This window comes from Rutidosis leptorrhynchoides, chromosome 3 (genome assembly GCF_046630445.1).
Source record: "Rutidosis leptorrhynchoides isolate AG116_Rl617_1_P2 chromosome 3, CSIRO_AGI_Rlap_v1, whole genome shotgun sequence".
NCBI lineage: Eukaryota > Viridiplantae > Streptophyta > Magnoliopsida > Asterales > Asteraceae > Rutidosis > Rutidosis leptorrhynchoides.
The window spans coordinates 411,562,023-411,634,111 of NC_092335.1; the positions used below are offsets into that span (position 1 = coordinate 411,562,023).

Here is a 72,089-nt window from a genome sequence, read left to right on the forward strand (position 1 = left end):
TCCACCTCTTCCATTAGATACCACTTATACCATTGAAGTGGCTAACGGGAAACTATTAAGTGCCGACACATATTACCGAGGGTGTACGTTAAACATTTTGGGTAAGGAATTTGAAATTGACTTGATACCCATAGAACTAGGAAGCTTTGATGTAATAATCGGTATGAATTGGTTAGTCAAAACGAAATCTCACATCCTTTGTGATCTTAACGCAATCCGAATTCCTATCGAGAATGGTGAACCTTTGATTGTTTATGGCGATAAGAGTTGCACCAGACTCAACCTCGTTTCGTGCCTTAAAGTTAGAAAACTACTCCGTAAGGGTTGTTTTGCGATCCTTGCCCACGTTAAGAAAGTCGAGTCCGATGATAAGCATATCGATGATGTGCCAATTGTTAGTGACTTTTCCGATGTATTTCCCGACGAATTGCCGGGTCTTCCACCTCATCGACCGGTAGAATTCCAAATTGATCTTATCCTGGGAGCCGCACCCGTAGCACGTGCACCATATAGACTCGCTCCATCTGAAATGCAAGAATTGCAAAGTCAAATCCAAGAACTACTTGATCGTGGTTTTATCCAACCTAGCCATTCACCATGGGGCGCTCCGATTTTGTTTGTTAAAAAGAAAGACGGATCCCTACAAATGTGCATTGATTATCGTGAACTAAATAAATTGACGGTTAAGAACCGATATCCTCTTCCTCGCATCGATGACCTCTTTGATCAACTACAAGGGTCTTGTGTATATTCGAAAATCGATCTCCGCTCGGGTTATCATCAATTAAGGGTTAAGGGGGAAGATGTCTCCAAAACCGCTTTCCGGACTCGTTATGGTAGTTATGAATTCCTCGTCATGCCATTTGGTCTCACTAACGCCCCGGCGGTGTTCATGGATCTTATGAACCGCGTGTGCAAACCGTATCTCGATAAATTCGTTATTGTGTTCATCGATGATATATTGGTCTATTCAAAAAGCGAAGAAGAACACGAGGAACACCTCCGACTTGTGCTTGAACTTTTAAGACAAGAACAACTCTATGCCAAATTCTCCAAGTGTGAATTTTGGTTAAAGGAAGTTCAATTTCTTGGTCATGTTGTAAGTGACCAAGGTATTAAAGTCGATCCAACAAAAATCGAAGCCATTAGCAAATGGGAGACTCCTACTACTCCTACTCACATTCGTCAATTCTTGGGTCTCGCCGGGTACTATCATAGATTCATCGAAAACTTCTCTTTGGTTGCACGTCCTCTAACCGCATTGACTCACAAGGGAAAGAAATTCATTTGGGCGACCGAACATGAATCCGCATTCCAAATCTTGAAAACGAAGCTAACCACCGCTCCTATCTTGTCACTTCCCGAAGGCAATGATGACTTTGTTGTATATTGCGATGCCTCGAAACATGGTTTTGGTTGTGTATTGATGCAACGAACGAAATTCATTGCTTATGCTTCTCGACAACTAAAAATTCATGAACGGAATTACACGACTCATGATCTCGAACTCGGAGCCGTTGTCTTTGCACTTAAAATGTGGAGACACTATCTTTATGGAACCAAGAGTACTATCTTTACCGACCACAAAAGTCTCCAACACATTTTTGATCAAAAGCAACTAAACATGAGACAACGAAGGTGGATTGAAACCTTAAACGATTACGATTGCGAGCTTCGTTACCATCCCGGGAAGGCAAATGTAGTAGCCGATGCCTTAAGTCGAAAAGAAAGAGCGGTGCCTCTTCGTGTCCGAGCTTTAAACATCACCATCCACACAAACCTTAATAGCCAAATTCGGGTAGCCCAAGATGAGGCTCTCAAGGATGAAAACCTTTCACACGAGCTCTTGAACATTCTCGTCTCTCGATTCGAAATTAGGGAGACCGGACTCCGATATTACGCCGGAAGGATTTGGGTGCCTAGTTATGGGGACCTACGAAGCCTTATTTTAGATGAAGCCCATAAGTCACGATACTCGATTCACCCCGGTGCCAATAAGATGTACCACGACCTTAAACAGCTATATTGGTGGCCGAACATCAAAAGGGACGTAGCTACTTATGTTTCCAAGTGTTTGACATGTTCCAAAGTCAAAGCCGAACACCAAAGACCGTCCGGACTACTTCAACAACCCGAGATCCCGCAATGGAAGTGGGAAAGAATAACGATGGATTTTATCACCAAACTACCAAAAACGACGGGCGGTTATGATACCATTTGGGTTATTGTTGACCGTCTCACCGAATCCGCACACTTCCTGGCCATGAAAGAAACGGACAAAATGGAGAAACTTGCACAACTTTACATTAAGGAGATCGTAGCCCGACACGGTGTACCTTTATCGATTATCTCCGACCGAGATGGCCGTTTCGTTTCTAGATTTTGGCGTACATTGCAAGAAGCGTTGGGAACGCGTTTAGACATGAGCACCACATATCATCCTCAAACCGATGGACAAAGCGAACGTACAATTCAAACCTTAGAGGACATGTTACGAGCTTGCGTGGTTGATTTCGGAAAAGCTTGGGACAAGCACTTACCTCTCGCCGAGTTCTCTTACAACAATAGTTATCACGCGAGTATTAAAGTCGCACCTTTTGAAGCGCTATATGGCCGAAAATGTCGTTCACCTCTTTGTTGGGCCGAAGTGGGCGACGTACAAATCACTGGACCCGAACTCATTCACGAAACCACCGAGAAAATCGTTCAAATCCGAGATAGGCTTAGGACGGCCCGAAGTCGTCAAAAGAGCTATACCGACAAACGACGCAACGATCTTGAATTTCAAGTCGGTGATCGAGTAATGTTAAAAGTCGCGCCTTGGAAGGGTGTAATCCGTTTTGGGATACGCGGGAAGCTGAATCCAAGGTATATTGGTCCTTTCGAAATCTTGGAGCGTATTGGAACCGTTGCGTATCGTTTAGATCTTCCGCCTCAATTGAACTCCGTTCATCCTACCTTCCATGTATCTAACTTGAAAAAGTGTCTTGCCGAACCCGATATCGTCATTCCTCTCGAGGAACTTACTATTGATGACAAACTTCATTTTGTGGAGGAACCGGTTGAAATTGTGGACACCTCCGTCAAGACATTGAAACAAAGCCGAATCCCGATTGTTAAAGTCCGTTGGAACGCCAAAAGGGGACCCGAGTTTACTTGGGAAAGACAAGATCAAATGCAAAGGAAGTATCCTCATCTATTCGTGAATTCGGAAACGCAAGATCTCGAGGAAGAAACAACGACTACTACGCCTACTTAAATTTCGGGATGAAATTTCTTTTAAGGAGTAGGTAATGTAACATCCCGCCTTTTTCCATTTACTTTTCTGTTATACTAATATAAAGTCCGTTATATGTTTATAACATCTCCCGTTGATACGCGTTTTAAATTATCTCGTTTAGGTAATTCACGCACCCGAACGAAAGTTGAAGGACTAAACTTGACAAGGGATCAAACCCTTGACTAGGTCAAAGGGTCAAACCCCTTTCACCCATTCATTATCATCTCCATCTCTCTCTCTTTCTCTCTAGCAAGAACACACACACCATTACCAAATTCATTCAATCATCATCTAAATCCGATCTAGGAGGCTTACAACAAAATAAATTACATATTCGTAATCCTCTCTTCATCCTCTTCATTTTGGTACCAACTTCATCTCGTTTGGGTAACATTTCTAAAACTCTAGATTTCTCTAAATTCGTGTTTTTGACTTAAAATGGTGTTAGTTAGTGTCTATGGCTCATTGTGATGTCGTGTGTGTAATTTATATGCTCGATCTCGTTGTTTTAGTGTAACTAGCATGAACTTGAATTTTGGTGTGTTGTTCTTGAATTTTGGATGATCATATGTTGTTAGATGTTAAAAGTTCATGTTCTAATTGTGTTCCTAGTATCACTAGCTTCAATTTGATGTGTAGGTTGCTTTAGAAAAGTTCATGAACTTGATTTATGATTTTGGTGAATTTGGGTTAGGGTTGATGAACTTGAAATGGACTTTTGATGCATTGAATGCCATGGATTATTATTGGTAAGTGTTTAGTTGGATTGTATGCTTGATTACCTTCGAAACGGCATATCATTCATGTAAATTGGTTGCCCGGATCATTGAATTGCATTTATGAACTTGTATGCGGTTAATGTTAAGCATTAGATGCGGTTTTGGTTGTTGTATTAGGTAGATTGATTGATGAAATGTGTTTAGTTGTTTTCCTCGTCAAATTACCTTCCCAACGGTATAAGATACTTGTCTTGATTGTTTGCGGATCATAAATGGTGATTGTTTGAAGTTAGGTTCGTGCATAAAACTTAAAAACTGCCAGAATTCTCTGCACAGGTAATGGCGCGGCGCGCCATATACCCGCGCGGCGCGCCAAAGTGGTCTGTCCAACTTTGTCAATTTTCAAATAATGTTTGCTATGCTACGCACCTCCGATTCACATGTAACTTGTCCTAACATGCTCATACATGATTAAAAACCTCAGAAAAATAGTTCGGGACCCGACCCGAACGTGTTGACTTTTTCGTTGACTTTGACCGACCAAAGTTTGACTTTTTGTCAAACTTAACCAAATGATTATGCAACCTTCCTAACTTGTTTATATACTTGTACCTTGCATGAAACTTGACAATTTGATTTCACATGCTACATAATCGAGTCGTAACGAGCCATAGGACTAATTGAACATCTTTGACCTATCGTGTTTACCGTTATTGATACGACCTATTTGTTTAGGTCAAGACTAGCACTATCCTTCGCACACGTTATTTTGTGAAGTACTTTTCGTACGTACACTCAAGGTGAGATCATAGTCCCACTTTTACTCTTTTTGAACTTACATTTGGGATGAGAAAACATAAACATTTCTTTACTAAGTGAACACAAGTACAGGAAAACAAACATTCTACATACGAGTTTAGAACAAAATCCTCAATTCGATTATCATTAGTTACACTTGCCGGGTGTAAGCGAGAACTTATGTTGTATGGATCCATATGGGTTTGACAAACCCTCATTCAAACGGTTCGCTACCGTTTACGAATGAAATATATTTTCGAGAAACAGTGTATGTTCTAGCACTAAGTGATGGGGTTCTATGGAAGGAATGTTAAGCATTGATAATTGGGTGCTCGTGAAACAAACTTTTGGAATGTATTACTATTATTTCATTGATGCAAATCTTGTGGTTCACTTGTACTTACTTACTTAAACCTATGATTTCACCAACGTTTTCGTTGACAGATTTCTATGTTTTTCTCAGGTCCTTGAACGATACATGATACATGCTTCCGCTCATTATTTTGATACTTGCATTGGATGTCGAGTATATATGCATACATGGAGCGTCTTTTGGATACTTTTAAATTGTGTCGCATAAGTTTCATTTGTACTTAAAACTTTGTATCGTAACTTGTGGTGGAACTATTCTTGTAAACTTTGAACAATCTTTACATTTGAAATGAATGCGACATATCTTTTGGTCAAACGTTGTTTTAAAGACTTATGACCACGTAACGGGACCTAAGTAGACGGCGCCGTCAATGACGATTTGGTCGGGTCGCTACATAAGGGTTCACAAGTTGCGGCTTATCGAAGTACTAGTGTTGTATCCGGACACTCCACCGAGTTTGGAGTATCATAGTGAAGAAAAATCTCAATTCGTAGAATTGAGGACTGGATTAAGGAAGATTAGTTAACATCTTCCCAGACCACTATAAATCGTTGTGTTTGTTCTCTCTTTCCTTATCTTTTTGATTACATTCATATATACATATATCATATAAGTATTATTTGAGAACAAACATTTCAAGTTAAACTATATCAAGTTCAAGTTCAAGAAAACGCAAAGAAAATTTTAAAAAATCAACTAACTATTCCCCCCCCCCAGTTACTTACAGATATCACAAGGCATAATAATGAAAGACATTATATAAAGACAAAGGATAGAAGTACCAGTAGATTAAACGAGTTCCGAATACAAAAGTGATAACTTCAAACTCCAGACCGCTTCTAATACAATTTTCGGCGTTCTTCTCCGGGTACTAGGTTTCCCTCACGGAGTCGAAGACCTTGAAAGTATGACTAATATTGTAGAAAGAGAGAGAAAGAAGTGAATTGAAGTGTGTGTAAAAATGGATGACAAAAGGCCCTTTAAATAGACTTGGATTTTGCCTGCATACGGCTGGCAAGCCATATGGCAGGCCGTATGGCAAGCCGTTTTAGGTGGTCGTTTGGTCTGGTGAACCGGATTGGATGGCCGTTTGCCCAGGCCGTATGGCAGGCCATTTTTAACACTGGCAGGCCTATGGCAAGCCGTATGGCCTGCCCTGGTTTGTTGATTTCACTAGATCATAACTTGATTTCCTTAATCGTAGCTTTGTTTCTCGTCTTTTACTGTTTTCGCTCTAGAATCTTCGTTTTAGCTCCGATTCTCTTTATTCTTTTTGCATCGTCTTCGTAATCACTTGATCTTCAATTTCAACCGACAAAGCGGGTATTTTGGTGATAAAGCTTAGAACTTTATTGTTTTTGGACCTCAATACCGGAGTGAAAACGTGACTTTTTAGCCGATATCAGACACCGGCACCACTAACCAGGGTACAAAGCACCGAGAGGTTACGAACCATATTTTCACACCTAGGTCTAAACCAAACACACCAGTCACCCGACAGTCTTTACAAGATCATTAGGAATAGAAATATGAATCTGTTGCAATCTTACTCGGTCAAGTGGATACCGTGAAGAAGCACTTGGAATAAACATCAGGTAAAATCTTTTTACCTAACCAAGAGCAAGACATTCATCTGTCATACTATAGACGGATCCACCACACCGTCTTGGAACAACTGCACCATTCCAAGGTAGGTGCTCTGTCCCGGAACGAACACTTGGTTCCGGAACAGACACATGGTCCCGGAACAAACGCACAAATGGGCCATACGCCACGTCAGCCCATGAATCTAGAAAAGTTTGTTCGGATATGTTTGTTACACCAATGAAAGGAACAGGTGCCACGTCCGCCCTCAAATCTGGTGAAGTTTGTTATAATCATGAAAGGGACATGTGCCACATCATCATTCCCTCACAACACCTTTAAATACACCGCATGGTCATTCATTATCCAACACTGGATGCATTAATGTTACTCTGCTCGAAACCCTTACTGTAACATTCTCCAACTGGAAATACTACTCCGATAGAGATTCTGGTCGATATCGGAGTTAACTCTTACTCTAAGATATTAACTTATTCGATCCAATCGAATAAGGTTAATCCCATGGTTTGTTTTACGCCCTTGGAATCCAGATTTCAAATCGGGGTTTGCACAATTATTGGAGATTAAACATTCGACCAATTCTTTTCCTCAAATCAAGCACTCAAACCTAAGTTTACTATCGCCAATTACGATTTAGGTTTGATCAAACCCAATATTAACTGTCTCGTAGGTACAACTAGAGAAAACCCTTAGGGGAAACCCCCAATTAATTGCACATCTGAGATGTCTCCCCCTGGATTTGAATCCTCCTTCCCATGAAAGTCGAATACCCTGGGGTACAACTACTCTGTATTACTAGAAATGCATGCTACCTACTGTACGTTTGACAACGCTTTCTTTACACTTATACTTTAACGTATGTGATGTTCTTATGTTATATTTTTCGCTGACTTCGGTATTAGTTATTTGATTGCAACTTCATTTTCCGATGCGGTTAATTACACAGTTATTGCCTTTTTACGCTGTCGTATATTGGATGGTGGCAGGGGCGGAATATAGTGTTACTCAACGAGGGTATTCGCCCCAGCTGAATTTAACGGGAAAAAATTTTTTTGACTAAAAAATTTTTTTTATCAAAAAATAAGGATTTTTTTGAGTGTTTACCCCTACTGACAATGAAATTTATTAAATGTTTACTCTCGCCTCATCTGTATCTGAGTTCAAGTTCTGCCACTGAATGTTGGCACATATTATCTTGATGTGTTGCTTAGTAATGCAGACTCGACAGTATATTTTGGATTGCTTCTCAAGGATATAGATTGTTTTCATTTACTAAAGATTGTTAATCATCATCTATAAGCCATTTCCCTATTAGAAAATTTGGTTTGGAGTTCACTAAGTCTTTTGTACTCCCTGTGTCCCACTTCAAATGTCCACCTTTCTATTTTGGGACGTCCCATATCAAATGTCCACTTTGTATATTAACCAATGAGAAGAGGTTATTCTGGAGAGAGAAGATTTCTGATTGGTGGAGAATGAAGTTAGTGGGATTTCCTAAAACTGTGTGCAAAAAGTAAGTGGACACTTGTAATGGGACGGAGGTAGTATTTCCTAATATTCTTGTATTTCTTGATATTCTTGTATCTTTTGATGCAGGTCTAGATACATCACAACAAGGTTTTACCAAAGGGCCCTTGGCCTAGTGGTATGAGAGGAACCCTTCAACCAAGAGGTTGTGGGTTCAAGTCTCACATGAGGTAGTGAAATGTAAATATTTGTGATTTCGTGTGTAGATTGTAGGTTTGCCTCTCATAAAAAAACAAGAAGGTTTTGACTTATTGTTAAGTCCGTTTTGGATATATAAGAAGTTGTCAGCGCCCTTCTTATATGTTCACTAAAACGAACACATTTTAATGACATCAACTACATAAGTACATATATATATATATATATTTATTTGTAAGATTATAATAACATTTGTCAAAAATTGTATTTGTGAGCGTATCAATTGTATGCTAACACATAAATTAACAACTGTCCAGATGAAGAAGAAAGTCATGCCACATCAAATTAAGATAAAGAAATCCCAACAGCTGCAATCGAAGAAGATAACGACTTTCGGAAGCAAACACATGACTATTAACATGGTAGCAAACATAACAATATCTGTAATATCTGTCTGTAAATATAACCCAAACAAACAAAGTTTTTGTATGTAAATATAACCCACTCAAGTTATATAACCCACTCAAGTCATGGTAGCAACAAAACATGTAATTTGTGTAACTAGGTGTACACAATCACCACCGACTGTAGTGGGCTATATCTTTTGTATCCCATGTTGTTTAGGAATTTGCACGTAACCGCTACTTACGTTTTTTAAATGTATATTTCAACACACAGAATTGATGTTACAAAATCTATTAAATGAACTAAGGGTTATAGTAAATAGAACCACACATGCATTTCCAGCCTTCGGGTTCATAGTTAGAATACTGTGGAGTAGCAGTAGTAGGGACTTGAATTGGTGTACATGGAGCGCATCCTCTACACTTGTGCTCACATATTGGCGGTCTTGACCCAAGTCTACTTAGCATTTCCTGTTCCTTTGCTCTGTTACCTATTCCCTTCAATTCATTTTGAGTTTCATTAAATTTCACAACATCCATCCGGTATATTATATATAATATATAATTAAAATTTATTTAGTTTAGTTTAGTATTAAATTATGTAGAGTGCCAAAATATATAATCTCACACGGCTAAAATGTTAAACAACCCACTGCACTGAACCAAACCAGTATAGTACTAATTAAAAACACCTTGACTAATTTTGACCCCCTTTACCCTACCCATACATTATTTTGTTTTAACTTTAAAATATAATTCTATTAAACGTAACAATTTTTAAAATATTATTTAAATGATTATTTTACCAAATGTAAATAAAAAATGAACCCATAACCAAAATCCAAGCCCCACACACAAGGTGTGAGGTTGCCAAGGCAAGCCTGCAATGGTGAATAATCAAGTTTTTTAAGGTAAATCTAGCTGCGAGTACTTGCGTTGGTGAAACCAGTTTGCGGTTATAGTACTTACGTTGGTGAAATCAGTTTGCGATTATAGTGGCAGTTTTGGGATTGGTTTTATTCACGATATTAACCAGAAATATGCAGGTAAGTTCCATACTTTCATATAATTTACGAGCTTATCAGATTTGGGTAATTAGTTTAATCGTAATGCATCGTTAATTTTATCAAATGTGAATCAAAAAAATAGAGAATCGTTAATTGTTTAACGGAGTTCTAACTTAAAAGTAACGATACTTATCTTTTTAATTTAAATATGGTAAAACTACCTTTTAAATAATCCAAATGGAAATATGTTATTTTTTATGAGAAACTGTGGTAAAACACTACAACTAGTCTTGTGGTTTTTAAGACTTTTAAATTAAGTTTTCACATTTAAAATGTGAATATAAGTTAGAAGTGTGAAAAACATGAAGTCAAATACTTAGAAACGTGAATATAAGTTACTAACTTTTTGACACTTTTAAGTGTTATTGAGTTTTCTTTTTTGACGTTTTTAAGTGTCAAAAAACTTTGTGACACTTATAGGTGTCAAAAACATGTCAGTTATTAACGTCTTAAAGTGTCAAAAATAATGAAAATTTCAAAAATGAAACTTTTTTTTGAAATGAAAAGGTAACATTTTAATGGAATTTGCCATCAAATATCAAATATCAAATATATCCATAATATATCGATATGTATAAGCAAAGCATTTTACTTGAATTACCTTCTGCACAACAAAAGCAGTCTGAGTAGATTGTAAATTCTGGCCTGTGGAATTGTTACATGATACACAAATTTAATTACTACATAACTGCATATATATGAAATTCATGTTCACTTGATGAACGTAAATAAAAATTTGTTGTTTGCATTTTATTGGTTGGTTTACAATGAAATGCAAACATTATATCGCTCATATACTTATTAATTAACTAAAAATACAAATGTTTGCCGGCCAGCATAACAAATACGAGTACTATGTTAAACATTAAACTCGTATATATGTGAAAAGATCATTTACATGCATAGTTGCATACGAGTAAAAATACTACTCTTTCCCGGATAGGCGCTTATAATTTTAATAAACGATAGTGATTGGAATGGCACTAACCTTTGTGAAGTGAATACATATTTGTTGCAAATATCCAACTCAACGTCATATGCCAAACAATTAAGAACAACCAACCTCTTCTATCCATTTCAAATATTTCTGGTAAGGTGGTATAACACTAAACAATCTATATATCTACATGTATATGTATATATACAATACAATAGTAGGACCCATCCACAAATATACAGTATATATATAAACTGATCAATGCATGTGCTTCTTCACAGTAGATATAGTCCGTATTTATTAGGAAGACCGAGACAAAAAGGGTTGTCAAACTGATGTGTTTTGACTGCAAAATTTACTTTATTTTCCATATGACATGACAAATCACATATATGTGTAGTATACTGTATATTTATAGCACACAAAGTCTAGCTTGAAATTAAACAAGTTCATATTTTTTTGGCAAGCTGGACTTGCAGGTTGCAACTCTTCTTCTATATATATATATATATATATATATATATATATATATATATATATATATATATATATATATATATACACACTAGGTTTTTGGAGCCCGTGCGTTGCACGAGTGTGAACAAGATCGTGCAAAAAATGTAATTTGCAATTCATATTGGTATATAAATAACGATACTAAAAAATAGATCAAGGTATATAAATAACGATACTAAAAAATTGTAATACCCCGTCAGAATCCACTAACGGCATATTAACTATGGTCCCAATACTTGGCTTGACTTGACTTCTATATAACAGCAATGTTCTACAACGGAAGCAACTAATACCTGAGATAAAACATGCAAAAAAGATCAACATAAAGTTGAGTGAATCTACAGGTTTGAGTAAATAGTTCTCGTATGTTTCATAAAACAGTTCTCATAAATCGTTTGTCGAAAATTATTTCTCAAAATCGTTTATCTGAATAAACCGCTAAGGTTTAATCTCAAAAGTTTGCGTATAGCAAATGCTAAGTAATAAACTGTTTGTAAGATGTCAAGTTTCAACTGTGAGTGACATCAAAAAGTTCTTTTCGTTTCATCTGTTTGTAGACATTACCATGTCTAGTTTCAAGTTTGTAAACATCAAGTTCAAGTAACATTCATCGTAAGTTAGGCCACGAGATTTCTAAAAAGCTTCGTAATAATATACATTTATCATGAGCACTTGATTATAAAGCTTTAACCTTTGCGTAGGCCGAGCCCATGTCTTTAGTTTACCCTATCATGGCGATACACCGATCAAGTGTACGAGTAACATCAAAATAAGCACCAGTTATGTTACGGTGAGGTTTGTCAAACCTAACGGTACCGTCCCTATAAGTCGAGCTTACAAAATAACTAATATAATCAAGCTAAGGGATTTTTGATCTGAACTCATATGTATATTCTTGGTAAGTTACTTGTGCCAAACACGTAAAACATTTGTAAAAAGCATGCATCTCATCTCTGTAAAAACATAGTAGGGACTGTAGACTCACCTTAGCAAAAGCACCTGAAATATCTTAGCAAAACGTACTGTAGTCGAACAATCTCGATCGAACAACGCAACCTAATCACGTAAGTCATCTTAAGTATACACATATAGGTCATACTATGTCAACCCATAGAGTACGCAAAGTCCTAGTGCTCAGACTGACTCAACAAGCAAGTAAAAGTCAACTAATCCAAGCAAGTCAACAAAAGTCAACCAAAGTCAAACCAAAAGTCAACTCGATCAAAGTGGTCAACTAAAGTCAAACATCTCAGTAGATCATGCAATCATGGTCAACATGTCAAACCTAGGTCAAGTATCACTTTACAACTCATAGTTAAGCAAATTGCACTTTCACAGTTTAACACATGCCTTAGAAATATGTACGTCGTAGAAAGACACATCAATAACTCATAGCACATAACCCATAAAATTATGAAAAAATCCAGATCATAACTATACTTAAAATCGATTCCAAAAAGTCCAGCCAAAGCCTCATACGATGTATAAAAGTCCAATATCAGAAAGGGTCTAATCATAGTTCATTACATCAATTTCTGTCCGTGCGTCCGTTTTTAAACATTTCTCAAAAAATATAGAAAATAGATTTTGATGAATGGACAATTGGAGTCATCTTAAAACATCTCAAAGTTTTAGTGATAAAATAATTAGAAACATTGCTTTGGCCAATTCGTACAGTTTACTCAATCTTTATTAACCTTCCAGTTTTATACGTTAAACAGACACATCGTTTGGCCGAGCCTTTATCACATAGCAAATCACGTATTCAGAGACTATCATATAAATGAAATATCTCAAGTAACATGTAAAATAATATTTTACAGAATATTAGAGCCTCAAACAATTCCTAGTTCACTCTAGAAATTTTTATGTAACTTTGAAAACTGATTCAGCTCTCTTTAAGAACCAAAACTTCATTTTGACATAACAGAAACATTACACAAGCGTTTGACGCACATCTTACGTCCAAATTGCATAAATTTTCATAAGGAATATAGTAGTACACTTTTTATAAGCCAAAACACAAAGCATGCAACTCAGAAAATTCGGATATCATGTGAAACCCTAACGAAACTTCGATTAATCATAACTTAAGCATCGAGTAACGAAATCATGCAAATCCAAAGTACAAATTTATTAATTTTTCGAGATCTATACATCTAGATACATTATATGATCAGTACATAAACTCATTTAATCAGATTCATGACCAATCAATTCGTGGTTCACACAACATACAACAATCGCGCAAATTAACGACTAACAACGACTATAATTGCAATCAATTGAGCACTAGACTCTTGTACACCATGTAATTGATCAAAATCAGATCTAAAAAGATTAGGGTTAGTGTTTATACCTTAAAACACAAATCAATTAGTACTAGCGTGTAGAGGACGATCAAAGGAAGCACTTTCGTGTAGAACGCAAGAGCAAATAATCAAAATTGAAGGTGATTATGAGGATGATGATGATTGACGACTTGGAGGGTGAAAAAGGCTGTAAAATTTCGTGGCTTAGGGTTATGGGAGGAAGAATTGTGATTAAATGCCTTTTATACTTATTTCCTTAATTAGATTAGGGCTTAAATCACTAGTTAATCACACATGGGCTAAAATTAATCACATAAATGGGTGGGGTGATGGGAATTCGGCCAAAGGGTCCAAAAGGGAGTCCATAGGCTCATAAATGTTGCCAGACAAGTTTCGTAAGTGTACTCATTAAGTGTCGTTAGCCGAAAACGCAAACCGGATCGATAAACGTTAATTTTTCGCGTTCTTAATCTATATAAATTCTAATAAATTGAAAGTATGTTTAAAACATAATAATTACATAAAATAATTATTAAAAGTGAAATATCATTCGTTTCGTTATTTTCTTGTATGCGCGTGGTCCGTTTCGAGTGCCGTTAACCGTACCGGATCTCCGGAACGTTAACTAGTCGTTGAAACGAATTCACTGGATTTAATTTACTAAATATATAATAAATTAAATAAGTTTTTCATAAAGTCAATAATTATTAGAAATAACTACTTTGTCGTTTTTTTGAGTTCCGTAACTGAAAAGCTTTCTAGGCGATTAACTTTATCGTAACGTTTTCTAGTTATTTCGCTATCCGAAATAAGTTCATAAATTAATATAACATATTAATTCAAGTAATCCACTAGGATCAAGTGTGCATTTAAATCAATCAAACACATAAAGTTCTAAGTAATCACCGTTAAATATTTAACGGACAAGTAACGATAGTAACGGAAAAAGTCGGGTTGTTACAAAAATAAATTAAGTATAAGAATTATTTAAGAGTCTGTAATGTTGACAAATTTTAAAAATTCTTTTTGAGTTTAAGATCCCGCGGTGTTGAAAAATTTTAAAAGTTTTGTTAGTAACTTAACGTTTACAAAAATTTTTTTCTTTCTCACAATTAATATCTTTTTCATTATTCTTTTGAGTTTAAGAGCATGTTGTGTTGGTTTTAAAGCTTGTGCGTTGGACGGTGGTAAAATATTTTACAATTATTATATACAATGATTTTTTGAATAAAGACACTTCTGGTGGGATGTAGGTAATATAATAGATTCATTAAATTCACTTAACTTTGTAAAAAGAAGATAACCGTAAGCAAAATAATGAAAAAATTTGAATTTCTTATATTACTGTACTAACTACCCATTCTATAGTTATAAAATGGTTACATTCATAAATACGGTGAAAGGACACGTCCTAATCCATCAGGACGAATACATTACATTTGGTTACATCGCGAGGTATTGACCTCTATATGATATATTTTACAAACATTGCATTCGTTTTTGAAAGACAAACTTTCATTTCATCTAAAGTTGACAGGCATGCATACCATTTCATAATATATCCAACTATAATTGACTTTAATAATAATCTTGATGAACTCGACGACTCGAATGCAACGTCTTTTGAAATATGTCATGAATGACTTCAAGTAATATCTCTAATACGAGCAAATGCACAGCGGAAGATTTCTTTCATACCTGAGAATAAACATGCTTTAAAGTGTCAACCAAAAGGTTGGTGAGTTCATAGGTTTATCATAAAACAATAAAATTCATCATTTTGATAGACCACAAGATTTAAATGCTGCATGGTACAAATGGGCCCGAATCCTATATCCACCTGTAATGTACATGCGATATCTTTTAAATACGGTACACATTTCTTGTGTACGAAACCATTTTTCATAAATCTTAGTAATCGTACACATATCTCGTGCACAAAAATAACATACACATAACCTGTGTATAAAATCATTATCTCGATACATAACATTCACTTTTCATTTCTTTCATAGTTTGGCTTGGTAACCGACCTTAACATATAATGCGCATAATAATATCCCCAAAACAGAACATCTCGTATGTATAATAATCATATAAACTTCGAAGTACTAAACACCACGCCCACTAGCCCTTCCGTCTAGTGAACATTCTGGGTGGGGGTGTTAAACCCGGTAGCTACCTTTAGGATTCACGTCAATTAGGCGTGCACTAATTCTCAAAATTAGTGATGTTCCCTAATTCTTAGGTTACCAAACAATAATAATCAGGGGAAAAATATTCATATCAATTGTGGCAATTATCACGTCCACATAATTCAATTGTGGCAATTATCACGTCCACATAATTCATTCAAGGAATGTTTTGCTTGTGTCTATCTCGTCAAATATTTATAAAAGCATTTCATGTATTCGCAGTTCAAAAATGTATTTCAAAAGCATTTAATAACGCAGTTGTAAAAGTAGCGCATGTATTCTCAGTCCCAAAAATGTAAAGAGTAAAAGGGAATCAAATGAACTCACCTAATGTATTTTGTAGTAAAAATACATATGACTATATTGAACAATGCAGGGTTGGCCTCGGATTCACGAACCTATATCATTTGTGTATATATACTAATACACATAATCGTAATTTAATAAGTTTATATATTTCATCTTTAATTTATATATTATGTATGTTTAATTTTGTGGATATATTTATAATAGTTAATATCTATATAGTTATATTAATATATCCATGTTTATATACATAATTGTTTAAATGTTAATTTTAAAAAAAATCGTTAGTTTGTTATTTGTATGGGTTTATATAAATAATATTAATAGGTTTGATATATATATAGTTATGTGAAATTTTAATATAATTATAGTATATGTAACAAATATATTTTATGTACTAAATACTTATCTGTTTAAAAGGTAGTTTTTGATATTAATAATAATATTACTTAACAATAATACATATCGTGATAATAATATTAGTAATAACAACAATAATAATAATAATAATAATAATAGTTATAATTGCAACTAGGGTTATGATAACTGTAATAATATTTGATAACTAATACTTATATTAGTAATAATAACAGTTATAACTAATGTTCATAACACTTACTAATAATAATACTAATAATAATAATAATTCTAATACTTATTGATAATAATAATAACAATAATGGTATATGTAATAATATTAGTAGTAGTAATAATAATAATAATAATAATAATAATAATAATAATAATAATAATAATAATAATAATAATAATAATAATAATAATAATAATAATAATAAAATACTAAAGGAAATGATAATAATAATAAAAAAAATGAGCTACCTTCAATGGTAAGGCTGTTTAAAAAAAATTTGCTGCATTTGGGACTCGAACCCATGCCCTTCTGCTAACACAACAGACTCCTAAACCAACCAACCCATTTTGATTTTCTGTTTTAAAACCCATTTAAATCCTAATAAACCTTCTTCTTGGCTATGTTCTTCTTCTTCAACCACTGTAATCGACTCATTCAGACTCCAATCATCAAGACAGAGATTTAGATATTTCCAAACAATAACAATTAAATACTCAGAGTTTATATTAACTGAAAACAACAAAAAAAATATATAATAAAAAAAAATCGTAGGCTGCTGGGTTACGTTTTCTTTAAAAAAAAAAATATTTTGATTTTTGATTTTGAGTGTGTTTTAGCCAAAGGATTCTTCATAAAGTATGTAGTATATTACTCATAAAAACTTCTGAAACTAATATTTGAACCTTAAACGTAACAGATTCCTCGAATTCGTTCTTGAAAGAATTGTTTGACTTTTGACTTGACAACTTTGACTCTTAAATTCAAGTTCGATACTAAAAATTGAGATTTGAAATCCTCCAGAAAGTTTTAATGAATCATTTAGAATAGGAATGCATTAATAGATTTTTAAAAACATTACGAAATCGAGCTTTTGATAAAATGGGTGAAGAACATAGAAAAAGAAGAAGAAAAAAATAGGTTGTATCCTTTTCTGTTTAAAAAAAATTCGACTGCTAGTATTTTATGGTTTGTGTTTTTCAGAATTTGATGGAGTTGTTGTTCTAATAATTAATTTAAATTGTTTTCTTGTGAGGCATATAGTCAACCAAGGTTCACAGGTCAACAGAAAGTTAAAGCAATTGAGAAATAGAATAAATAAAAAGAAAAAAATGCGTATATGTATATATATGTATCTGCATTTGTTTAATTACTCCTAATATCCATATCTGTATTTAACTGTATTTATAAATTATATGTATTTATGTATTTGCATTTATATATTATAATTAATCTTTATTACTTAACAAATATAACAATAATAATACTACTCTTAATATTATAAAAATTCTTTAATAATATCCTAGTAATAGTAATGTTGTTATTATTACTAATAATAATAACTATAAAATTTATAACAATAATATTGATAATAATAATAATATTGATTATAATAATACTAATATTATTATTGATAGTGATAATAATACTATAGTAATTCCTATATTTCAAACTTCATATCTATATCATATTTATTAAAAATAACAATTTAACCAATCGTGATCTTAACATTAATGTTAATAATAATAATGGAAGTTATAATAACATTAGTATAACAATTGTATTTTGAACTTGCAATCAATTTGATGTAATATTTAATAAGTATGTAATATGTATATTACATAATATCTTTTATCAATTATTGAATATTTATATACCATTACTTATATATAGGTTTCATATATATATTCATAGCAACTTAATTATCCTGTTCATTAGTTCACATTTTTAATTTCAATTGGTTAAATTGTATTTTATTATTTCAAACTATTATATATACTTTTGTTTATATTTATATATATATATATTTATTTGTAAACAATTATTGGTGAATCGTCGGAACCAGTCAAATGAATTCATGTAAACAGTTCAAACTTTTTGAAACTCATCATTACAGACTTTTCTTATCGTGTCGAAACCATATAAAGATTAAGTTTAAATTTGGTCGGAAATTCCTGGGTCGTCACAGTACCTACCTGTTAAAGAAATTTCGTCCCGAAATTTGAGTGAGGTCGTCATGACTAACGGTAAAAATGTTTTCATGACGAATATGAGCTGATAAATAGAGCTTTATTACTGTTGAGTAATATGGATAAGATAATTCGATCACTCGAAGAGTACAAGTGAAGCTATCACAAAAGAGTGAAATGAGTAAATGCAGATTTGACTTAACCGTTGACGTAGTCACGGTGGATTTCCGAAATTCCAGGGATTTTGTGAAAATCTTCGTAATAAGATTTGATTCTTCGGTAATTAGGGAAATTAGAATCTTCTTTGGTTAAATGCGATAATCTGTCTCGATTGCTCAGTCGGATATTTCACTATAAATCCACCCTCCTAATTTCCTTGATATTGTGGAGTTCCATACTTTTATTTTCTCTTCCCGACTTTAAGTCAAACGAATAATGTCCAGAATTCGTAGGTATGAAGTTTCGAATGAACATGACTAACGTTCTACAGGAGAGATTTTAATAGTACGATCTTGGTTTGTTAAACTACCAGAAGTTACGGAAAAAGATAGAACTATCAAGAAATATGTTCTTGATATGTTTAGAGATTAGGTAGAATGTAAAAGTTGTGTGACATGGCACATGATGACGTTAGTGTCTGTGAATCACCACGTTCCATTAGAAACTCAGCATAACTTACTGTAATATAATCACGTTGATCAAGTGTCATTATATTATACTAACTCATGCATCAATTTCCAACACTACTTCAAATCATTCATATTTTAAGCTCGAAAGTTTACAGAATATAGAAACTAACAGTTTCTATATGATGTAACAATGATATCATGAAGAGATTAATGATTTCAGATAAGAATAGTTATAAAAATATCTTCAGAAATATGGAGAATATTTATAATGAAAGATACGATGATATCTTGGAATTTCTATTATCGAAGGATGGTGAAGAAAATTTGTCCGCAAGAGTTTGGAGTCAGAAGCAAGGTATTCGCTAAAGATTTCATCCGAAACAGAATCATCGGGATTCTTAATGTACAAGTTTAGTCTTTGTGATTTGTCCACGGTTTCCTTACTGGTTAGCTCAATCCGTTTTCCAGTTTCCACTTTTCTGAGCTTTTCCAACATACTATTCTTTATCATCAAACTTCCGACGATTAAAGTCGTTTACGATTGTCTACAGTTTCTGCTGCTTCATTCAGCTTCCTCAAAATTTGGAGTATTGATTCGTAGACTGGGTGCTTTTCATAATTTCAGAATAAAAGATCATAATTCTAAGATATAAATGTTATATGTATACATATATCTGTTGATGTAGAAACGCTGCGAGATTCGAAATACAGATTGCTGATTACTGGTAATTGGTATGGCAATTCTCGTTGCAGGGTGCGAGTGAATATATGATAGGGTTTCGATGAATATAATGATTTTTCGGAAAGTCAAAGATCAACAGGATTGTTGGTAAATTTATTGCTAATATGGTGGGATATAAGCGGTTCCCCGATAGTGACGACGAAAAGGGCATTGTATATATCGAGGTTATACTAAGGCTAGTCCGACTGAAAAATCGAAGTTGATTGCCGGAGCTGTGACAAAAATTAGCTAATTTGAAAAAGAATTGCAATGTTATTTTCGGTAATAACAACGCCAAAGGAGCTAGTACAGATACGTGTTAAACGTTTACTCAAATTCCGAGTGTTTTCAGGTGCATAACTATATGCGTCAATCTCTTCTTCCGTAGATGACGTACGTTTGGTTCACCCTCTAGGTTGAGGTATTTTCAAGAATCATGAAAGGTTTGAACGCAGATTGTAATCGTCAAGATATAAATGAGGTTTAAGATGAAATCAAGTGGCAAACTTGAAGAAATGTTTAATTTCATATGTTATAATCAATATTTTAATTTATTTTAATTGTCCAATGTCATTAGTCCACAGTCGATAGTCCACAGTAAACAGTTCAATAATTCATATATAATTTAATATATAATATTCGAATTAATTAATACGTATCGTGACCCGTGTACATGTCTCAGACTCGATCACAACTCAAACTATATATATTATTATAGAATCAACCTCAACCCTGTATAGCGAACTCGATCATTACATCATATAGAGTGTCTATGGTTATTCCAAATAATATATATAGATGCGTCGATATGATATGTCAAAACCTTGTATACGTGTCCCGATATTTAGAGTGCGTAAAAATAAATAACAGAATGTAAATGACAATAAATAAAATTGCGATAAAATAAATTGCGATAATTAAATGTACAATAAGGAATTAACAGTTAGCTAGAAACAGTTAGCTAGGATTTTGTTAGCGTGGATTCTTAACAAAATTTCATATTGTTAATTAGTCTGTTTCTAATCAATTTTTTTTTTATTGTGTCCATTATTTCTTCATTATGCCACTTGTTGAATTCTGATAGGTCAAAATCCAAATATGAAATTGGATGAATATGGTTATTCTATGGTGAACGGATTTATATATCGGTGGATGTAAGTAGGATAGTAAACGACTGTTGAATCAGCTTCGAAGAATGTACAGTTTAACTTATTTATGTGAAATCTGAATATTCCTCGGGGATGTCAATCCCTATAGATCCATATATAACTACTCGCGCCCACCAGTTCTTATAACCGGTAGTTACTAGTTACCAAAGCTAAGGGATTTTCGGTTCAAACTCGGTGTAGAATTTAGTATGTACTTGTATCCATTGCGTTTAAAATAAAGTGCATGTATTCTCAGCCCAGAAATATAGATAAAAAGGGAGCAAATGAAACTCACCTTAGCAACACATAAAGTTGTTCACCGTAATGTGACCGAAACTCGGAATATCAAATAACCGTATATCTCAACCTAGAGAACATATGTTGGTCAATAAATGTCTATCGAGCTAGGTCAGGTCATAGTGTATCACAATCCTGATGCTCGAGATCGACATACAAAAGTTATCAAAAGTTGTTTCAAAAAGTCAACGTGACTCAATAGTGACTTTTTTTAAAATCTATACTATAGTTTGAGTGATCATGGCAATCGAAAATAGTTTAACATTTCATATGGTTTTCCAATACTTGTAAAATTAGACTATAGTTTTATAAAGCTTTAAAAACATGATAAGACAGTCAACTTTGACAATTGTTCAACAAAACGAGACGTGCCTTATATAGAAATTCATTTACTCGGTTAGTAATATCTAAAAATCCAATTTATCAATCTCATAGACAAGTTGTTTAATATTAATTTACAGTTTCAAACACAATTTCAATTAACGTTAACCATAATTCAGTTGACCATATTTTTTAATCCGTTTATCGAAATCACGCGATTTCTAAATGAAAAGTTATTGATTTTTCGCCAGCTTTCCAATGACATGCATATCATATACCTTATATCAGTTGTATATGAATTAAATTCGTGATTCATCATAAACTATCTAATGACAAGATTTAGCATACAAGCATGCATAAACATATATACTCGAGCACTCTACATGGATACACTATTAATATATAAAAGATAAGATATGAATGCTCACGTATCAATATTGTGATTCAATATTGCAGGAAAGTACGTAGACGCAACAGAGATGATAAACACTAGGTTTGACTTGCGAACAGTACCCATGAATATTACCCATAACCTCCATAGCTATAACCTATAGTTTCCTTAGCTCTATCCCGCTTGAAAACCCGTTTTGAAAGTGACACGCTCAAAACCTCGTCTTAATATTTTATGTATAATAATACTACTAATAATAATAAGATTAATAATAATAATAATAATAATAATAATAATAATAATAATAATAATAATAATAATAATATAAATATATATGTTTACAGAGAGAGTAGATGGAAAGATATATGTGTTCGATCAAAACAGAAAACGAATGAATTTATAGGAACATTTCTGTCCCAGCACCTCATGCGATCGCATGAGGTTTGTATGGGATTCTCATGCGATCGCATGAGTCCCTCAGCCAGCTCACAATCGTTTGTTTTTATTCTTGTCGACATATTATTATAATATATATAATTTATATATAATTTATATTAATTATATATATATTATATTATATTATATTCTCGTATATAGGTGACTTGAAATTTTAATTCCGATAACTTGTACGTTGACGCTCGACTTATGTCCCGGTTCCGGTTTTTCGAACGTCCTTTCGTACACAGAGAAAACTTGTACTTTACGTTTCGCTACTCGTACCTTTGTCAAAATATAGACTTAAATTATCCATAAACTATACCACTCGAGATATAACTTATACATTTGAGTGTTTTGGTCATTTACTTCTATAAATCAATGGCTCGTTATCTAACAAAGTATATTTAATAATATTGTTTTAAATCAAAACGTTTTGTAACCAAGTTAATATTCATAACCACGTTTTAAATACACGTCGAAAGTTATTCACACAATTAATATTCCAATTTATCATATATATTCAAATAAATATATAAATCAATAAGTTTAATGCACAGTATCATACAAATAATACTTTGTTACGCTTTCAAGTTATAGTGTATATATATATATATGTATCTATTTACATATAATTGTTCGCGAATAGTCGAGAACAAACGAAAGGTAATTGAACATATGAAAGTAGTTCAAAAATTTTGAGATTCAGTTTTTATAGACTTTGCTTATCGTGTCGAAAACGTTAATCATACAAAGATTATATTTAAATTTGGTCAGAAATTTACGGGTCGTCACAGTATTAGTACTAATATTATATTATAAATTATATTTAAATAATATGACATAATATTCTATATAATATAAAATTAATTTACTGTTTGAATATAAATTTAAAATATTACGTTAATATAGTTTGTAGAATATAATTTTAACACACGGGCTTATGTTTTCAATTGAAGTAGAAATGATTATTTGATAATTCTTATAGATATTTAGATGTATGTATGCTCTGCTTCGTTTGAAATTTTGACATAATGGAATTAGTTTGTACTAAAAGCATTTACAATTAGAGTTGTACATAAAATATTATTCTTAACGATCAGTTTAAAAAAAACTATTTAGGAGTTCATGTTTGATGTTTTATCTATTATTTGACAATTGAAGTTAAAATGATTTCAACGGACGCTCTTATAATCTATGTTAGTATTCAATACAAATGTTATCAGTAATAAAAGATTTTTTTTGTAATTGCAATTGTATTGTATTATACATTTTATAAGAATCAATATATTAACGTTATCTGTTTCTGATTTATACAAATGTCGTGCAATGCACTGACTCATAAAACTAGTACACACACACACACACACACACACACACACACACACACACACACATATATATATATATATATATATATATATATATATATATATATATATATATATATATATATATATATATATATACTAGATTTATCGAGCCTGTGCGTTGCACGGGGACTCTTACGAAAACTTTATATAGTACATTGCCAACGTGTATTCAATATGACAATATCGATATTATACGATCATTGTCCTAAACTTTGTTGTGTGTTGAAGTTGTATAGTAAATAAAATGCACATCATCAAAAAGTTGATAATATGTATTAATAAATTTATTCATATTAAAAGTTAAGTACAATTATAATATTACAAAAACTTGAAACATACTTATAGAATACAGATCTTTATTGTGGAAGCAGTTTCTCTTGTTTGTATGTTTGAAGATCTGAAGGAAATGTTAGTTTCGAATATATTGTTCTGCCCCAAAGAACCAGTTGACTTGCAGAAATCCTGTAATTGTAATGAATCAGGTATCAAGTCAAGTATTCATATTAAACTTAAAGGAAAATTGACAGATAGTGACTAATAATATGATTTAGCCGCTACCCATAATCATAATAGATATATATATATATATATATTAATCTCTTTGACTTACCTTGTCAGTCCTTCAATTTAGAGTTGAATATGAGCAAGACAACTGGTTCGTTGTGTTTATTCTCTCATGTGAAATTAAACAAATAACTGAATAATTAGCATGATGTACCCACAACACACAACTGATCATTTATCCACTGTATAAGACCTATCATCATGTAAATATTCTACCAATACGATACAGTTAATATGGTATGATTTATTGTTACTAATTTAATCGTATTAAACTGTGCCTCATTGAAATATACTAATACTAATTCATATTATCAAAACAGCAAAATGCATATTAGAGGCCGGATTTATAGCAGTTTGAATTTCATTAGCTTAATTGATAAAATTAATTCCTGACAATGATATTCTATGAATGGATTCTGAAATCAACTGCTATAAATCCGGTCAGATTTAATCTAATGTGCATAGCTATCAACACAAATATCACTAAGAGTTCGTCAACTTTTCCAGAAAAATTAAAAATATAATAAAATATCTTTTGATTTTGCTAGACTCTGCCAGCAAGAAGATCTCAGTCTTTTTGATTAAGTTCTTTACCATTTACACACACTCCATTATAAATTATAAGATTATGAAAACGATCTTACAGGGATAATGCCGAAACATGGCTGGTTCATGAAATAAAATCTCATTCATGAAAGCAAATCGTTAAAAATAAACAAATAATCTTAATTTCCAAAGATTAAATAAACAAATTGTGAGATTGACAATGAAGAACCCTAATTTGTTGTTGCGTCAATCATAAATTGGAACACGACTGTCTTTCAAACAATTTGGAAAATCAACTATCGAATCTTGATTGAATTGCAAGACCCCATTGAAATCGAGGTTAAAATCTTTGAGAGGAATCTACACCAGATCCAATTATTGGTGTTGAATACGTTATACGAAACTGACCGATCTTTTTGTTTTATACCAAGCGTCGATTAGATCAGTCAGTTAGTTGATTATACAATTGGGGTTTGTCGATTGATATTATCGATAAAGATGAAGATGAATATACGAATCTGAATATGTTCTTTAAAATTCTGATTTGTGAATTCTGATAAAGATAAAAGATGAATACACTGATGTATTAGGGTTTGAAGATGAGGGCGTATGAGTTGAAATTTTTTGGGGTTTGATCTTTGATTGATGAGAGTATCTGTTTTGAAATGGCGTTTGAAATTGACGATTTAGGGTGAATGGATTTCGAAATTTGGTCAGATGAACTTCCATGTCATTAGCGGTTAAATGTAAGGACCAATTAGAATTTAACACTTAGGATTACATGTCAGCTTTTAAGGAGAGCATGACACGTAGGATTTACATCCCTCGATTTATTTTATTATAGGTTATAGATTATAGATATATCCACGAATGGACTACACTCCTTTTTTGATATATCAATCCAAATTCTATTATATATTATATTTATATTTATAAATATATATTTTAATTGAATGTTATTTTGTATTGCTGTTTAATTTTCCTCTAGTAAACAACCAACCATAATAATCATATTATTAATGTCGTTCAACATATATTTAGCCATAATAAATTAATTATTTTTCATTGCTTTTGTATTATATAATATTCTTATACGGAGGGTTAATTATCATTCTACTTAATTTTAAGATTTGTTAATGTGTAGTGGAGTGGTGGTTGTATTAATTTTGGGATGTTTCGGTATCTAGTTTAATGATCGTGCTTTTTATTATATATTAACTATAGATAAAGTAAATGAGTGATTAGAAAAGAAAAGGGGTAGTGTTAAAATTCGGTAGATTATAACTACCTTTAGTGGTCTAATTTTTTATTAATGACTTATAGTATTATGAGAACAAAAGAAGAAAGATACTTGAGAAGTATATATGAAGAATTGGTATATCTTTGCAAGTTTACATTGTGTACATAGTTATACTATAAAAAAAAGCTGCAAATGTTATTTAACTTAATGATTCAAGTATGGTGAAGTAGTAAGTATATATTATACAAGAAAATTGATCATCCATATCTGGACTTTTGAGGACTCTTGTTTATGTAATTAACTAGTTGTGGAGCTCTCGCTTCGCGCCGGGGGCTCCATTTTGAATGCGAGTTAAAAAAAAATCTTGATCTATTTTGTAAAAAAGAATTTTTTTCGACATAACATTGAAGGGTTGTTCCTTTTGTGAAAGTTGCTTCTTTTAGCGTTCGTGTTTAATTTAAAAAAAAAAATTAGTAAAGTGGGGGTTCGATTTGTATTTTAATAATAGTTAGTGGGTTAAGTTTGTGAAATTTGAAAAAAATTTACGTATAAAGTGGGGGTTCGATTTGTATTTTAATAAAAGTTATGGGGTTAAGTTTGTGAAAATTGAATATTAGTAAAAAAAAAAAAAGTTAGTAAAGTGGGGGTTCGATTTGTATTTTAATAAAAGGTAGGGGGTTAAGCTTGTGAAATTTGAGAAAAAGTATACGTTTAAAGTGGGGGTTCGATTTGTATTTTAATGAAAGTTAGGGGGTTAAGTTTGTGGAAATTGAAAAATGAATAGTACTATGCATTTCCACTTTACCTTTTACATATAGGTATATAATATATTATAACACTCCCTCTTGGATGGCAATTTTGTTTGATCGGATATCGACTATAAATTACCGCCTCGTTAAAAATCTTGGACAAAGAAAAATCCAGTGGGATAAAAACTTTAGCGAAGGGAAAAAGAGTGCAACATATAGTTGATCTCCCCTCAAATAGACATCCAAGAGTTGTTACATCTTTTGAACGTGCCTCATGCCAATATTGTGAACGTGTTTTCTGAAAGTAGCAGTTGGGAGTGCTTTGGTGAAAAGATCAGTAGAGTTGTTGCTAGATTGAACATATCTCATTTCAATCTAGTTGTCCTTAATGAGATCTTGAGTATATAAGAAGACGTTAGGATGTATATGTTTTGTTCGGTCACTTTTGATATACCCTTCTTTCATTTGTGCTACGCAAACTGCAATATCCTCATAGATAGTTGTTGGACTTTTATTGCGATTTAGCCTAGAAGAATCAATGATGAGTTGTGCCATTGATCTCAACCAAACACATTCTCGAGTAGCTTCATGTAATGCAATCACTTCGACATGATTTGATGATGTTGCAACAAGTGTTTGTTTTTAAGAACGTCATGATATTGCGGTACCTCCATTTAGGAATACATATCCAGTTTGAGATTTAGCTTTATGTGGATCAGATAAATAACCTGCATCTGCATAACCAACTAAATCTTGTTTTGAATCGTTAGAATAAAATAATCCCAAATCAGCAGTTCCTCGAAGGTATCATAATATGTGTTTGATCTCATTCCAGTGTCTTTTGGTAGGAGCTGAGCTGAACCTTGCCAATAAATTAGCAGCAAAAGAAATGTCAGATCTTGTATAATTTGTAAGATACATAAGAGCTCCAATTGCACTAAGATATGGTACTAATGGTCCAAGAATATCTTCATAATCTTTACAGGGGTGAAATGGATCAGTGTCTACATTGAGTGATCTAACAACCATAGGAGTACTTAATGGTTTGCCTTGTCCATATTGAGACGTTTTAAAATCTTTTCGGTATAAGCTTTTTGATGTACAAGTAAACCATTAGGCATATGCTCAATTTGTAAACCAAGGCAATACTTGATTTTTCCGAGATCTTTCATTTCAAATTCTTTCTTTAGAAGTTGAATGACTTCATGAATCTCTTTATTTGTACGTATGATGTTAAGATCGTCGACATAAACAAGTATGATCACATATATGGATGTTGTTTTCTTAATGAAAACACATGGGCAAATAAGATTATTTGCATACCCTTTGCTTATCAAATAATCACTTAGTCGGTTATACCACATGCGTCCAGATTATTTCAACCCATATAAGGATCTTTGTAATTTAATTGAGTACATTTCCTTAAGTTTTGTGCTAGATGTTTCAGGTATCTTAAATCCTTCAGGAACCTTTATATATATATATATCACTATCAAATGATCCATATAGATAAGCAGTTCAACATCCATGAGACGCATTTCTAAATTCTTAGAAACCGTCAGACTGATTAAGTATCTAAAAATAATTGCATCTATAACAGGAGAATAAGTTTTCTCATAATCAATTCCCGGTCTTTGAGAGAAGCCTTGAGCTACAAGTCAAGCTTTATACCTTGTAACTTCAGTTTTCTCATTTCTTTTCCAGACAAAAATCCATTTGTATCCTACATGTTTCACATCTTTAGGTGTGAGAAAGAAAGATTCGGGAAATTTTCTTTTATTGAGTGATTCTAATTCAACTCATATTGCTTCTTTTTATTGAGCCCAGTCTTTTCTATTTTGACATTCAATGACAGATTTTGGTTCTGGATCATCATCGTCATTCATGATGTCATATGAAATATTATATGAAAACTATCTCATCAAGATTTTTCATTTTATTTCGGATCCATAATATTTTTGAATGTGTATAATTGATTGCAATTTTTGTATTGACATCACTAATATCCTCTTCAGTAGGAGTATTGATTTGTGGTTCTTCTTGAACACTTTCTTTTACCTCATTATCAGGTGATTTTCTTTTTCTAAGATTTTTATCTTTGGAACCAATTGATCTCCCACGTTTCAGATGTGGAAAAGATTCTTGAGTGAGTATATTATCAGCTTTCTGATTTGGAATCTCAACTCGAACTGGAGCATTTATTTGCTGGTATATATGATTTAGTCACCCTCTTTGTATCTGTAAATGCATCAGGCAATTGATTTTCAAGTTCTTGTATATGCATTATCTTTTGAACTTCTGTTTTGCAATCTTTCGTGCGAGGATCAAGGTACATTAATTGAGGTTCACACCATGAAATATCATTTTCTTTATTTTTCATTTCTCCCCATAATCTAGGGAACAATGTTTCATTAATGTGACAATCAGCAAAGCGTGTTGTTAAAACATCACCCGTCATGGGTTCAATATACCTTATGATTGAAGATGTTTCGTATCCAAAATATATTCCCAACCTCCTTTGAGGACCCATTTTTGTACGTTGTGGTGGTGCAATTGGAACATACAATGCCCAACCAAATGTTCTAAGGTGGGAAATATTTAGCTCTTGACCAAAAGCAAATTGTAGGGGTGAAAATTTATGACTTGCACTTGGTCTAATGTGAATCAATGTGGCAGCATGTAAAATTGCATAACCCCATATAGATACAGGGAGTTTTGTTCTCATTATTAATGGTATAGCTATTAACTGTAGGCGTTTAATCAATGATTTGGCTAAACCATTTTGTGTATGTACATGAGCAACAGAATGTTCAACAACAATCCCTATAGACAATTAGACATGCAGTAGTCATTAAATGCTTGAGATGTAAACTCGCCAGCATTATCAAGTCTCACCTTTTTAATGGTGTAATCAGGAAAATATGCTCTCAATTTTATAATTTAGGCAAGAAACTTTGCGAATACCACATTACGGCTTGATAACAGAAAAACATGAGACCATCTGCTTGATGCATCTATTAGGACCATGAAATATCTAAATGGTCCACATGGTGGATGAATTGGTCCACATATGTCACCTTGAATTCGTTTAAGAAACATTGGTGATTATTTCTCAACCTTAAGTGGTGGTGGTCTAGTTATCAATTTTCCAAGAGAGCAAGATATTCCTCTAAAATGTATCCTTGTTTTAAACCTCTGAGCCTCTCATATCTCCTTACATTCATTCTTATATTGAGACGACTCTTCAATCTTTTAATACGGACTTTGACGATTTTAGCGTCCTCTGTTGAGTAGCACCTATTCTCTAATCTCCATCTTAAATATTTGTGAGCATATACTAACGTTTTGTCAGAATATCTCCTGAAGTCTGAAAGTCTAATGAAGGTCTTTGTATAGTTGGAGTTGACAAACACGAATCCATATGGACAATCACTTACTTCGGGTAAGGAAATGTATTGTAATCCTTTGATTAGTTGATTCGGAGGTTTGATTCTAATCTTTTTATGCTCATATTCTAACCCCATCTGAAAGTCATGAACAAACATCCATCTCATTGAGTCAAGAATAAACCTGTAGACCGCCTTTAATGCAATTGCATGGAAAGTTGTTGCCGATTCATTCAGGTCAGTCAAGTAGTTGTAAATAAACATGATGTCGTTCATTTTTAGCATATCAAAATCCGCCTTTAAGAATTGATAATCCTCATCGTCCATTCTCGTCACATAAAATAGAGGCATATTCACTTCATTCTTGTTGATCATCAAGATCTTGTTAATGCTTTTGATCTCCGAGCTTCGTTGATCTTGAAGATTCTCCTCATTTTTCATCTTAAACTTATTTCAAACTTTTAATTAAGATTCCAAGTATTCTGGTTTCTTATGAAATTTCCAAGCACTGAGAACACACATTGAAGGTGCAAGGACGAGATCTGTTTCACCGAAGATCTTGTAAGCTTGTTATTCCACAAACGGTGAACGCATAATTGAAATCTCTTCATCTTCATCCAATTGATAATTAGATCCTCGGACAAGAGCAACTTATGAAACTTGGAAAGGAACATCAGGATCAGGAGGTGTTGTCGTATCTTCATCACCATTTGAAAATATCACCTTCTCAAAATGTAAACATAAATCCATGGTTGGAGTTGTAATATTGACGAACTGATGCTCATTAAATTCATTCACTACACTCTTCCCCTTCAGAATGTCCTCGATATCATCAAAATTACGGTTTTCCTCAGGTACTGATGTATTCTCTGTATGATGTTGTTGATGTTGTTCCTCTGCTTCTAAAACATTTAGCATTTTCGAGTCACTTTCTCTCTTTGTACCCGCTTCATATAGAAAACTATCAATGTTATCTCGTTTAATTAATCTCCTCAACTTCATCGCTTTCAGAATTATCGGAGATCACAACTACATCATCATTTCTCCAGTGTTGACTAGATGAACCGGCTTCATATGTTGAGCGTTGAAAAGCATCGGACCCATAACCATATCTATTCTCCCCCTCATTAAGATTGTCGGGATCGAACTCGTCATGGTCTGGCATGTGAATTGGTCCACGTGACTTGCATGGAGAATTAGGAAACACTACCATTGATTGTTCAGTGTAAAGAATCACCGTCTCACGAATTTCGTCAAGATATAGTCGTCTAGAAAATTCAGCAAGGTATAATGCTTCTAGCTCATCATTAGAGAGATATTCAAACCATATATTCGAGATGGTCAAGAAGGTGATTGTGTTGGTGAAACAACCGTATAACCTAATGGTGGTGGAAGAATCGCCAGTATCGGAGCCGTCACAGATGGTGTCGGTGATGTCGATGGAAGTGTTTGAGTTTCCATGAGAGCATGTGAGGATGTAGATGTGGTATTATTCTTATATGTGGGTTGATACGTACTACTAGTCAGATTGTCCCCTTCTGATGGAGGTTGACTAACAACCTGAGTTGTAGCCGGCGAGGACCTTTTCGGGTCATTCACCTCCATGATATATGTGGCGAAGTAGAAGAACTACCCGCCGTTTTAGTTCTCGCAGGTATATTAAGATAACCGACTCCTGAAGTCATTAATGTATCATGAGGTAATACATCTCTTTCAGTTACAGACTCAACACCCAGACCCTGAGTTTCAAGATCCGAATAAGAAGTGGTTTGGTCCAATGGATCAATTTCTTGAACCAAAGAATCAGTATGCCGGAATTCTGATAAATTTCTCGAAGGAATGTCATGTTGACTCGTTTCTGTGGGACGCGACAGATCTCCCTCATTGAGATAAGTCGGACCTCCAGGCCCTGTTTGACGTTGAGGCGCTACAACGTCACTTGGACGAAGTATGTCAAGAGGATTTCCAGCCGATACGCAGGGGGCCTGTTCAAGATTTTTCGGCTCCCCTTCGGCCGTTCCGGACTGCAATGATCGAGTTTCGTCAATCGATCGAGTCATCGCAGACTTTACTGCAGAGGAAGACTTTACTTCTTTCCTAGATGTAGGAACATCTTGAATAGGATTTATTCTTGGTTCTTGATTAGGTTGGATGAGCATAGTGGTCTTTTTACCATCGTTGCTTTTAGATCTCTTGCCTACCAAAGCCGAAGCCTCATTTAGTGTAGGGCTTACTTTATTGTTGGAAGTGATACGGAGATCGGTGATGGAGTCCTAGAAAGCTCTAAGTCTTGGTCCGTATCACCAACAGGATCAGCTTGGTGTAAGATAGGAGTCGATGTCCCAGATCTAGTCATGCGGATAGTTGGTAGAGTGAATCATCTCATCAGGTTAGTAACACATCCTCTTCTTCGTTGGTTCGAGAGATGATTCAGTTGCTGACGTGTCGTGTTCACTATCCTCAGGTGTAGTTGAAAGGATAGGTGCATTCCTAGTTGGACTAGGCTCACGGATCATCACGGGTTGCGATGATCGGATTACCCTAGGTCTTTTGAGGCTTACTCTAAGTGAGGGTGCAGCTGGTCCGGGTTGGTTGCTAGGATGTGACTCTAAAGCTTCAACCATCCTATGGACAATGTTATTCAGCTGCTGTACACGCACTGTCACTGAGTAAATTTCATAAGTTACACTTAAGTGGAATTATGCCGATGTAAATCAGTTGATCACATAATTAATAAGATACATAATTGTTCACGTAAAAGAGTTTTTTTATTTGAATTTACGTTTTAGAATGATGATCAATAAGTCAAAGGTTAATATATATGGCAAAGAACACGTATACGAAACGAAATCCATTTAATTTTGGTTTAGGATAAAGAAGATAAAGATCAAGATGAAAACGTTATAACTTCTCAATTCTGGCAAACAACTTGTTTAAAGATTTGGAATTTTTATTATAATTCCCTTTTCCTTTTAAATTTAAATAACAATGAGGTGATCTGGAAACCCTTACACGAACACTGCAAAAAAGTTAGTCTGTCATATAGATGGTTTATGTCTGTATCACAGATTTTACAGAAAACTAAAGAAAATTCCTCGAAATCATAAATATCAATTTGTATGAATACGAATGGTGTAATTGTAGAAACCAAATTCATAAACTTATAGGAATCTGATCAAGAAACACATCAATTCAAATAATTCATATAAGAGATCTACATCGAATATTTTTAAAACCGGAAAAATAATTCGTACCTTTTTGCATATCAGCCCTTGAATTTAGGGGTGTGCACCATTTGGTTTCAAACCGAATAAACCGAATATCGAATCGAATCCAAACAAAAAATAACCAAACCGAATTTTTTAAACGGTTTTCGGATCAATCGAAACCGAAACCGAATTCGTAATTCGGTTTACGGTTTGGTTTTCCGTTTTGAAAATTTCAAATTCAGTTAACCGAAAACCGAATTAAAAACCGAATTCAAATTAATAACGTATTAAAACATATTTATATTTAGAATATTTATATTTATATTATATTTGATGTATTATTTTATTTTTATTAAACAATAAAAATGTTATATACCATGTATACTTAAATTAATTCTACAACCGTTATTCCTAATATATATGTAAGTAATTATGCTGGTTAAGATTTTTATTTTTAGTAATTTTAGGTTTTAACCGAAACCAAACCGAAATCAAATTCGGTTTTCGGTTCGGTTTTGGTTTTGGTTTTGATATTTACATATGGTTTCGGTTTGGTTTTCGGTTTTGATTTTATATGTTTCAAACCCGAAAAAATCGAACCGAATAAACCGAAAAACCTAAAACCGAACCGATGAACACCCCTACTTGAATTAAACAAGTGTATGAATCGAATTGAATGGAAGAATGAGCTGTGATATGATTTGAAAGAGTATAACATTCAGAAACAAAATATCTCAATTCCAAGATTGCAATTGAACATTCAACCTAAAAATATATTTAACCTAAATAGGTAAAATTGATACCTTTTAGCATATGTTGTTCTAAATAGAGGACTTGTATTATGCCTCGATTTGTATAAAGATAGGCTGTAATCCGAATTAATTGAGGACATCATCATGAAAAAACCAATTTGAATATGCGTAATCTTTATCTTCAGATAATAAATCAAGATTAGAATTTAACTTACATAGTTGTCGTCGAAATTCTTCAACGATAAATATCCCACACTTCGTAAAAAAAAATCCTACATTTACCATCAAACAATAAATATCCCAAACTTTGTAAAAAAATCATAATTGAATGTAGACCACGTAAAGGCAGCTGTATGTATTGATGTATACATTCATTGTCTATAACAAACACAAACACAAACACAATTAATTTTAGGTAAACAATTGATTTTGCAGTTTGGTAGCAAAAACCCAAATTTTGAAACCCTAACTTTACAGACTAAACTCCAATGCATTAATATTGGTAAAAATTGAAATAAAAAATAAGAAATACTAACCTGTGATTTGCAATTGAAGATGATTCAATAGCAGATATTGCTCCAAGTAATTGTCCCTTAAACGATCTTAGGTACTGATTTATGCGATTGATGTGTGAAGATTCCAACTGGTTAACAGGAGATTGAAGGAGACGATTGTAGCTAGGTTTTGAGATCCTAATAATAGAAGCACAAAATCAATGAAGCACAAAATCAATGAACAACTATGAGAAACCTAATGATCGAAGCCTTAAATAAGAGAAATTCACTTGCGATTAATGTAACCTGAGTTTTGGGATTGATAATTGAAGAAGATGATTGTAGAAGGAAGCGATTTGAGAGTGGTTGCCCTAGTGTGTGTGTGTTCTGCGAGTTACTCTGTATTTGCCTATCGAGGGATTTTAATCTCCGAGTTTAATTTTAGGGGTATTAAGGGAAGAGAAATTACTAAAGATGACTTATAAGCTTATAATTACATCAACGGTTTATAAATAGGGGTAGTTTTTATCAATAGTTCAGTCCAATGGTCAAGATTCGATATTTTAAACTTAATGTATCTCAATTAAGCCTTTATTATAATGTATAGTATAAATATAAACTAGTTGTGGAGCACTCGCTTCGCGCCGGGGGCTCCGTTTTGAATGCGAGTTAAAAAAAAGTCTTGATCTATTTTGTAAAAAAGAATTTTTTTCGACATAACATTGAAGAGTTGTTCCTTTTGTGAAAGTTGCTTCTTTTAGCGTTCGGGTTTTATTTTAAAAAAAAAAAAGTTAGTAAAGTGGGGGTTCGATTTGTATTTTAATAAAAGTTAGTGGGTTAAGTTTGTGAAATTTGAAAAAAATTTACGTATAAAGTGGGGGTTCGATTTGTATTTTAATAAAAGTTAGGGGTGAAGTTTGTGAAAATTGAATATTAGGAAGAAAAAAAAAGTTAGTAAAGTGGGAGTTCGATTTGTATTCTAATAAAAGTTAGGGGGTTAAGCTTGTAAAATTTGGAAGAAAATATACGTATAAAGTGGGGGTTCGATTTGTGTTTTAGTGAAAGTTACGGGTTAATTTTGTGGAAAGTGAAAAATGGATAGTACTATTCATTTCCCCTTTACCTTTTAGATATAGGTATATAATATAAATATAAATATAAATATAAATATAAATAAATAAATACTAGTGAAATGACCCGTGAAACCACGAGTTTGTTTAAACAAAACAGTTTAATGATAGGTATTAAGTGAATGTAAATACTAAAGTTATTTAGTTTTATGACCCGTGGAACCACATAGTCCGACTAAGAAACTCGTCAACTAAACATTTCATCAAACACCTAAAATGCATATTTAACAATCTACATCCAATTATAAGAGATAATTTTGGTTGTCATTTTATTTTAAAAGTGTAAATCAATTGTAGAATTGGTTTCCTTTTGCCTAACTTTTATACCTTCTCGTACTTAATTTAAAATGATTAATTAAAATTATTTAATTTTAATAATTAAAATAATTATTAATAAGATTTAATAATAATAATTAATTAATAAGATTTAATTTTAATTTAAAATTATTTAGATTAATGACATCACCCACCAAGCTTAGATTAAATCAATTGTAGAATTGGTTTCCTTTTGCCTAACTTTTATACCTTCTCGTACTTAATTTAAAATGATTAATTAAAATTATTTAATTTTAATAATTAAAATAATTATTAATAAGATTTAATAATAATAATTAATTAATAAGATTTAATTTTAATTTAAAATTATTTAGATTAATGACATCACCCACCATGTTTAGATTTTTTTCTTTTTTTTTAATTTTTTCTTAACAAAGAAATTAGCCTGATAATGACATCTTCATTTTAGTAATATAATAGAAACTATAGATAGATAGATAGATAGATAGATAAATATAAAAGTATAGATATAGATAAATTAATTATGGGTAAATAAATTTGAACTTCTTCAAAACACTTTTTTTTATTGGTATCCTTTATCTTATTGAAAATTACAATAGACCGACTAAAGGTCTTCCTATTAGTATTACTATAGATTACAAATTTGTTCTAGGATTTTCATATTCTTCAATTCTAATATACATCCCTTCTGTAACTCTTTAAGCAATTCATTTTTTATTGAATCTTATCATCTTTAATTCTCTAAACTTCATCATAAGTTCATTAGTATTAACTTTTATAGGTTTTTTTTTGAACAATTTAGTACTAATTTTCATGATTTCGATACACTTTTAAATGATTTTTAGGATAATTTCATTGATGGAATAATCTATATGAATTAAGCTCAAATCAAGTTACACATACATGAAAAGTGTTACACGTTAAATTCTTCAAATTAAAATCAAGATGTACAATACCATCAAATCAGATTGAAGATTACTTTTCAGTTTTGTACTTTCAAAAACTGTCATGGATCTCATATTATAACCTGGATCAGTACTTGTAAACTTCAGAAAGTACACATGACCAAAATACTACTAGTACTAATGTTGTAACTTGTAAACAATCAAATTCCAACAAAACTTAAACACTCTAACCCTCAATATGAATCTCAAAATCACTATCATAACTCTTACAACTACTACTACTTCCTTCATCATCAGAACAAAATAAAAGTTCTTTAGCACTCAAAGGCAAACTAGCAGAAAAACTAACTCTTGGTTTAACCATTGGCACCACAACCATTTCATCCCCTTCTTGGTTCAAGATTTGCAGAACCCGACTCATCGATGGCCTCATTTCGCTTCTGGGGTTCACACAACTCAACCCAACCATCAATAACCTCTTAGCTTCATCCTCAACAAACTCCCCATTTAACCTTTCATCAATTGCATCCAAAATCTCATCATTTGCATACAATCCCCAAACCCAATCCACCAAGTTCAACATATTTTGACACCCCGGTTCCTTATCGATTGGTCTTCGACCACAACAAACTTCCAACACCAACACCCCGTAGCTATACACGTCGGTTTTATCGTTTGCTTTACCACAATGCAGATACTCAGGAGCCAAATAACCAGCGGTCCCAGCTGTTAAAGTTGAAATAGGGCTCTTATTATGATCAATCAAACGGGCCAACCCGAAATCACCTAACCGGGCATTGAAATGTACATCTAACATTACGTTACTCGACTTTATGTCTCTATGGATTACTAACTTATCACATTCTTGATGAAGATAAGCTAAAACCGAAGCTAACCCAATCGCTATCTTGTAACGATGGTTCCATTTCAAGAAGCCCGCAAGATCGGGATCTTGGTACAACACTTTATCGATTGACCCGTATGGCATTAACTCATAAACAAGCAATAATTCGCCTTTTTCAAAACACCATCCAAGAAGCTGAACAAGATTCTTGTGTCGTAACCCAGCTATAACTGATAATTCAGCCAAGAACTCGTTTTTCGCTTCAGTGGACCGCAACGATCGTTTTACAGCTGCCATGGTTCCAGACGGTAACAAGAACGCTTTATAAACTGTCCCGAACGCACCATGACCAATAACTCGAGTCGAATGAAAGTCATTTGTTGCAATTCTAAGTTCTTTGTAACTAAACTGTCTTGGCCTTCTTTGAAACTCAGCTTTTATAATCACTTCATTTTTAACTTCCCGCCATTTTTTAACCGAAATGTACCCGAAAAGCACTAGACCTGCTAACACGAACATCGGGCCCGTAACTTCAAGACCAAACCCGAGCTTTCTATGATACTTATTGTCACTAAAATAGCCCTGAGCCCGAGCTCGAGCCCGAAAAGGAACCATTTGACTACTTACATTCAATGGATTATCAGCTCTTGGATTATATCTTTTCATTCCAAATGATTTAAAGCTCCAACTTTCGATCAAATAACTGTCTGTACTATTTTCGGTAGAGCCCGAAAACCCCACATACATGTACTCTGTAAAATACTTCGAAAAGTCGATTTCCACAACCAAAATCGGGTTATCGGGCTTTAAAAAGCCCGAACGGGTCAAGAACACTTTAAGACTTTTTATATCATGAATGTAATCAATCCAAGAAGTAAATGAACCCCCTGTTTTTAAATCGATCCCAGCCAACATACAATCAGCACTTTCAATCGAATTCAAGCTATCGATATCCAACCCGACATGATTCCCATTCGAATCATTAAAATGCAAATCAACCCGGGTATCAAATTCAATAGCAATGAATTTATTTTGTGTTAATTGAGAAACATTAACAAGACCCAAATAACTACCTGGTGACCCAAGAGTATTGTTTTCAGGCGAGATAAAGAATGATAAACCGCCGCTACCGGATGTAGATAACGGGTTGATTGTAAAGATTGAAAATGTGAAATTTGTGGAGAATGAAGTGGTGGAATTTGTTCGATTATCGGAGAATCGAATTGGGATTGTGTAAATGATGGTGCCGGAAGATGATGATGGGGTTTCAGATTCGTTGGTTAAGGCGGCAACGCCGTGCCGGAAGTGGGCGGCGCCGAGGAAAGTGAGGTTTTCCGGTGGGAGTGATTGAAATTCGAAAGTGGTGTTACGTGGATATGAGTGTGATGGTTTGGGTATGCGAATGATGGTGAGTGTTATTAGTATCAAGAAAATGAGGTGCTTTCTTGTTGCGTTCATGGTGGTAGACTGGTAGTTTACTAGTTTGTGGTGGTTTCTGGCGGCGAATTACGCTGGTGCACTGGTGGTGATTAGATTGTAGTAAGAAAGAGAGGGAAAATATAACAGTATTTTGAGAGACGGTTAGCTGACGTGGGATTGATAGGTGTTAGGGAGTAGTATTTTTTTAAGTATATTTTAACTGTACAATTCTATATTTATTTTATTTATTGTATGTACTAGTTTATAATCCGCGCTTTCGCGTAATTTAAACACGAGTTAATATACATTGAAGATATTTATATTTATATACATAAAAAAACTGAGTCCTTGAAAACTCTATGCCCCGAGTGGTCGATCAGATTGCTTCCACTCTGGGCCTCTCATGCTGTCAGGATCCGTGTACCCGTTAATAAGTTATTTTGTTTGCATATACCCGTATGTTGCGGATACCAACGACATGCGAATTATAAAAACTAACACAAAAATAAAAAATTTAAAATATATGTGAATGGTTCAAAATTATAAATTTAATAAATAAAATGTCTAGTTAAGTACGAGTATCCAAGTTAACATTTATACTCGCGTGTTTCTCAAATTGTTATCTTGGATTCATGAGTTGAATTTTACCAGCATTAGCTATTATATATCCATGACTCACCTACAACCTATCAACGTATAAAATTCTTTACTCGACTCGGACCATATATAAAGTTTTTTATCATGGATATTAATTAATTTAATTATTTTTTTAATTAAAAAATAATAATCTATATTAATTAATGTAATAATAATAATAATAATAATAAATAATAATAATAATAATAATAATAATAATAATAATAATAATAATAATAATAATAATAATAATAATAAGGTAGAACCTATTGGCTAGATGTCTTGATCTGTTTACAGGTGGTGAACGCATGAAAGGTGGTGAACGTTTTGCTCGGTGCATTCACTGAATATCCTATTAGTTATAAAAATAAAAATTATATAAGTTATCAAGTTAATAGACTTTTCTGATTTTGCCACGTTTCGAATAGCCAATAGATGCAGCAGGTATCCAGGACCCTTTAAATCGGAAGCCTACAACTCGTCACTAACAAATCCAACTATTACTACGAACCAGAAAATTTTGGATGTCTATCAATTTAACCACTTAAAATAATTTTTCATTTTGAAATTTTAGAGAAGAAATAGAAAATTCTATGTCCTAAAAACTAGAGCGTCGAGAAATGAGAAAGAAAAAGAGCGCGTCGAAAAATGTCGAAAAATAAAAGGTCGAAAAATTAAGCGTCGAAAAATAATAAAATGCAGCGTCGAAACTTAAAAGTCTAAAAAACTAAAAATTAAAACTTACGTCTAAAGGTATTAAAGCTTAAAAGGAATTCTATATCCAAAATGGCAATAACTTAAAAAGTACTAAAATCTTAAAACGGCGTTGCAAAATTCTAAAGCACCTAAATCTTAGTCTAAAGAAAAAGCACTTAAGGGATTTTACGGCAAAACCTAGAAATCTAGAGCTACTATTGCAAAATACTAAGTTTAAAACTAGTTACGAACGATAAATATATAAATTACGATTAAACGGTTAAAAATATACACAATCTAAAAATAGGCTTAAAGTTATAAAAATACAATTTTACAAAAATATTATTTTTATATTATTATTTTATAAAAGTATTAATTTTATAAGTAATAAAACTAATTAATACTTAATATTATAAATTAAATAATAAAACTAAAACTAATATTAAAAACTAATTAAATAATTAAACCCTAATTAGGGTTGATTAATAATAATAATTAATAATACCCCGTAATTAATGTTGTACGATGTTGATACCTGGCGTGTCAGAATAGGCTCCGCGAGTGCGGATTTTTTCTGCCCAGGAGCTCCGCGAGTGCGGAGTATGCAGGTTCAGAAGAGATGCAGGCCAGAAATCACAGGTTCAGTTTTAATTTTATTTTTTTTATTTTTTTTATTTTTAATTTTTACTTTATAATTTTACAAAATTTAAAATAAGTAATTTAAATACACTTATATTTTTAAGATCAAAAAAAATACTTTTATACTTTATAAAATATATATTTTCGTTTTACTCTTTTTTTATGTTTTAATTTTTTTTAAAAATATTTATATAAAACTTATAAATAAGAAAAATTTACTTATTAGTTTTTATAACTTTTCACAATAAAAAGAAATATAAACTTTTTAAATTTAACTAAACTTAAAAATATAGATATATATTTTTCTTTTTCTTGATTTTATATTTTTGATTGTATTATATAAAACGTATTTTTATAAAAAGAAATTAAAACTTAATAAAAATCTTTTTTTATAGCGTTTCGCTTCGGCGTTCCCCGGCAGCGGCGCCAAAAATACTTGATGTTAAAGCAGAGGGGTACGAAATAGTTATATTTTTATTACGAAATACTATTAAATACGATACAATTTTACACAAGTTATTTATTTATTTATAGAGTGGATATACCTAAACCTTGCTACAACACTTATAGGCAGTGTACCTAATCGTACAGTAGTGTAGTTTTTAGTAAGTTCGGTTCGTTCCACAGGGAGCTAGCCAAGTTTAACGGTATATTTTTAAAACTATATTTGACTATATATATATATATATATATATATATATATATATATATATATATATATATATATATATATATATATATATATATATATATATATATATATATATATATAAGTAGTATTATTATTATTATAAAAGGGGGTTTTACCGTTTAATGACCGGTTTGTCGATTTTAAAAACTTAAATCGCAATTAAAACCTAATGTAAAATATTAAAAATAAATATAACTTAATTTAAAGCGTAAATTAAATGACGATAAATAAAATTACGATAAATAAAAGTGCGATAAATAAAATGACAGTAAATAAAATTGCGATAATTAAAAAGTACGATAATTAAAAGTGGGATAAGATATAAAATAAAGGAATTATGCTTATTTAAACTTCCGTAATCATGATGTTTGAGGTGTTGATTTTAATTTATTACCATGGGTTAATTGTCCTTTGTCCTGGATTATTCGATATGTCCATCTGGTTTTTGTCCATAACAGTTCATCAGTCATAAATATAAAGTACGAGTGTCCTCGTCAAATTATCCTTATATCCGAAGTCAAATATTCTAACTAATTGGGGACTTAAACTGTAACAAGGTCTTAATACTTTGTTAACAATTACGCCAAGTGTCCTTATACATAATTCACCCCTGTTTTAATGAGTCCATTGACTATTAATCCATTCCCGTGTCCGGTTAAATGAACGATTATTAGTATTTATAAATATCCCGCCCATCGTGTCCGATCGAGTGTATATGGTTATTTACAGATACGTCAAATTGTAAATCTCTATATTAAATTAACGAACTATCAATTAGTTAAACAAATATAAAGCCCGTTAATAGTCCACAGTCCAATTTCCACAAGTGTCGGTCTTTTGTCCAAACCCCAATTATGGTACAAAGCCCAATAACCCCGTCTTTAATATTTAGTCCAACATCATGATTACTTCGATTTAAATAAGCATAATAATAACTTAGCTACGAGACATTAATTTAAAAAGGTTGAACATAACTTACAATGAGTATTAATAGCGTAGCGTTACACGGACAGAATTTTGACTTACACACTTACAACATTCGCCACTATAACCTTATTATTATTAAACTTATATTAAAATTAAAATTAAAATTATATATATATTTTTACGTATATAGAAAAGAAAGAAAATGGGTAATGAATCGATCAGAATGCGCGGCCTTTTATAGGCCCACGTTTCACTGTATTGAGCTCCGCGAGTGCGGAGGTTTTCTTCATCAAAGCTCCACGAGTGCGGAGGTCTGGAATCCATCTCATAGATCAAATTCAAAACGTGGGCTGCGTATAATTATAATATATAATAATATATATAATTAATTATATATTATATTACATTCTTGTGCATAGTTGACTCGTAATTTTTGGTCCGTTGCGTCGCACGCTGAAAGTTGGTTCATGTCTCGGTTCCGGATTTTCGAACGCCTTTTCGTACAATTTAATATCTTGTACTTTGTGTTTCACGGCTTGTATTCTTGTAATTTTTAGAAATTTCTCATCAATAATTTGAACCACTTTGATTGTACTTTGTACTTTTTAGCTTTTTGGTCATTTGCATCTTCAATTCGTCTAATCTGTCTTTTGTCTTCACCTTTTATTATTTAAACAAATATCACTTGTAAATAGAACAATTGTAACTAAAAGCTTGTCTTTCTTGAGGGATAATGCTATGAAATATATGTTTATTTTTAGCATTATCAGTGGTCTATTATATTATTGGAAATGATTGTTTATGATAAACTAATGAACTCACCAACCTTTTAGTTGACACTTGAAAGCATGTTTATTCTCAGGTATTAAAGAAATCTTCCGCTGTGCATTTGCTCATTTTAGAGATATTACTTGGAGTCATTCATGACATATTTCAAAAGACGTTGCATTCGAGTCGTTGAGTTCAACAAGATTATTATTAAGTCAATTATAGTTGGATATATTATGAAATGGTATGCATGCCGTCAACTTTCGATGTAATGAAAGTTTGTCTTTTAAAAACGAATGCAATGTTTGTAAAATATATCATATAGAGGTCAAGTACCTCGCAATGTAATCATATGTTATTGTATTCGTTCTTATGGATTAGGACGGGTCTTTACATGTGGTATCAGAGAGGTGGTCTTAGCGAACCAGGTCTGCATTAGTATGTCTAACTGATAGTCGTTAGGATGCATTAGTGAGTCTGGACTTCGACCGTGTCTGCATGTCAAAAGTTTTGCTTATCATTTTTGTCGGAAATTACTTGCTTATCATTCTTAGTCTAGACTCATCTTACTGCATTGATTGCATGAATAATGTATAGATAAAATTCATATCTTAGCGTATCTGCTAATTCATATCTTAGCGTATCTGTTACAGTAAACTTTGCCTGACATATTCCGTAAATTCCTCCGTAATCTACGAAATCTTTTATTCTATATGTATAGATATTCCATGTAAGTAGAATACCATCTGATAGTCAGAAATCATTTCATATCAAAAAATCTTTTATTCAATCGTACGAAATGGAACTCTCCACTAGTTCAAGTCCCTCGAATTCCGATATGGAGTTTCACTTAAGCTTCGAAAGCAGTGTGACCGGAATGGATCAACCAATCACCCATCATCTATTCTGGATGAATTGGGGATGGGTTCGTAGCCTCCTTAATCATTGGAGACAAGAAGAAGGCGATCCTTTCCATCCACCACATTGCCCTTTTGGCAAAGAACCTGAAGCACTTACCCGCGAACCTGTTCGAGACACCATTTTCTCTCTCATTTTCAGAGTATCCCGTGATGATTATATACTATCCCAGATTCTAGATCTTATTCATCCGCTCGTCCAAACCGCCAATCATCCCGGTATAGTAGAAGAAACCAACGAGCTTCGCGCTCGAGTAATCAATTTGGAGAATATGGTGCAATATCTACGAGTATCAGCAGCACCAGCAGCATAAACAATACCACCATCAACAACACCAATAGTACCACCAACAGCAACATCCGCATCTCACACCTTAACATCACAATCTGTGCCTCGAGCATCAACGTCACACGCACCATAGATACCAAGGAGTACCAACAATCATAACTAATGAATTATTGATTCATAACTTCATTGGAGAAACATTCTGCGGCGATTATGTAATCTCTAAAGTCTTAGGGATTATTTATTCTAGCTCAAACCGGAAAGCAAATGAGATTAATATCATATTAACTCATTAAATCCATGATTACATCTGAAGAAAATATATATGAATATTTGTTTTCATAAAGGTTGTAATTAAAAATTCTTTTGTACAAACTGTTAATGGTGAAAATATTTTAACGGGTAGGTAATACATGAGGAATATTTAGATTTCACATTAATAAGTTACACTGTACGTTCTTCGAATCTGATTCAACAGTCATTTACTATCCTACTTACATCCACAGATATACGAATCCGTTCACCACAGAATAACCATTTTCATTTAATTTCGTATTTGGATTTTGACTTATCAGAATCCAACAAGTGGCATAATGAGGAAAACATTCAACAAAATAAAATTGTTAGAATCAAACAAAATTAACTATGAGAAATTTTGTTAAGAATCCACGCTAACAAAATCCTAGCTAACTGTTCCTAGCTAACTGTTAATTCCTTATTACATTTATTTATGGCAATTTTATTTATCGTCATTTAATTTCTGTTATTTATTTTACGCACTTTAAATCGGGACACGTATACAAGGTTTTGACATATCATATCGACGCATCTATATATATTATTTGGAATAACCATAGACACTCTATATGTGGTAATGATCGAGTTAGCTATACAGGGTTGAGGTTGATTCTCAAATAATATATATACTTTGAGTTGTGATCGAGTCTGAGACATGTATACAATGGGTCACGATACGTATTAATTAATTCGAATATTATATATTAAACTATATATGAATTATTGAACTACTAACTGTGGACTACTAACATTGGACAATAAAAATGAATTAAAATATTGATTATAACATATGAAACTAAACATTTCTTCAAGTTTGCCACTTGATTTCATCTTAAACCTCATTTGTATCTTGATGATTATAATTCTTGAAAACACCTCAATCAAGGGGATGAACCAACCGCACTTCATCTACGGAAGGAAAGATTTATGCATATAGTTATGCACCTGAAAAACTCTCAAAACCTGAGTAAACGTTGACACGTATCTGTGCTAACTCCTTTGGCGTTGTTATTACCGAAAATAACTTTTCAATCCCTTTTCAAAATAGCCAATTTTTTCACAGCTCCAGCAAATCAATTTCGACTTTTCATTCAGATTTGCCTTATTATAACCTTGATATATAAGTTTGCCTTTTCGTCATTGTTACCGGGGAACCTTTTATACCTCATCACATTAGCAGTAAACTTACCAGCAACTTCATTATTTATTGGCTTAAGTCTCTCCGAAGAACCATTATATTTGTTCGTTAAAACCTATTCATATACTCATCCACATCTTATAATGAGAATTACCACATTAATTACCGGGAATTAGCAATCAGTATTTAGAAATCTCACAGCATGTCTACATCAATAGTTATATGTATACATATAACTTTATCTTTTAGAATAATGACCTTCTATTCTGAAATTTTGAAAAGCACCCAGTCTGCGAATCAATACTCTGAATTTTGAAAAGTTGAATGAAGCAACAAAAACTGTAAACGACCTTAACAGCCAAAAGTTTAATGATAAAGAATTGTATGTTGGCAAGGCTCAGAAGTGTTGGAACTGAAAAACGGATTGAGCAAACCATGAAGGAGGCTGTGGACAAATCACAAAGACTAAACCTGCCTTCAAAGAATCCAAATGATTCAGTATCTGCTGAAGTCATTAATGAATAACTTGCTCCTGACTCTACACTTTTACGGACAAAAATTCATCATCATCCATCGATATTAGAAATTCTAAGATATCATCGTATCTTTCATTATAAATATCTTGTATATTCTGAAGATATTTTCATAACTATTCTTATCAGAAATCATTTATCTCTTCGCGATATTAGTGATACATCAGATTGGAAACTGTGTTAGTTTCTAAATTCTGAAAAATTAGAACTTAAAATATGAATGTTTTTGAAGTAGTGTTGGGAACTGAAGCATGAGTTAGTATAATATAATGACACTTGATTAGCGTGATTATATTACAGTAAGTCATGCCGAGTTTCTAATGGAACGTGATGATTCACAGACCATAACGTCATCATGTGCCATGATACACGACTCTTACATTCTACCTAAACTCCAAACAAATCAAGAACATATTTTTATTGATAGTTCTATCTTTGCCGGTAACTTCTGATAATTTGTCAAATCAAGATCGTGCTATTACAATCTCTTTTAGAACATTAGTCATGTTCATTCAAAATTTCATACCTACGAATTCTGGACCATTATTCGCTTGACTTAAAGTCGGGAAGAGAAAACAAAAGTATAGAACTCCAAAATATAAAGGAAACGAAGAGGGTGGATTTATAGTGAAATATCAGACAGAGCAACCAAGACAGATGTTCGCATTTAAGTAAAGAGATCTGAATTTCCTTAATTACCGAAGAATCAAATCTTTTATAGATTTCGAAGATTATCTCTAAATTCCTTGAATTCCAGAAATCCACCATGACTACATCAAAAGTTAAATCTCTATCTCAATCTTTTGTGACAGCTTCACTCGTACGCTTCACATAATCGAATCGTTTTATCTATATTAATCAATAATGATAAAACTCTATTTATCAACTCATATTCGTCATGAAAACATTTTTATTGTTAGCCTTGACAACCTCGATCAAATTTTGGGGACGAAATTTCTTTAACGGGTAGGTACTGTGACGACCCAGAAATTTCCGACCAAATTTAAACTTAATCATTATATAATTTCAACACGATAAGCAAAGTCTGTAATGTTGAGTCCCAAAAGAATTGGAATTATATTCATGTAATCAATTACCCTTGTGACTGTGCTCGACGATTCACGAACATTTATGTGCATATATATATGTATAATATATTTATATTAATTGGAAACGTTAACAAAGTATTAAATGTTATACTCTGAGATTATCTATTTCAATATATAATATATTTATCTACTTGATAATTAAAACATAATTATATATAGAAGTTGAAAATTTTATGTGATATCTATACATAATTAGTGTATATTGTTAAAATGTATAAAATATAAAATATACTATATAAATAATTAATAAAAATAAATGTAACTACAAGATAAAATGTAGATATTACATTAATGTTGTTATTATTACTTTCATATTTATTAAAATAAATATTAATATTAATATTAATATCAGTGTTATTAATACTATTAAAATTATAATATAGATATAAAATTGATACATATAGATTATTATTATTATTATTATTATTATTATTATTATTATTATTATTATAATTATTATTATTATTATTATTATTATAATTATTATTATTATTATTATCATCATCATCATCATAATTATCAATAGTATTAACTTTATTAAAGATATCATTATTATTATTAATATTATTATATTATTATCATTTATTATTAGTATCTTTATCATAAATATTATTATTATTAATAATTAAATTTACCATTGTTATTTATATTATTATTATTATATTAAAAGTATTATTAATAATAATATGTTTATAGTTATTAATTACTAATAATAATTATATATAAAAAAGGAATCCCACAGCAATCTCCAAAATCCGTTGAAGGTCACTCTCAAAATTATTTTTTTTGTCTGCTATAGCTAACAGGTCGTAATTCATTGATAATACATAATCAAAATCTGTTGACAATCACGATCCATTTTATTTATTTTTCATTATATTTTACTTCTGTCCAATCCTTGTCTGAAATTGGTTAGATGTCGAATTCACATGTCAATTACAAACAATAGTGATCAACTGTCGTTACAGCATCACCCAATTATCCTATATAATTAATTAACTACTTACTGAAAGTCGGGGAATTAAATAAAAAATTTATAAAATTACTCCATAACCTCTGTTCTTGAACTCAATTTGACAAAAGCACGATTTCAAAAGAATTTTCAAAATGTAATATTACAGTTTTGTTAGGAATCGTTCATTCAATCTTTCTGCAAAATCACAACTTCCAATTCTTTAAATTGAATCTTAATTTCGGAGTCAAAGTTTTTGAGCAAAAAGTCAACCGAATCGTTCTTGGTAAAATTTGAATTTGTTTTTATGTTTCAAGTTCAATTAACGAATCCAAAAGTTTCTAGGATCGATTTACAATATATTTCATATTATAAACTTTATCTATAACGTTACCAAAATCAAAAATCAATTTTTTTTTTAAAAGTAAGCAGCGACAGCAGCAGACCTGTAGGACGTTTTTTTTTAATTTTTTTCACAAATATAATTGCTTTCTGTTTCAGGTTCAATGTAAATTCAAACTATAAAATTCGTTATTATGTTTTGGTTTGATTCTGTCGATTGATAATTAAGAAAGGGGATGAAGTAATAGAATATAGGAAGATATAGATTACATAGAATTAAAATGGATATTAAAATAGAAATATACGAACAGAGGGATGGTTAAGCATGATGGCGGGTATTCAGGAGGTCTCGGGTTCGAGTCTTGCTCGGGACAATTTTTTTAGAAAGACTTGTTGGAGGTAGTTTTCAATACAAAAATTATTATTATTATTATTATTATTATTATTATTATTATTAATTATTATTATTATTATTATTATTATTATTATTATTGTTATAATGATTATTATTATAATTATTAACATTATTATTGATATGATTTTGATTATTATTGTTATTATTACACTTATCATTATTGTTATTTACTTGAATTATTATTATTATTAGGTATTATGAATATTAGTTATTAATATTATTATTACTAATATAAGTATTAGTTACCATTTATTATTATTATTATTATTATTATTATTATTATTATTATTATTATTATTATTATTATCATAACCCTAGTTACAATTATTATTATTATTATTATTATTAATGTTATTACTAATATTATTATCAATAAAAGTATAATTATTAAGTAATACGATTATTAATATTATCATTTTTAATAAGATTTGTATTATTATAAGTATCAGTATTAACATAAATATCATTCTAAACAATATCATTATTATTATTAGTATTATCATTATCACTATTATCATTAGTAGTAAAATTATTATTGTTATTATTGTTATCAGTATTAGTATTATTATTATCACCATTATTACTAAAAGTAACATTATTTTTCAAACCTGTCGTTTTTTGTTAAAATTAATATTATCATTAAGAGTAACATCTTTACTATCATTATTATTATTATTAGTAGTATTATCAATATCATTATTAATTATTATTATTAAAATTATTATGATTATGAAAATAAAGGTTTTAAAGATACTGTTAAGGTTATAAGTATAAAAATAAAGATTACATATAAAAAAATAAATTTAAATTACATAACTTAAGTATATTAATATTTCTATATATAAAAATGAAAATATATAAATAAATAATGAAACTTATAAATTATTAAATAAAACAAATACATCATTAATAATAATATATAGAATTATTTGATTACAAGAATATGTTTTAATATATATATATATATATATATATATATATATATATATATATATATATATATATATATATATATATATATATATATATATATATATATATATATATATATATATATATATATATATATATATATATATATATATATATATATATATATATATATATATATATATATATGAATGATATAGGTTCGTGAATCCGAGGCCAACCCTGCATTGTTCAGTTTCATCGTGTGAATATTTTTACTACAAAATATTGTATCGTGAGTTTCATTTGCTCCCTTTTTAAATGCTTTTGCAATATATATTTTTGGGACTGAGAATACATGCTCTGCTTTTATAAGTGTTTTACGAAATAGACACAAGTAATCGAAACTACATTCTATGGTTGAATTATCGAAATCGAATATGCCCCTTTTAGTCTGGTAATCTAAGAATTAGGGAACAGACACCCTAATTGATGCGACTCCTAAAGATAGATCTATTGGGCCCAACAAGCTCCATCCAAAGTCTTGAGTCAAGGACTTGATACCCATGTACCTTAATACTTGTGTTATGTTAAAAGTAACAAAACAAGCATGGGATGCTTGTCTTGGAGTCCCAAAATCTGCATTCCACTTCACATGGGTTTTATATAAAATAACCCTTTTATTTTTATAAAACTTGTATAAAAAAAAAACATGACTTGTTAAGTTACATACATATTTATTTTATAAACCTTTTATAAAATATAACACAATGTATTGTTTATCCTTATAAACAATTAAGTCCTTAAATTACAAATTATCCAAATAATTTATCTCAAGTAATAATATTTTAGAAAACCGATTTTCAAAAATCCAAGTGTCGCGTATTGATTTAATGATCCATTCATTAAGATCAAATACGATTAAGGTGTTGGTAAGTTTGTTATTGGGTATGACCCGACTTGGATCATAACATATTAGCCACATTAATTAAATATGTCTCTCGGGCATACGAAAACCTTCAATCTCCCACTTGCACGAGAAACATAAGAAATTAATGCAAGTGATGGATACTACCTAACGACCGTCCATCACCCCCAATATGTTATGACTTTGTGCCATTCAATAACATCATCCCTTTCGAGTTCCCATATAGAATATGAATAGGTGAATCTTTCATCACATCCTTTCGTCCTAGATGTCATGTAATATGTTATGATCCAAGTCGGGTCATACCCAATAACAAGCTTACCAACACCTTAATCGTATTTGATCTTAATGAATGGATCATTAAATCAATACGCGACACTTGGATTTTTGAAAATCGGTTTTCTAAAATATTATTACTTGAGATAAATTATTTGGATAATTTGTAAATTAAGGACTTAATTGTTTATAAGGATAAACAATACATTGTGTTATATTTTATAAAAGGTTTATAAAATAAATATGTATGTAATTTAATAAGTCATGTTTTTTTTTATACAAGTTTTATAAAAATAAAAGGGTTATTTTATATAAAACCCATGTGAAGTGGAATGCAGATTTTGGGACTCCAAGACAAGCATCCCATGCTTGTTTTGTTACTTTTAACATAACAAGTATTAAGGTACATGGGTATCAATTCCTTGACTCAAGAGAGAATACATAATACATCCATACATGCAAAAACACTCTCTTTTTCAAACTTGCTGCATTCTGGCCGAATTTTGGAGCTAGAATAGAGAGTCCTTGAGCTTGTTTGGAAGCTTATCTTCAAGTGTCAATAAATCCTAACCATAGTATTAGGTGTTGGGTAAAAGTTTGGGGTATTATCTCTTGAGGTTTCATAGTTTTGAGGCTCCATTCACCATCATCTTTCTAGTTGCTGCTGACCAGAATTTTGGGTGCAAATAAAAGGGTTTTAAGCTTGGTTAATTAGCTAGTTAAGTGTCTAAATCTTAACTAACTTAAAGGGTGGTGTTGGTTCATCAAAGGATTAGGGTATTGCACACTTGAGGGTTCATTTTAAAGCTCCATTCTTCAACATCTTCATCATCACTTACAAGCTTGGAGTAGGTATAAACTCTTTACTTGCTTGTAGTTGGTAAGCATACTTCATAACTTGATCCTAATTGGGATTTAACTTTAATTGGTTAAAGATTAACAAGTTTAAATGGTAATAACAACATGCTTCCGCTTTAATTTGATTCTTAAAAGGTTTTATGTATCATGAAACTTGTTAAATCCCAACAATGGTATCAGAGCCGAAGTTGTTGAAATATGCTTCGAGATGTTTTTTTGAACCCGCTAGATTTTTGCATTTTATGAACATGCATGATAGTAGAATGCAAAAATTTTCGGTTTTGGGTGGGTGTATGTTTTGGCCGAATTCGGGAGACCTAAAAGTGGGTTTGGGTTCTTCCATTTTGGTCATATTTTGGTTGTATGTAAAAGTTCACAATCTTAGCCTTGACCTTGTGTTTGGTTGCATGCTTGTTTGGTTGATTATTCATTCATTTGGTATGTAATAATAATTATTCTTTTGGCATGTAATTTATTTATTCATTTGGTTATGTAATTTATTTTATATTTGGTATGTAAAATAGATTAGGTTGTATTTTCATTTTCTAGAGAAAAATGTATTAGGATATATTTTTGTAAAGAGTATGAAGATGCAAAAGATGGAGCAAAAGAAGAACACATGCATTTTGGATGCAAGATTTAGTGGGAGATGTTAAATCTCCTACTTTGTGTTATAACCCATTTACCGGTGACATTTGTTTTCGGCTAAACAAATGTCCACCAAAAGGCTAGATTGTGAACATATTGTTTTGCATGGTTGGTTGTTTATTGTATGATTGTGGATTGTATGTTTGTATGCTACAAGTTAATCACACAAGTTAACAACAAGAAAAATGACATTTAATTGGTTAAATTAACATTAAAAACGACATGCAAAACGTCAATTTAAATGGTTAAATTAAAAACGGCTAAAAGGACATTAATAAACGGTTATTAACAACATGATAAGGATCATATATATAAAATAGATTATATCATGTAATTGGCTAAAATTACAAGACTTGAAAATGGATTTCATACAAACCATACACTAAATGCATGTTGGTGTATGGTGTAAAAGTTTTCTCAAACTAGAATTAACGAAAACTTAAAATCCCTTAATCGACAAGGTAAACAAGTTTAACGCCATCCTTTTGTGGGACACTTAAACATAGTAGGGAACTCATAATGGGATAAAGGTCACCTAACCGTTATGAGCTAACTAATATGGTTAAGGTAAAATTCGCATGCTTGTGGGATAAAGGTCACCTAACCACTTGTATGTTAATTTTACATGTTTACACAAGTAGGACGACTTGATTTAGGAATCATGAACTTAGGGTCACCGAAGCATGAGGAACAAATAGGCGTTGATGGGATAAATATGCCATGCAAAAGGATTGCATGATCCCATAATTTGGAAGTTGCAAAAGGATTGCAATTGTTATATAAATGACTACCTAGCTAAATCAAATAACGGGATAAAGGTCACCTAACCGAAATTTGATTTATCGTTGGATTCTAATATTTAATAAGTCAATTAAAATTTAAAAGGGTATTGTTTATTAAATTTAAAATCGATACTTAAATGAACTTTGTTAAATTTTGTAGATGGCCGCCAATAACAACAACATGCAAAACGCACCTATTAACTTGAACAACCTATCGTTAAGGTCTCTCCTCGAGAAAGACAAACTCAACCATACGAACTTTATGGATTGGTTCCGCAATCTTAGGATTGTCCTCAAACTTGAGGATAAGGCGTATGTGTTGGAAGACCCCATTCCCGATCAACCCGACGAGGATGATACGGAAGGCATGGCTTATTGGGATAAGTATTGCGCCGATTCGGTGCAAGTCGCTTGCCTAATGCTTGGGACTATGATACCCGAACTCCAAAAGGATTTCGAGCATCATACTGCATACGACATGATCACGCAATTGAAGGAGATGTTCCTTCAACAAGCACGTGTCGAGCGCTTCGAGACCGTTCGAGCGCTTCATGCATGTCGTATGGATGACTCCCAATCCGTTTCATCTTATGTCCTTAAGATGAAAAGCCTCATTGATCACGCAAACCGTCTTAATCTTAACATATCTAATGAGCTAGCCACGGATCTTATCCTAAACTCCTTGTCAAAGAGGTTTGACCAATTTGTAATTAATTACAATATGAATGGGATGGATAAGACCATTGGCAAACTTCATGGCATGCTTAGGACGGCGGAAACTAGCATGGGTAAGAGGACTTCACCCGTGCTAATGATCAATGATGGTGGGTCCAAAGGTAACAACACCTTTAAGCCAAAGGCAGCTAAGAGAAAAGGACCCGCCCATCAAGGCAAGGGAAAGGGGAGAATGGTTACCCCAACCAAAAACAAGAGCAAGAAGCAAAAGGTTACCGGACAAGCAAACCACAAAGAAGACCCGTGCTTCGGTTGCGGTGAAATGGGTCACTGGAAATGCAATTTCCCGGTCTACCTTAAGGAGTTGAAGGAAAAGAGGGATGCGGGGCAAACCTCAGGTAATATATATATGGTATATATAGAGCTTAGTGTTACTTCTTCTAATACATGGGTATTAGACACTGGATGTGGAACTCACATTTGCAATTCTTTGCAAGGGTTCAAAAGAAGTAGCAAGCAAATGGGAACATCAAGTCTCTTTATGGGTAATGGAGCCAAAGTGCAAGTGAAGGCTCAAGGAGACTTTGTATTAAAGCTTCCAATTGGTTTGGAACTTATTTTGAACAATGTTTTGTATGCACCGGATTTATGTCGAAACATTATTTCAGTTTCCCGTTTAAAACAATGTGGTTTTTATCTTAATTTTGTTAATGATGATATCCACGTTTATTTAGATAATGTATTCTATTTTAAGGCTTCGCCTTCAAATGGAATTTATGAATTGATTCATGATGACACATCATCTAGTAGCTCAATATACCATACTAGCACCAAGAAACTCAAAAGGGATTTGAGTGATTCCTACTTATGGCATTGTCGCCTTGGTCACATAAACAAGAATCGAATGCATACACTTCAAAAGAATGGCCTTTTGAAATCAAATGAACTAGACTCGTTTGATGTATGTGAATCTTGTTTACAAGGCAAAATGACTAAAGCACATTTCAAAGGGACCTATGAAAGGGCTAAGGACTTATTAGGATTAATACATTCGGATGTATGTGGACCCTTTAAGCCCATAACTAGGAACGGTGAAAGATACTTCGTTACTTTCATTGATGACTTCAGTCGTTTCGGATATGTCTACTTATTAAGACACAAGGACGAAACTTTTGAAGCATTCAAGGAATATCAAAACGAAGTACAAAATCAACTCAATAAGACAATCAAGGTACTTCGTACCGATAGAGGAGGTGAATACCTAAGCGATGCTTTCCAAGATCATCTTAAAAGTTGTGGGATTATTTCGCAACTTACTCCTCCTGGAACACCCCAACTTAATGGAGTTTCTGAAAGGAGGAACCGAACCCTAATGGATATGGTTCGATCTATGATGGCTAGAACCTCATTACCTCTATCATTTTGGGGTTATTGTCTATGCTCCGCGGCTCGTATTTTAAATATGGCCCCAACCAAGAAAGTGGAACGAACTCCTCATGAGATGTGGTTTGGAAAACCTCCATCTCTATCATACTTAAAGGTATGGGGATGTGAAGCTTATCCTAAGCGTTACGTCCCTAATAAGTTGAATGCTCGATCCACGAAGTGTATCTTCATAGGATATCCCAAGGATGATATGGGATATTATTTCTATGATCCTTCCGAGCAGAATGTATTTGTTGCTCGGAAGGCGGAATTCCTTGAAACTAAGTTCCTAATGGAAGGTAATAGTGAAAGGAAGATAGATCTTGAAGAGGTTCAAGATCAAGTAGATGATACACAATTGGTTGACACTAGCACTCAACATGAAAATGTTGAGAATGATCAAATGGATGATCAAAGTATACAAGACGTTCGCAAATCTGGTAGGATTAGTAATCCTCCTGAGAGATATGGGTTTCTCATGGATGATTGCTATGTGGTTGATTTGGATGAACCAACTAACTACCAAGATGCTTTATCAAGGATTGATAAAGATAAATGGCAGGAAGCCATGAACGCTGAGATGCAATCCATGTATGACAACCAAGTTTGGGAACTAGTTGTACAACCTGCTAGCTCCAAGTTAGTTGATTGTAAATGGATTTTCAAGATGAAAACCGACATGCATGGAAACTTAAATACATATAAAGCCAGACTTGTAGCAAAAGGTTTCACTCAAACTCAAGGGGTTGACTATGATGAAACCTTTTCGCCTGTGGCAATGCTAAAGTCTATTAGGATATTATTTGCCATTGCTGCTCATTATGATTATGAAATTTGGCAAATGGATGTCAAAACCGCTTTCCTAAATGGATATCTTGAGGAAGATGTCTATATGGTTCAACCTGAGGGTTTTGTCGATCCGAAACATCCTAACAAAGTATGTAAGTTAAAGAAATCAATCTACGGATTGAAACAAGCATCTAGAATGTGGAATCATCATTTTAATGAGGAAGCCAAGAAATTTGGCTTCATTAAAAATGGTGATGAAGCTTGTGTATACAAGAAAGCTAGTGGGAGCACTATCATGTTCCTTGCATTATATGTGGATGATATATTGTTATTTGGAAACGATATTCCGACAATGCAAGGTGTTAAGACTTGGCTGAAAAGCTGCTTCTCCATTAAGGATCTTGAAGAAGCACAATACATTTTGGGGATTAGGATCTACAGGGATAGATCCAAGAAATTGATAGGTTTGAATCAAAGTGCATACATTGAAAAGATCTTGAAAAGGTTCAAGATGGAGAACTCTAAGAAAGGTTTGGTACCTATTCAAAGAAGAACGCTCCTTAGTTCATCTCAGTGTCCCACTACAAAATATGAATAGGAAAGAATGAAGAAAGTCCCATATGCGTCTGCTATTGGGTCAATCATGTATGCAATGATATGCACTAGACCGGATGTGTCATGCGCTCTTAGCCTGACAAGTAGATACCAGAATAACCCAGGAAACAGTCATTGGATTGCTGTTAAAAGTATATTGAAATACCTTAGGAGGACTAAGGATATGTTTCTAATATATGGGTCTGGTGAGGAGGAGCTCACTGTGAAAGGTTACGTGGACGCGAGTTTCCAAACTGATCGTGATGATTCTCGATCACAATCCGGTTATGTCTTCACATTAAATGGAGGTGCGGTCTCTTGGAAGAGTTCAAAACAGGATGTTGTTGCCTTATCCACTACAGAATCAGAGTACATTGCCGCCTCATTGGCAGCTCAGGAAGCTGCATGGATGAAGAAATTCATCGACGACTTAGGAGTAGTCCCTTCCATTCAGGACCCTCTTGAGATCTTTTGTGACAACGAGGGTGCGATTGCTCAAATCAAGGAACCTCGTGCTCACCAAAAGACACGTCACATTGAGAGGAGATTCAACTACATAAGGGATGAAGTTGAAAAGGGAAAGATATGTATTCGCAAAGTTCACACAGATCTTAATATAGCGGATCCTCTCACGAAGCTCTTACATGGAGCAAAACATGCAGGACATATTTGTGCATTAGGGCTTCGATATTCTAGTGATTGGTCATGATCTGTTTTAAGTATTGTAACGGAACGAAATTTGTTCAAACTCATTAATATAATTATGGTGTTAATTTATTAATCATGAGTCAGGTTCCTATTTTGCATATTTTATCCATGAATAAGCTATTATTCTAAATTCCGTAGTCGATCACATTTGTGGGAGCAAGTGTGAGGTTTAGACTATTATGAACTTGGATTGGTATACATTCACGGAATGAATGTGGGGCAAGGTTGCAACCAAGGATCATAGATATTTGTGGGATACAAATATTGGAAGACCCGCCCTCAAGATTTACTGAATGGAGCCTTTGTGGTTGATCACGTGTAATCTTGAGTAAAGGCGAATATCATTGTATCCTCTGACCTGAGATACATATTGGGTTCAGATATTTATCGAGTATTGTGCCTTGATTCTTTCCTTCGCTATTCTGAAATATGGTAGTTCATAAGGAAGAGCTCAGGTATAATGCAAGGTATATATTTAGGACGTATGTAGTCAAGATGGAATTTGTCCCTCTTATTCGTTGAGAGTCAGATGTCTAAGGCCTGATAAAGTTAAATCTAAAAGAGAGTGATCACTCTGTATCTCTTGGATTTAACATGACATCTAGGACGAAAGGATGTGATGAAAGATTCACCTATTCATATTCGATATGGGAACTCGAAAGGGATGATGTTATTGAATGGCACAAAGTCATAACATATTGGGGGTGATGGACGGTCGTTAGGTGGTATCCATCACTTGCATTAATTTCTTATGTTTCTCGTGCAAGTGGGAGATTGAAGGTTTTCGTATGCCCGAGAGACATATTTAATTAATGTGGCTAATATGTTATGATCCAAGTCGGGTCATACCCAATAACAAGCTTACCAACACCTTAATCGTATTTGATCTTAATGAATGGATCATTAAATCAATACGCGACACTTGGATTTTTGAAAATCGGTTTTCTAAAATATTATTACTTGAGATAAATTATTTGGATAATTTGTAAATTAAGGACTTAATTGTTTATAAGGATAAACAATACATTGTGTTATATTTTATAAAAGGTTTATAAAATAAATATGTATGTAACTTAACAAGTCATGTTTTTTTTATACAAGTTTTATAAAAATAAAAGGGTTATTTTATATAAAACCCATGTGAAGTGGAATGCAGATTTTGGGACTCCAAGACAAGCATCCCATGCTTGTTTTGTTACTTTTAACATAACACAAGTATTAAGGTACATGGGTATCAATTCCTTGACTCAAGAGAGAATACATAATACATCCATACATGCAAAAACACTCTCTTTTTCAAACTTGCTGCATTCTGGCCGAATTTTGGAGCTAGAATAGAGAGTCCTTGAGCTTGTTTGGAAGCTTATCTTTAAGTGTCAATAAATCCTAACCATAGTATTAGGTGTTGGGTAAAAGTTTGGGGTATTATCTCTTGAGGTTTCATAGTTTTGAGGCTCCATTCACCATCATCTTTCTAGTTGCTGCTGGTCAGAATTTTGGGTGCAAATAAAAGGGTTTTAAGCTTGGTTAATTAGCTAGTTAAGTGTCTAAATCTTAACTAACTTAAAGGGTGGTGTTGGTTCATCAAAGGATTAGGGTATTGCACACTTGAGGGTTCATTTTAAAGCTCCATTCTTCAACATCTTCATCATCACTTACAAGCTTGGAGTAGGTATAAACTCTTTACTTGCTTGTAGTTTGTAAGCATACTTCATAACTTGATCCTAATTGGGATTTAACTTTAATTGGTTAAAGATTAACAAGTTTAAATGGTAATAACAACATGCTTCCGCTTTAATTTGATTCTTAAAAGGTTTTATGTATCATGAAACTTGTTAAATCCCAACACAAAGTACCGGATGCTTTAGTACTTCAAATTTATCATGTCCGAAGTTGTCCCGGAATGATGGCGAATTTATCATGTCCGAAGTTGTCCCGGAATGATGGTGAATTTATCATGTCCGAAGTTGTCCCGGAATGATGGGGTGTTCTATATGCATCTTGTTAAGGTCGATTACCAGGTGTTCAATCCATATGAATGATTTTTATCTCTATGCAGTTTGCGAAATGCCTGATATGAGAATGATGTTTATGAAAAATGAAATCTTGTGGTCTATTATATTATTGGAAATGATTGTTTATGATAAACTAATGAACTCACCAACCTTTTGGTTGACACTTGAAAGCATGTTTATTCTCAGGTATTAAAGAAATCTTCCGCTGTGCATCTTCTTATTTTAGAGATATTACTTGGAGTCATTCATGGCATATTTCAAAAGACGTTGCATTCGAGTCGTTGAGTTCAACAAGATTATTATTAAGTCAATTATAGTTGGATATATTATGAAATGGTATGCATGCCGTCAACTTTCGATGTAATGAAAGTTTGTCTTTTAAAAACGAATGCAATGTTTGTAAAATGTATCATATAGAGGTCAAGTACCTGCAATGTAATCATATGTTATTGTATTCGTTCTTATGGATTAGGATAGGTCTTTACACATGTCATTTTTTAATCAAAATGATTTGCCGATATTGCTTTTGTTATAATAGTGTGTATATATATATATATATATATATATATATATATATATATATATATATATGTATGTATGTATGTATATATAGATAGATAGATAGATAGATAGATAAATAGATGTGTATGTATGTATGTATGTATATGTAATTGCTAACACGGGGTTTTATAAGACCATCTGTAATGTTAAGTGCGTGATGGAGTGTGATGGGGTATTTTTGTGGGGTATAGTACTGATTTGGTAAGTGTGATGACGTGATGGCGTGATGAAGTTTGTAATAGTATGACGTGATGGTTGTATGATAGGATAATAGGTTCCACCTTTTTATTTTTTTCCATGTTTTTACTAACTTATTAATTTTATTATTATTATTATTATTATTATTATTATTATTATTATTATTATTATTATTATTATTATTATTATTATTATTATTATTATTATTATTATTATTATTATTATTATATTATTATATATTTTTTTTAACAACACTTTTATTAATAACACAAAGACGATTACATTTTTTAAGTAGACGTAATTAAACTAAACATAATACCATAATTAAATTAATCATTTAAGAAACGACAACATTCTTAACATTAATCCAAAAAAACATGCGATCAGTGTCGTAAACTGGCCCAGTGGGTACATCCTCCTCATCATCAGAATACACAATATATTCGCTTTCATCCCTGAATTCGATATACACCTTAATTTATTCATTGCGTGTCACTGCTCGATCAACCATAACATTCCAATCTTCATCATTTTTAAGAAATGTGGTCGGAAGGTTGATGTCTTTGAAAAACCATACATTTTGTGCTCTACAGGTATGTCTTCCTTAAGAAATGCAAACAAATTCGATAATTGATAATTGCGCAAGTTCAAACAATACTCTCTTTGTTCACCACCGGAATAATTCTGCACATCACGGTCAAATTCACTACCGAAATTAACCTCTAAGTCTCTAACACAACACACATTTGACTGGAAAGTTTTGTTGTTTAGGAAAATAAGTAGTAGAGAAGTGGAGGAGGTGTGATATGATGGGAAATGAGTGTAGTATATATAATATATAGAGGTAAATATATTCGTTAAAATTATAGCCGTTTGCAATTAGTGTAGAATATAGTCGTTTGAGTTCATGTATCTGTTTAAATAAACAATGTAAATAATAATAGAAATTATAAATTAAACCATTACAATTTATTCAAATTAAAAGTACTACAAATCAAAAGTAAATTTAGCATTTAAACTTCTAAAGTTTGGTGTAAGGCCTCAAATGTGTTCGTTGAGATCATGTCAAAGTTGTTTATGAGTGTCCCTATCTCGTATTTCTTGTACTCTTACCTCACGATTTGTAGATCGATTCCTTACAAAGTTTGAATTAGCTTCATCAATCCTAAGTAACTCTTCCTCGAGCCATGTAATGTTGTAGCCATTATCCTCGTCCATCATATTGTGCAAGAGCACACAACAATATAATATGCGTCTCAGCTTGTTGACATTGTGTGGTCATCCAGCCATTTGTAAAATATGAAATCTACCCTGTAAAACACCGAATACACACCTTACGTACACTTTCTTGAAATTGTTAAAATTTTGCACGGGGCTCATCTGTTAGGGTCGAATACACATTGATTTATGTTGCCTAATCTGGGTAAATACCATCGGCTAAGTAATAACCATTTGAGTAATTATTACCGTCTACATTAACTAGAGCAAATGGTGCAGTTCCATTTGATAATGCTAAAAACGAACATATATTTCATAGCATTATTCCTCAAGAAAGACAAGCTTTTAGTTGCAATTGTTCTATTTACAAGTGATATTCGTTTAAATAATAAAAGGTGAAGACAAAAGACAGATTCGACGAATTGAAGACGCAAACGACCAAAAAGCTCAAAAGTACAAAAGACAATCAAAGAGGTTCCAATTATTGATAAGAAACGTCTCGAAATTACAAGAGTACAAGATTCAAAACGCAAAGTACAAGATATTAAATTGTACGCAAGGACGTTCGAAAATCCGGAACCGGGACCAGAGTCAACTCTCAACGCTCGACGCAACGGACTAAAAATTACAAGTCAACTATGCACATAAATATAATATAATATTTAAATAATTCTTATAATTATTTAATATATTATATTTATATTTAAAACCGTCGGCAAGAAAGACTCCAAAAGGGACTGAGCTGTAATTTCAATCTCCGCGACTCGCGGAGTTTGAAGGCCAAAAATGCCGCGAGTCGCGGAGCCCCAAAAGTTGAAAATCCCTATAAAAGCAAACGAATTCTGATCGAAAAAGAACACCAAAAATCCATCCATCTCTCTATCTATATCGTAAAATATATATATATATTTATAATTTATATTTTAATTTTAATTATAATTCTAATAATAAGGGTATGTTAGCGAATGTTGTAAGGGTGTAAGTCGAAATTCTGTCCGTGTAACGCTACGCTATTTTTAATCATTGTAAGCTATGTTCAACCTTTTTATATTAATGTCTCGTAGCTAAGTTATTATTATGCTTATTTAATCCGAAGTAATCATGATGTTGGGCTAATTACTAAAAATTGGGTAATTGGGCTTTGTACCATAATTGGGGTTTGGATAAAAGAACGACACTTGTGGAAATTAGACTATGGGCTATTAATAGGTTTTATATTAACTAAACAATACCTTGTTAATTTAATATACAAACTTATAATTTGACGTATTTATATATAACCACATACGCTTAATCGGACACGATGGGCGGGATATTTATAAGTACGAATAATCGTTCATTTAACCGGACACGGGGATGGATTAATAGTCAATGGACTCATTAAAACAGGGGTGGATTACATTCAAGGGTAATTGGTGTAATTGTTAACAAAGAAGTAAAACCTTGGTTTACACGCAGTCGATAACCTGGTGTATTCATTAAACAAAGTATTAAAACCTTGTTACAATTCGAATCCCCAATTAGTTGGAATATTTGACTTCGGGAATAAGAATAATTTGACGAAGGCTTTCGCTCTTTATATTTATGACTGATGGACTATTATGGACAAATCCGTATGGACATATTAAATAATCCAGGACAAAGGACAATTAACCCATGGGCATAAAACTAAAATCAACACGTCAAACATCATGATTACGGAAGTTTAAATAAGCATAATTCTTTTATTTCATATTTAATTTCCTTTATTTTATATTTAATTGCACTTCTAATTATCGCATTTTTATTGTTATTTTATTTAATTGCACTTTTAATTATCGTACTTTTTAATTATCGCAAGTTTATTTTATCGCACTTTTATTATTCGCAATTTCATTATCGTTATTTACTTTACGCTTTAATTTAAGTCTTGTATTTATTTTTAATATTTTACATTTGGTTTTAACTGCGACTAAAGTTTTAAAATCGACAAACCGGTCATTAAACGGTAAAAACCCCCCTTTATAATAATAATATTACTTATATATATATTTGTATTTTTATAAAAGTAAACTAATATAGCGTTAAGCTTTGTTTAAAGAGCTCCCTGTGGAACGAACCGGACTTACTAAAAACTACACTACTCTACGATTAGGTACATTGCCTATAAGTGTTGTAGCAAGGTTTAAGTATATCCATTCTCTAAATAAATAAATATCTTGTGTAAAATTGTATCGTATTTAATAGTATTTCCTTCTAAAATTTAATAGTATTTTATACCTCTCTGCTAAAACATCAAGTATTTTTGGCGCCGCTGCCGGGGAATCTCTTAAAAGTCGGAAGCGCAACGCTAATATAATAAAAAAAAAAATTTAGTTTACTTTTATTAAAATTCGTTTTTATAAAAATACGTTTTAAAAATTCGAAAATATAAAAAGAAAAACAAAAATATAAATATTTTTAGGAATTTGATAAATAGTTAAGTTTTATAAAGTTTCTTTAGTTTGTAAAAATATAAGTTTTATTTAATTTATTTTATAAATATATTTTATAAATATAAAAACCGAAAAGAAAAAAAATCTAGTTTTACGATTTTTATTTATAAAATTATAAAGTAATTCTATTTTTATTTTAGTATTTAAATATAAGTTTTTATTATATATAACTTTTAGATTATAAAACAGAAAATTATAAAACATAAAAATAAAAAAAATAAAAAGAAAAACACGTCGAATTTTAAATATCCTGTCAGTTGAAAACTGGAACCCCGCGACTCGCGGGGTTTAATGCCTCGATTATCGCAACTCGCGGAGTGACTCTGACACCGATAGAAACCCTAATTCATAATTAATTACGGGTAATTATTAATTATTATAATTATAAACCCTAATTATTATTATTATTATAATTAGTTTTATTATTACTTTTACTTTTTATTTAATTTATGTATTTAGTATTAATTAGTTTAATTAATTTATAAAATTAGTAGTTTTAATAAATAAATAATATAAAAATAATATTTTTATAAAAATTGTACTTTTTACAACTTTTTGTATATTTTTATATTTTGTCCCTTTTTAATCGTTTTAGCGTAATATTTGTATTTTTAGCTCATATTTAGTTTTAAACTTAGTTTTTGCCATAGTTATTTTTACTTCTAGATTTTTAGGCTTTGCCGTAGAATTCCTTAAGTGCTTTTTCTTTAGACTAAGATTTAGGTACTTTAGAATTTTGCGACGCCTTTTTAAGTTTTAGTTTCTTTTTAAGTTATTTCCATTTGGGATTTAGTTTTTCTTGTAAGCTTTAATATTTTTAGACGACTTTTACCTATGTATCAATTATCATTCCAATTAGTAATCTCAATTTGCGATTATAATTTTAAGTTAGTTGTAGTAATAAGGTTAGGTTAGTCAAGTGTTTTAAGTTTTATAAGTTTCTTTTATTTGTCCGTCACCTTTTATTTTTTAACCATTTTTCTTTTTCGACCTTTTTCGACGAACTCTTTTTCTTTCTTATTTCTCGCTATTCTAGTTTTAGGACATAGATTTTTATTCTACTTCTTATCTAAATTTCTTAAAATTACGAAAATTTATTTTAAGTGGTTAAATTGATAGACATCAAAATTTTCTGGTTCGTAGTAATAGTTGGATTTGTACGTGGACCGGGTTATTGGAGCCAAACAGTCCTCAATTATATTGAGACCAAACGAATCCTGCCCCTCTGCTGCATCTTTTGGCTATTCGAAACGTGGGCAAAATCAGAAAAGTCTATTGATTGGATAACTTATTATAATTTTTCTTTCCTTTTAAAAACTAATAGGATATTCAGTGAATGCACCGAGCAAGACGTTCACCACCTTTTGTACGTTCACCACCTGTAACTAGATCAAGACATTTAGCAAATATTACCGCCGTTGATTTTTCTTTAGAATCGTCATCCAGTCGACCGAGTACTTCAGTTCAAATTTCCGATAATCCATTTTTTGAACCCGACCTCACAATTGAGAATCCGGAGAATATTCAGGAACGATTCGTAGATCCTGAACCACTAAACTTTCCTCCGGAACCACCAATCATTCAAACAGAGATTGTTGAGGAACGAACCATTAAATCAGAATCCTCTAGTGATTCCGATTCAACAAGTTCAATTATGGAGAATCTGGAACCTTTAAGTATGGAATACCGAATGAGAGCTAAACGCACTGGCCAAGGTCACGCAATTACTCATCCAGACATTAATGCGCCAGATTATGAAATCAAAGGACAAATTCTACACATGGTGACTAATCAATGTCAATTTAGTGGTGCGCCGAAGGAAGATCCAAATGAACATTTACGTACCTTTAATAGGATCTGCACACTATTTAAAATCCGAGAAGTGGAGGATGAACAGATATATCTCATGTTATTTCCCTGGACTTTAAAGGGAGAAGCCAAAGATTGGTTGGAATCTTTACCTGAAGGGGCGATCGATACATGGGACGTTTTAGTTGACAAATTTCTTAAACAATTCTTTCCTGCATCTAAAGCCGTAAGACTTCAAGCAGAAATTGTTACGTTTACACAGAAGCCAAATGAAACTCTATATGAGGCGTGGACTAGATATGGAAAGTTATTAAGAGGATGTCCGCAACATGGTTTAGACACCTGTCAAATAGTACAAATATTCTACCAAGGATGCGACATCACTACAAGAAAAGACATAGATATTGCAGCTGGTGGTTCTATTATGAAGAAAACCGAAACTGATGCTTACAAAATTATTGATAACACTGCTTCCCACTCACATGAGTGGCACCAAGAAAAAGATATCGTTAGATCATCTAAAGCAGCTAGAGCCGATTCTAGCCATGACTTAGATTCCATTTCCGCAAAGATAGATGCTGTGGAGAGACGAATGGAAAAGATGACTAAAGATATTCACTCAATACGAATTAGTTGTGAGCAGTGTGGAGGACCGCATTTGACAAAAGATTGTCTCAGTATTGAATTAACAATGTAACAAAGAGAGAATATTTCATACATAAACCAAAGGCCTGGAAATAATTATCAGAATAATTATCAACCGCCAAGACCGATTTACAATCAAAACCAGAATTATAACAGAAATATTCCATACAACAACCAACAAGGTCCTAGCAATCAACAAGTATCCAATAATACTTACAATCAGCAAAGACCTAATTTTCAAAACAAACCACCACAACAAACCGATGATAAAAAGCCGAATTTAGAAGATATGATGACGAAGCTAGTTGAAACTCAAACGCAGTTTTTCACATCTCAAAAACAAACCAATGAACAAAATGCTCAAGCATTTAGAAATCAACAAGCTTCTATTCAAAATCTGGAACAAGAAATAAGTAACCTAGCAAGGTTAATAGGTGAAAGAAAACCGGGAAGTCTACCTAGTGATACAAATGCTAACCCCCGGAATGAAACAGCTAAAGCTATTACCACAAGAAGTGGTACAACACTTAAACCACCTGAAATACCTGTAACTTCTGATGAAGCTATTCCTACTCCACAAGAACCACAACCTGATCAAGATAAGGAAAAAGAACCGGTAGTTGAAAAGGTTAATGAAGATAACACAGTTAAGGCTAAACCTTATGTCAAACCATACCAACCACCACTTCCTTACCCAAGTAAAATGAAGAAAGAGAAACTTGAAGCCGAGCAATCCAAATTCTTGGATATGTTTAAACAGATAAATATAAATCTTCCTTTCATTGATGTGATTTCAGGAATGCCTGGATATGCTAAATTCTTGAAAGATCTGATCTCAAATAGAAAGAAAATGGAAGAACTCTCGGCTGTTACTATGAATGCTAATTGTTCAGCAGTGCTGTTAAATAAGATACCAGAAAAACTATCTGATCCAGGAAGTTTCACAATTCCATGTTTTCTGGGTAGTCTTAGTTCAATAGAAGCATTGGCAGACTTAGGTGCTAGTATAAATCTAATGCCGTATTCACTATACACTAAACTAGACCTTGGAGAATTGAAACCAACAAGAATAAGCATACAACTAGCCGATAGATCAATAAAATATCCTAGAGGGATAATGGAGAACATGCTAGTTAAAGTTGGTACTTTAGTATTTTCAGTAGATTTTGTTGTTCTGGACATGGAAGAAGATTCTCAAGTTCCTCTCATATTAGGAAGACCATTCTTAAACACGGCTAAAGCAATGATAGACGTGTTCGGTAAGAAACTGACCCTAAGTATAGAGGATGAGAGTGTTAACTTTTCAGTTGATAGAGCAATGCAACAACCGCAATCTGCAGATGATACATGCTATTATATTCAAACTATAGATGCACATGCAGAATTATTAGAAGAATTTCCAGAATTACAAGGAACAGGAGAATGTTCTTTAGGAGAAGGTAATGAACCAATTGATGAAGCTGAAATGTTAGCTACACTTATAGCTAATGGATATGAACCAACAACAGAAGAAATTCAAATGCTAAAAGAAGAAGACAGATATCGATACAAATAATCGATAGAAGAACCTCTGAAATTAGAGTTAAAGCCACTTCCAAACCATTTGGAATACGCTTATTTACATGGTGAATCTGAATTACCTGTAATAATATCGTCTTCTCTTACTGAAAATGAGAAATCACAACTCATTTCTATGTTGAAAGCTCATAAACCAGCCATTGCATGGAAGATTCATGATATTAAAGGAATAAGTCCTTCGTATTGCACACATAAAATCCTTATGGAAGAAGGTCATAAAACGTATGTGCAACGCCAACGAAGACTAAATCCTAATATGCAAGATGTAGTTAAGAAAGAGATTATTAAACTGCTAGATGCAGGTTTGATATATCCAATCTCTGATAGTCCATGGGTAAGCCCAGTTCAATGCGTGCCTAAGAAGGGTGGCATGACTGTCATTACAAATGAGAAAAATGAGCTTATTCCTACTAGGACTGTAACAGGATGGCGTGTGTGTATTGATTATAGAAAATTAAATGACGCCACCAGAAAAAATCACTTTCCCTTACCTTTCATAGATCAAATGTTGGAAAGATTAGCCGAAAATAGTTACTATTGTTTCCTAGATGGATTTTCCGGATATTTTCAAATTCCAATAGCACCCGAAGATCAAGAGAAAACCACATTCACGTGCCCTTATGGTACTTTTTCTTACAAACGCATGCCATTTGGACTTTGTAACGCCCCTGCAACCTTTCAAAGGTGTATGATGGCGATTTTTCACGACATGATAGAAGAATGCATGGAAGTTTTCATGGATGACTTTTCAGTCTTCGGTGATACATTTGAATCATGTCTAGTTAATCTTGAACGAATGCTTATTAGATGCGAACAATCAAATCTAGTACTTAATTGGGAGAAATGCCATTTCATGGTTAAAGAAGGCATCGTTCTTGGTCATAAAATTTCAAAAGAAGGAATTGAAGTGGATAGAGCTAAAGTAGATGTAATTGCTAAACTTCCACATCCCACCAATGTTAGAGGAGTTAGGAGTTTTCTAGGGCATGCCGGTTTTTACCGACGTTTCATAAAAGATTTTTCTAAAATTGCCACTCCTATGAATAAACTCCTAGAAAAGGATGCTCCATTCATCTTTTCAGATGAGTGTATCAAATCTTTTAATATTCTTAAAGAGAAACTCACTAATGCGCCAATCATGATAACACCAAATTGGAATCTACCATTTGAACTAATGTGCGATGCAAGTGATTTTGCAATAGGAGCCGTTTTAGGACAAAGGATTGAAAAACGATTTCAACCTATATATTATGCTAGTAAGACGTTACAAGGAGCACAAACGAACTATACAACTACTGAAAAAGAACTCCTTGCTATTGTCTTTGCTTTTGACAAATTTTGATCATATCTCGTTCTAGCAAAAACGGTGGTCTATACCGACCATTCTGCTCTTAGATACCTATTTTCAAAACAAGATGCTAAACCAAGATTAATCCGTTGGATCTTACTCTTACAAGAGTTTGATATTGAAATCCGAGATAAAAGAGGAGCAGAAAATCTCGCCGCTGATCACCTTTCTCGTCTTGAAAATCCCAAATTAGAAGTTCTAAATGAATCGGCCATACAAGACAACTTTCCTGATGAATATCTATTGAAGATAGATTATAAAGAAATCCCATGGTTTGCAGACTATGCAAACTACTTAGTTTGTGGATTCCTTGAAAAAGGATTATCGTACCAAAGACGAAAGAAATTCTTCAGTGATATAAAACACTATTTTTGGAAAGATCCACATCTGTTTAAAAGTTGTCCCGATGGAATAATACGCCGATGTGTATTTGGAGATGAAGCTAGTAAAATATTAAACCATTGTTGTAACAACCCGTCCTAATCCTCCTGGACGAAGTCATCAACATTTGGTTCCATTGCAATGATCGATTCCAAGATATGTCCTTAACATGAGCAAATGCACAGCGGAAGACTTAATTCGTACCTGAGAATAACATGCTTTAAAACGTCAACATAAAGTTGGTGAGATATATAGGTTTGATGCTAGCAGCGTTATAACAATGGAACACAAGATTTTATATATAAACATTTTAATAAAAATATTCTAAGTGGTTGAGCACTTGGTAACCATACTTAACATTTAATCACGTCGCATATTCCCTTTATTATGAAATCTTACTACACCGTACCAAGTGTAGTCACGAAACGAAGTACTGTGCAACCGTTGAATACTGGTCGTCCAGTCCGGTTGGGGTTGTCAGGCCCGATAGATCTATTAACAGGATTCGCGTTTACAATACCGCTGTAAATATTAGTTACCAAGCTACAGGGAAATATGCCAGTGGTACAACTCAACGTAGAATATATTTTTGATCACTTGTGTCCATAACGTAAATCATTTATAAAAACAGCGCATGTATTCTCAGCCCAAAATATTTAGAGTTTAAAAGGAAACTATATACTCACCAAATGTATTTTGTAGTAAAAATACATATAACATCATTGAACAAGTGTAGGGTTGGCCTTGGATTCACGAACCTATATTATTCATATTTATATTAATACACATATTCGTAATCGAACAATTTCATATATTATAATTTTATATATATAATATTTAATTTGTATATATATTTAAAATAAATAAATTTCCTAGAGTTTTATATACATATGATTAATATTATATTAAAAATTAAGAATTTATTATATGTAAATTTTTATATAAATAATCCCACTATATACTTATGTGATAGTTGTAATAGTTATACTCTGTATAGAAAATAGTTATTTGTTATAATAATTTTGTTGATATGAAAGTAATAATGATAAAAATGATATTTATAATAATAAGGATATTAATGATAATATATCAATACTCTTAATCTTAATCATAATAATATTAGTGGTAACAATAATAATACTTATACGATTAATAATAATAATAATTATTATTATTACATTAATAATAATAATAATAATAATAATAATAATAATAATAATAATAATAATAAAAATGATAGTAATAATAATAATTAAAATTAATAGAAAGGCTACCTCACAAAGAAAGAGTTTCCAAAAAAAATAACTGTCCATGCTGGGACTCGAACCCCCGACCTCG

The 72,089-nt window shown here is 32.4% G+C and overlaps 2 protein-coding genes across 2 annotated transcripts; both read right to left on the bottom strand.

Moving 5' to 3' along the window:
- Window positions 1-8,838: 8,838 nt before the first annotated feature.
- LOC139901397 (EPIDERMAL PATTERNING FACTOR-like protein 5) lies at window positions 8,839-37,428 on the bottom strand. The gene is made up of 5 exons (XM_071884117.1): window positions 37,370-37,428; window positions 35,034-35,089; window positions 34,713-34,769; window positions 10,513-10,556; window positions 8,839-9,342 (listed from the first exon to the last, which is right to left on the bottom strand). The coding sequence occupies exons 1-5, from the start codon at window positions 37,426-37,428 to the stop codon at window positions 9,148-9,150; spliced, it is 411 nt and encodes a 136-aa protein (XP_071740218.1). The 3' UTR covers window positions 8,839-9,147.
- A 121-nt stretch (window positions 37,429-37,549) lies between these two features.
- LOC139901398 (probable L-type lectin-domain containing receptor kinase S.7) lies at window positions 37,550-39,625 on the bottom strand. The gene has a single exon (XM_071884118.1). It carries the CDS (start codon window positions 39,623-39,625, stop codon window positions 37,550-37,552), a length of 2,076 nt encoding a protein of 691 aa, XP_071740219.1.
- Between the last annotated feature and the right edge of the window lie 32,464 nt (window positions 39,626-72,089).

Excerpts from the sequence above, each read along its gene's own strand:
- LOC139901397 (XM_071884117.1), bottom strand. The coding sequence starts at position 37,428 with ATGACAGTTTTTGAAAGTACAAAACTGAAAAGTAATCTTCAATCTGAT. Across the intron at positions 35,090-37,369 it reads CAATCTGATTTGATGGTATT|GGACAATTACTTGGAGCAAT; the intron begins GTACATCTTGAT and ends AGATCGTTTAAG. Across the intron at positions 10,557-34,712 it reads AGAATTTCGACGACAACTAT|GCCAGAATTTACAATCTACT; the intron begins GTAAGTTAAATT and ends ACAATTCCACAG.
- LOC139901398 (XM_071884118.1), bottom strand. The coding sequence starts at position 39,625 with ATGAACGCAACAAGAAAGCACCTCATTTTCTTGATACTAATAACACTC.